The sequence below is a fragment of the Gorilla gorilla genome, chromosome 3, assembly GCF_029281585.2.
Source record: "Gorilla gorilla gorilla isolate KB3781 chromosome 3, NHGRI_mGorGor1-v2.1_pri, whole genome shotgun sequence".
In the NCBI taxonomy this organism is placed as follows: domain Eukaryota; kingdom Metazoa; phylum Chordata; class Mammalia; order Primates; family Hominidae; genus Gorilla; species Gorilla gorilla.
The window spans coordinates 211,681,843-211,753,931 of record NC_073227.2 but is presented as its reverse complement, the minus strand read 5'-3'; the positions used below and the strand labels follow the sequence as shown (position 1 = coordinate 211,753,931).

Here is a 72,089-nt window from a genome sequence, read left to right as displayed (position 1 = left end):
TGAAATAAAGACTTAAACATAAGAACTGAAATCATGAATCCTCTAAAAAAAAAAATGGGGAAAAACCTCCTTGACACTGGTCATGGCAATGATGTTTTGGATTTGACACCAAGAACACAGTCAACAAAAGCAAAAATAAACAAGTGGAACTATGTCAAAGTAAAAATTTTCTGCACAATAAAGGAAACAATCAGCAAAATATAAAGGCATTATATGGAATGGGAGAAAATATTTGTAAACCATATGTAGGATAATATGTTACTATCCAAAATATATGTCATACTAATCAATACAAAAAACCCACAGCAGAATTAAAAGCAATTTCTTGATTAATAATTGGGCAAAATATATAAATAGCAATTTTTCCAAAGATATACAAATGGCAAGCAGGTATATAAAAAATGCTCAACATCACTAATTATCACAGTAATTAAAATCAAAATCACAATGAGGTATCACCTTATCGTGGTGTTTGGATACCTATTATCAAAAAGTCAAAAGATAAAAAGTGTTAGGGTGTGGAAAAAGAGAACACTTGTGCACTGTTGCTGAGGATGTCAATTGGTGCAGCTATTATGAAAAACAGTGTGGAGGTTCCTTAAAATTTTTAAACTAGAACTACCATTAATCCCAATTAGGAGTATATAGCCAAAGGACATAAAATCAGGATCATCAAGGGTATCTGCACTCCTCTGATACAGATAAACTGAGAGACATAATTTCAGCTTTAATAAAAATGAAACTCATCCACAACAATATTGATAAATCTTGAAGACATTATGCTAAGCGAAATAAGCTGAATACAGAAAGACAACTACTGCATGATCTCGTTTGTATGTAAAATCTAAAAAAGTAAATAAAAATTTAGAAAAGCCATGGAAACAGTAGAACGCTGGTTCCCATGGGCTAGGAAGTGGGGAAAGTGGGGAGATTTCCATGGAAGGGGCGCACCTTCAGTTACAAGGTGAGTAACTGCTGGGGACCTAATGTACAGAATAGTGACTATAGTTAACAATACTGTGTACTTGAAATTTGCTGCAAGAGTAGATCTCAGGTGCTCTCACCACACACACAGAAACGTATTCACTGTGTGAGGGGATAGATAGGCTAACTAGCTTAACTGAGGTAATTTAAAGACCACTGACATCTCAAAACACTCTATTGTACACCCTAAAAATACACACTTTTCAATTTGTCAATCATAGCTCAACGAATGGAGAAAAAAATAAGAGTAACCAGCAGGTCATATCTAGCCACACGGAAACTCGATTTAAAACACGCTTGGCCACTGTTTGCAGCTCAACTCGGGAACGGCCGGCCGGACCGGAGCGCTTCTGGCCCCTGGACTTCGACGCTCCTCCCGCGCCCCCGTGGCTGGGGAAGGTGCAGTCGTTCCCAGGATTCCAGGCACGCAGATCCGGCAGGGCCATCGCCGTCCCCTTGCTCTTGCCGCAGCCCCGTTAGGCTCCGCGTTTTGGGGCCTCCTGGCCGGGGAGGCTGCCTGTGGCTGCCCGCGCGCCCCCGGGGCTGTGGCTCCACCAGCCCCCGCTTCGGCCCCGCGCAGCCCCTCCGAGGCCGCAGCCGTCTGGCGCCCGAACTCGCGGCCTCTGCCCGTACCCGCCGCCAGCGCCTTCGCTGTGGCCGCTCCTCCCCCTCCCCGAGCCCGAGCTGGCCCAGCGGGGAAGGAGGGCGGAGAAGCTGGAACCCGAACGCGGAGCTGCAGGCGGCAGGTGCGGGAACGGGAGAAGCTATGGCCTCGCACAGGACGGCTGCTCAGAGCGACACGAGCAACCGCCAGGAGCTCCGCACGCAGCTGGAAGAACTCAGTAACGTACTCCGCTGTGGGAGAAATGGAGATAATAAAAGTCTGATGTACAAGTACTCGCAGAGAACCATGCTCCTTGGTCAATCTCAGATTATTATCAGATCTACTGTAATGATGTTAGTCTTCCAAATAAAGTGAGTGACTGAACTGTCAGATCAGCCAGATCAGGATATTGAAAGTCCTGCTTTGAATTCTAACGACAAGTTATAAATAGAAAATGACGCTCACCCTGGTACTGATAGGACAGCAAATGTTAAGTGTAGACAAGAGGGTCATCTGCCTCCAATTCACAGGAGCCAGCCTCTGCATTAGCAGCACAAGATACGTGCTTAGAAGGTTCGTCATTAGCTGGAAGTTTGAGAGCTGCAGCAGAAGCGGCTTTATCACAGACTGGATTTAGTGATGATGAAAATACTGGACTGTATTTTCAGCACAGCACTGGTTTCTATTAAGATTCTGAGAATCAAATATATTATGATTTAATTTATTACTACTGTGATGTGGAAAGTGGTCGCTATCGGTTTCATTCTCGAGTAGATTTGCAACCTTATCAGACTTATAGCACAAAACAAAAATGAAAAATTGAGAAAAGAAAGGATTCTTCTACAAAAAAACGATGAGGAAAAGGATTTGAATTCAGAGGATCAAGAATCCTTCAGTTTTGAACATTCAAGCTGCAATGAGAAAGACAATTTCACAAATGTGAAAAAAAAGCCAAAATAGGCATTCATCACAAAAATAATCCCCCAAAATTCACTGTTCCAGTTAGTGGAAATACTATGGAATCTCCTTTTAATGAAAACATCTCAATTCATCGTTAAGGATGAGAAAATCACAGAGACTGATAGTGAACCAGAAGAAGGTGAAATTACAGACTCTCAGACCGAGGGTAGTTATGATGAAGGCATTACCAGTAAACGCAATGCCTCTGAGGAGGAAGATGAGGAAAAATTGTGGACCTCATATATGAGAGTAATTGTCATTAGATCACCTGTGCTACAGACAGGATCATTCTTCATCATTACTGCTGTAAAACCTGCTACAATTGGAAGAGAAAATGACATGGAGCATGCACTTCTAATCCCTGAAGTTGGTGTAAGTTTCATGCAGAAATCTATTTTGATCATGACTTACAAAGTTATGTCCTTTTGGATCAGGAAGTCAAAATGGAACAATTGTTAATGGAAAATGGATTGTTCAGCTGAAAACTAAATGTGACCCTTATGAACCTGAGCATGGAGATAAAGTGAAAGTTGGAGACACTGTGTTATCCTATTACATTCACCCTGGCAGTAATAGCTGTGTTGGATGTGAACCAGGGCAGGTTAGAGCTCACCTTTTCCTTGATAAAAAAGATGAATCATTTGTTGGTCCATCATTAAATAAGAAGGAAACTAGTTGGAAAGAAGAAAAGGATTTTAAAAATACATGAGTAAAATATGGTTTACAGAATACAGACTACAAAGATGATAAGATACTGGAGAATCAAAAATATAAAGATAGAGCTGGAAAACATAGGGAGCAGATTGGAAGTGAAGGAAATTTCCAAAGAGATGATGCTGCTGCATCTGTTCATTCTGAAATTACTGATGGCGACAAAGGTCAGAAGATGTTGAAAAAGATGTGTTGAAAACAGGAGAAGGCCCGGGGAAGGATGGTGGGAGAATAAAAACTCCAATACAGCTTCAGCTTTGGCAAACACATGCAGGATTGGAGACAGACAAACCATCCTCAATTAAAGAGACTCACCTTCTCCAAAACAAGAACAACAACAACAACTGGGACAAAGCACAGGAGAGGTTTGCCAAAAACTTTCCAGAAACTAAACTTCCAAAAGATGACCTAGGAACCATTCCTTGGGTAAAAGGGACTGAGGAGTGAAGGTTAATCACAGAAGAAAACTCAAGCTTTTTTATAAATAGAGTTTGGAAACCCTTATTTTATTGCAGAATGTTTCTCCCCAAAAAAGTCAGTGGCATAAGAAAGCTGTGTCACAGTTTACCCCTTCCTGATTCAGAAATGTGTAATAAAATGTGGTTTGCAGCTTTTAAAAAACACTTTTTAAATTAATTATTAGTGACTGAATTAAGTTATACAGTAAGTGAACTAAAGTTCACAGGGCACAGATAAGTTTATCAAACTTTACTATTTTATCTTGTCATTTACAACATCCATATAAGCAATTAGCCATATAAGCAAAATTCATATAACCACTTAAATGCTCATTTGTCCTTGTCTCCATATATTCATAGTAGCATGCACAGAAAATACAGCAAAAGAAACATCTAAAATCTATAAAAATAAATCTGACAATATACATTCTTTTTTATGTCCTTCAGGACCTAGATAAAAAATGTTGAGACATGAATAGTGATGCATACATTTTCTTATATTTGGAATAGCCTAAATCATATTAAAGAACTAATGAACAGGTGACATGTCACAGAAAATTAGTCTTTTATTGTTTTCTTCGGTGAAGAATCTGCATTTGTTGATATATACTGTACATTCAGCATTTGTATTTGGTTTGTTTCATAGCTAATGAAATGTTTATACATGAAAAAATGAGTACAGTATTGAAATAGTCCATGTGCTGGCATTCATACTTTTTATAAATACCATTGCAGGCAATGAAGTTGTGCCAGAAAAATCTGATTTTGAGTACAAAAGGAATACTTAGCCAGGGCCTCAAGCTCAATATATTTATTGAAAATGTCCTAAATTGCCATAAAACATTATAACATTAAATTACTCATTTCAATAAATTGTGAATTAAACAAAAAATAACGAATGATGTCTTTTATGGATCAGGGAAGTGCTAATGAGACAGAATGGCCATTGAAGCCAAAAGGTCTGAATTCAGGTAGATAATTTTACTCATATTAGTTTTAGGTTAGAGAAAACAATACTTCTGACCATATACTACTTATTGCAGTGGAGTATTTCAAAAATATGTACATAATATATAATTAATTTTCTAATGGTATAAAAGTAATCACACTCTACAAATTATTACAATATGGTCTATTGATGAGAGGGGTGTTTCAAATGAAAAAAACTTGGAATTTCTCATGGTGATAGATGCCATAGAAAACCTATGTAAAATATTTCAGTCATATGCAATTATTGATATTTCTGCTTTTCAGAAAAATAATATACTTTAAACACTTAATGCAGACAATTAAAATCACCAAGAAGTTACAAGAATTCACAGAATGCCTAATATAGTTGAAAGGAAATTAAGAAAATCTCCCAGCACTGGAAGTAAATAAAGGTAATGATCCAGAGAAGTAATCAACCTAAGAGGCCAGGGCTCCACTCAGATGCATCTGATTACAAGAACATCAGGTCCGTGTGGGTTGTTCCCTTCTGACAAGGCAAATGGAATAAACAAAGAGAAACTGCCTGCAGGCATTGGAATGCGGTGTCTCCCATATGTGAGGATTAAATTATAAATTATGTCGCACACAAGGAGATGAGCTACTGGGGTGAAGCATCAGAAGAAATTATATGGCACATAAATCTCAGATATTGAATTTATATTTAAATGTTTAAGTCAATATAATGGAAAAACAAGAAACCAAAATAATGTGGAAAGAAACTACGAGCTTGTCAAGCTATCTTTGGAAAAGAGGCAAATGAAAAGTAAAGTATTGAAAGTGTTGTAAAACAATTTAATGTACAACATACAAATTACGTATTAAAATAGGCTGAGCCAAAAAGAGGACTAGTAAAGTGAAATGCTGATCACAATTAATGTAGTCATATATGCTATAGAAGGCAAATTAATAGAAAATATAAATATATTTATATATGAAGATCAGATTGAGAAGAAATAAAAAGCATTTAATTGTTTTACCAGACTCTAAATAGGAAGGCAACAAAGAATCAGTGACTTGTAAGTTTCAGAAACTGGAAACCAGACATGAAACCTTTAAAAGTTTAGGGTGTAATATATGAAAAAAAGGTAAATTAAGAAATACTTAGAAGAAATAGTGGTTTGGGTTATTTTGAATACTGCTTAATAAACATGAGAGTGCAGTTGTCTTTTTTGACATGCTTATTTTGTTTCCTTTTGATATAAACCCAGCAATGAGATTGTTGCATCATATGGTGGTTCTATTTATAATTTCCCCACATTTCTGTATCCCGAGATCATGGTCATTTTCTTGACTATCTATTCTGGTCTATTCTGCCTCAGTTTCCCCCTAAGTGATCTTAGGGTCATAATCATATTGGAGGTTGAGGGGCTAGGTCACTTTTTCTGGAGCTGTTTCCTGCTGAGTGGGTGTTATTTCTGCCTAGTCTGGGCCCTAAAGTTTCTTCCTGTGTGATCTAACTGGGTGTAAACCATGTAATTCGTGGAACCAGTGGGCAAGATGTTGGCAGCCAAATGTTGAAAGCCTTGCAAAACCATCATGCAAACATGGAGTTGCCGTAAGCAAGAGAGCAAGAAATCAGTTAACATTTTAAACAAAATTGGAACAAAAGTAAAAGCTGAAAGTATAGTAATGGCTGTTACTATTAAAGAGAGTAAGGCAGGTAATAGACATTGCTTTCATGGTCCCATGGAAGTTCATAGAGATTCAATTTTGTCTGCCTGGGTGATGATATTTTTAATATTTTCTTGGACTAAACCGGGCTGATTGATCTCAAAAACAGCATTCCTCTTTTAGATATAAACATGTTCCTCTTTGCCCGGCTGGGAGAAGATCCCAGGCTCTTTGCTTTTGTCGGACTACAGTGGCCATGGAGTCAAGACGTTGTTGAAGTCTACTGAGGCCCTCTGCTGCTTGTTGCGGACCCATTGAGGTTTTCTGAGATAGTTTATACTGGATTCCCAAGGCTCCGCCTTATGGTGACATTTATGCTGCAAAAGTATTTTGCATTAAAATGGTGAAAGCAACAAACGTTTTAAGTATTTTCTATTTTTTGCTAATAAGCAAAATTTTGTGCAGCTAAGTTGGCAGCAGTCATTCGGTCCATTTATGAACGGTACAGTTGAATGGTGGTCAAAGTTAGAGCCTGGAAGCCTTCAGTAAATGCGCTGAAGTTGTCTGAGGGCCATCAGAGTTGTTGCTTATATTGGATTAGATCATTTATTGAGAGTAGAACAAGCACTCTGATGGTCCTCTCTCCATTTGGGACTTTCTGTAAGGGGAGCAATTTCTCTGGCCCTGGATGGTGTGAAGTCCCACTGTAACTGCAGCTGGGCTGGTCTCTATTGTACCTGGCAAAGGCCGATAGAAAGGAGCATAAGGAGGAGGTGAAACAAGCTTAGATTCTACAGAAGACTCTGATAGTGTGGGGATGCTGGGGATTCTAAAGGAGGTGTGGGCCTCTGAGGGCCCCTGTCTGGAGCTGGTGTTGGGCTGTGGGGTCTGGGGTCCCTTCTCCTTAATAAGAGATGATCTTCCAATTGTTCTGAGGGGCTTTCTGGCTTACTAGGCTTTAGCCCACAGGTGCTGCATAGAGCTGGATTTTGTTGTCAGGACAGAACGGCTTGCACATAGGGTACTTCAGACCATTTTCCCTGATTGCTACAGAAAAGATCTAGCTGTAGGATGGAGTTAAAGTTCACAGTCGCATTCTCCAGCCATGTTTTGTCAGCTAATCTGTAGGCAGGCTAAATAGTATTACAAAAGAAGATAAGGTTTTCTTTTTTCTAAGTTCATTTAGCCAAAAGCTGTTCTAATTTTTAGATATACATCCCAGGGGTGTTTCAGTGACAGTAGAGGAAGCGGCTCCCATGGTGCCGAGAGAATCCTGCAATGACAGAACATTTACTGAAGTCCAGGAGGCTGTGGGCGTCCTCATGAGCCAAGTGAAACACCAAGGGGTCCAGCGCATCCCCTCGAAACCCCATTAACTGAAGCTCTAGGAGGTCATAGGCATTTGCCATACACCGTCCTAGCTCCCCCAGCGGTGGACATCTCCAGCCCTACGGAGATGACCCCCACTGCGGGCTCGGGGGCAGATGTCTGGCTGACAAGCCTTGCTCTAATTCACTGGTTTGCCATTTGTGATGCCCAGTTACAACACCTGGAATGCTCAGATGCAAACCCTACGACTGGGCATCTGCTTGACTGTGCATCTTTTGTTCAGCAAAGAAAGCCAGTTGAAGAACAATTTCAAGGAGCTGGGAAATGCATAAAGCCTGAAGGGACAGGGTTCTCTTAATGTGCTGCTCAAAACAAAACAAAAATTTTGTAAACAGAAAACCTGACCAGAAAATAAATTACAATAGCCACTAGGTGGCGATCGAGTATTGCTGAACGGACAGCAAACGATAAGCCGAGTCTAAACTGTGGCCAGAAAGGTGTGAAACTAAGCGGCAAATAGCCCAAATATGAAATATTGAGGGCAACCCATGTGGTTAGCGTATTTATCGATACTACAGAAGCCGCAGAGAAAAGGAGAGCGGACATATATTCTCTCTCTAAAGAATGCAGGTGACTTAAAAACGTTTCCCCCAGAACTTTACTGAAACAGCGCTGGAACAAGCAGCGATAGTTAACCAGGTAGTCTGAAACTGCCATAGTATTCACTGCAAGTAAAGGGAAACTGAAATTAATGAAGCAGACAAACGTCTCCGCAGGTCATGGCACCAGAAATGTTGATGGCTGATGTAATACCTTGGTTCTTATCTTCTTAGTTTAAAAGAATTTAAACAAGAGACACACAGCAAAAGAAGTACAGCATAATTTATTGCAAAAAAAAGAATATTTTGAAAATTAAGTGCAGAATAGACGGTACAGTCTGAGAAAGAGATTCCAGGGCAGCCTGCTCATAAAAGTGAGACAGCATTAATTATTGCTGGAGAAACCCTCTTTATGGGAGTTTTGCATGATTATTTCATAAGAAGGTGGAAAGAAGTGTTACGGTAAGCATGTTCTGACTGGTCTTCTCGGTACACATGTGCAGTAGCTGTACATATTTGTGCATACATTGCATGCCTCACTAGCATCTTAAATCTCCACCCAGGAATGTGTTTTTTACTATTAAAATGAACAAAGGGTCAGCTTGAGGACAGATAAAATCAAAATGCACATGCTCTGTAGAATTAAAAGTCCCTACTGAAGATAGCGGGTTTCAAATGACCCCAAGTGCTCCACGTCTTAAAAGTTCCTCCCGTAAAGCTGGAACACTATCTGTTCCTGAGGTATCAGGTCCCATTTGTGGCTCTGAGCCACTGGCAAGCCAGGCCTGACTTGAGATGAGACCAGTGATTTCAAGTGTAAAATGCCTAAATAGTCAGTAGCTTCAGGTTGCATTTTGGAGCTTGTCCACTTAAGTGGGTTGATGAAAATGGCTCACAAGACTCACGCCTCAGAAATGGGGTTTTTTCCTTTGCTCTTAGCAGATTTTATGCAACCCAATAATTAACCTTTCTGATGCCTAGACTTTCACATTTGTGAAAAAGGCGCCATTGAAAGTGACCTTTCCAGGAAGCCACAGCCCTTGTCACCCCTGCAGAGCTCTGAAGCTGCTCACAAGCAGGCCAGGTGGAAGATTTCTCTCAAAAACGGTTGAGTGAGTGCTCTGGCTAGAGAAAAAAGAGGGCTGCGGCACAATGGACAGTGTCTTGGACATCAGGAGAGTTCTCACGCAGTTTAGGAAAGAAGGCAGCACCCTGGGCTGCAGAAGACTTACTCCTCTGGAAAGAACCCTGGGTGCAACTGAAAGAGGAACCTGAGAAGGATAGGGCCAAGCGGGTGAGGACAACCCGCCCGATTTGGGAAAAGGTAAGGTATCTTTGTAGGGTAATACCCTCCTCAATGCTCAGCCCAGACCTGCCCTCCAGGTGCACCTCTTTACTCACTCTCCTTGCAAAGAGTTGGCATAGCGTCAGAACTCAGCAGTGCTTTGGACACCGGGAAGTCCACACCGCTCTGCCCCTCCCTCCAGGGCTATGGACCCCGGATCCCGGTACATGCTGGGATTATAGCTCTGAAGCTTACCGACAAACAGGCTGAGAGTAGTTAACGGACTACAGCTCCCAGCATATTAGGTGGGGCGGGTACCACTCTGCCCCTTCTTCCAGGGCTGCGCCTCGCCCTGGAGCCTGGTGCATGCTGGGATTGTAGTCCTGTAGCTCTTTGACCAAAGGGCTGGGAGTGTTTATGAGACTGCATCTCCCAGCAAGACCAGCGAGAGGCGCGGAGCCTCGTCCCTTCCTCCAGTGATTAGCGCACTCTCCCTGAGCCTGGTGCATGCTGGGATTGCAGTGCTGCAGCCCTGTGACCAAAGAGCTTTGTTATAGTTATCTGTGAAGTGTTCAACAAACCACTTTACTTCATTATTACTGGAAGCCAGAAGCTCAGTTGTGTTCACTTTTTGGATTTTATATCAGTGAGATTGTGTAATATGTATACTTTTACATCTACTTTCTTCTATGCAACATCATATTTATGATATTAATTCATGATATTGCAGATAGCTATAGTTTATTTAAAAATTATTTTTTACATTGTGGTAAAGTATACATAAAATTAACCATTTTAGCTATTTTAAGTGTGCAGCTCAGAAAAATTAACTACTTTCACATTGTTTTGCAACTGTCATTACCACTCATAGGGACCTTCTTTCAACTTGCAGAAACAAAACTCTATACCCATTAAATAAGCTCCTTGTTACTCCCCCTCTAGCTCCTAAGAACCACTCTTCTATTTGGGTTTCTAGAATTTAACTACTCTAAGTATCTCATAAGTGGAATGATTCAGTATTTGTCCTTTTATGACTGGCTCATGTCACTTTGCACAATGTCCTTAAGGTTCATGCGTGACGTACCATGTGTCAGAATTTCCTTATTTTACATAGCTGAATAACATTCCACTCTATGTATAAATCACATTTTATCTATTAATCATTGATGGTAATTCAAACAACACTTGAGTAATTCAAACACCTTTTTGGTGATGTGAGTAATGCTGCTATGAACCTAGGTGTATGTGTATTATTTTGTGTCTTTGCTTTCATATCTTTTGCTGCATACCCAGATGTGAAATTGCTGGATCGTATGGTGATTTTATGTGTAAATTTTTTAGTTACTGTGTTGTTATTTTATAGCAGCTGCAGCATTTTACATTTCCACCAACAGTGTACAAGGATTCTAATTGCTCCACGTCCTCACCAACACTTCGGATTTTCTGGTTTTTTTTTTCTTTTGGTAGTAGCTATGCTGATGGGTATTAAGTGATATGTCATTTGGGGTTAGATTTGCATTTCACTAATGATGAGTTTTGTTGAGCGTCTTTTCATGTGCTTATTAGCTACTTTACATATTTTTTAGAGAAATGTCTGCTTAAGTTTTTGCCAATATTTTAAACAAGTAGTTTGTTTTATTGTTGCTGAATTGTTCTTTGCATATTCTGGATAGATTCCTATTCGTCTATTTTTCTTTTGTTTCTTGTGTTGTGGGTGTCCTGTTTAAAAAAAAAAAAAAACTGCCAAATCCAGTGTTATGACGTGTTTCCCCTATATTTTATTCTAAGAATTTTGTAGTTTTAGCTCTTACATTTAGGTATTTGATCCAGTTAGTTAATTTTTTCTTACAGTATAAGTGAAGGGCCCAGGTTCATTCTTTTACATGTGGGTACCTAATTTCCCCAGCACCAATTGTTGTGAAGACAGTTCTTGGCTGGGCACGATGGCTCACACCTGTAATCCCAGCACTTTGGGAGGCCGAGGCGGGCGGATCACAAGGTCAGGAGATCAAGACCATCCTGGCTAGCAAGGTGTCCACTGTGCTCCTGATCCAGCGAGGCATCCATTGCCACTCCCGATCGGGCTAAAGGCTTGCCATTGTTCCTGCACAGCTAAGCGCCTGGGTTCATCCTAATCAAGCTGAACACTAGTCACTGGGTTCCACGGTTCTCTTCCGTGACCCACAGCTTCTAATAGAGCTATAACACTCACCGCATGGCTCAAGATTCCATTCCTTGGAATCCGTGAGGCCAAGAGCCCCAGGTCAGAGAACAGGAGGCTTGCCACCATCTTGGAAGTGGTCTGCCAAAATTATGGAAGTGGCCCGCCACCATCTTGGGAGCTCTGGGAGCAAAGACCGCCCCATGGTAACAGCACCTTAACTATGTGTCCCCAAGGACCTACAGATCACCGGGCAACAGGTGCTGTGAGGGAGTTGTCTGGATTTCCCAAGGTGGAGGAGGCGAAAGAGGAGATGGATCCCAAGCTCCTGCACCAGCACCAGCGAGAGACAAAGGCCCCACCAAACGCCAGAAGCCACACCCTCCTCTCTTCTCAAACTGTGCGCCTGATTGGGTGGTTCCCACACCAGCACCACTGATTGAATAAAAGGCCAGGACCCACCCACCCGCACCCCACCCCGGCCCCTACCCCACTCACCCTGAGCGTTAGTGCATTTTTGTTTGTTTCTTTGTTTTACTTTAAGTTTTGGGATACATGTGCAGAACATGCAGGTTTGTTACACAGGTTTACATGTGCCATGGTGGTTTTCTGCACCTATCAACCTGCCATTTAGGTTTTAAGCCCCGCATGCATTAGATATTTGTCCTAATGCTCTCCCTCCCCTTGACCCCAACCCCCTAACAGGCCCCAGTGTGTGATGTTCCCTTCCGGTGTACATGTGTTCTCATTGTTCAACTCCCACATATGAGTGAGAACATATGGTGTTTGGTTTCCTGTTCCCTGTGTTAGTTTGCTGAGGATAATGGTTTCCAGCTTCACTCACGTCCCTGCAAAGGACATGAACTTATTCTTTTTTATGGCTGCATAGTATTCCATGGTGTATATGTGCCACATTTTCTTTTTCCAGTCTATCATTGATGGGCATTTGGGTTGGTTCCAAGTCTTTCCTATTGTAAACAGTGCTGCAATAAATGTAAATGTGCATGTGTCTTTACAGTAGAATGATTTATATTCCTTTGGATATATACCCAGTAATGAGATTGCTGGGTCAAATGGTATTTCTGCTTGTAGATCCTTGAGGAATCACCACACTGTCTTCCACAATGGTTGAACTAATTTACACTCCCTCCAGCAGTGTAAAAACGTTTCTATTTCTCCACAGCCTCACCAGCATCTGTTGTTTCCTGACTTTTTAATAATTGCCATTCCAACTGGTGTGAGATGGTATCTCATTGTGGTTTTGATTTGCCTTTCTCTAATAACTAGTGATGATGAGATTTTTAAAAATATTTTTTGGCCACATAAATGTCTTCTTCTTCTCCTTCTCCTTCTTCTTCTCCTTCTTCTTCTTCTTCTTTGAGACAAAGTCTTGCTCTGTCACCCAGGCTGGAATGCAGTGGCAGGATCTTGGCTCACTGCAACATCTGCTTCCCGGGTTCAAGTGATTCTCTTGCTTCAGCCTCCTGAGAAGCTGGGATTACAGGCACCTGCCAATATGCCTGGCTAATTTTTTGTGTTTCCAGTAGAGACGAGATTTCAGCATGTTGGCCAGGCTGGTCTCAAGCTCCTGACCTCATGATCCACCTGCCTCCACGTTCCAAAGTGCTGGGATTACAGGTGTGAGCCACCACACTCAGTCAAATATCTTCTTTTGAGAAGAGTCTGTTCATATCCTCTGCCCACTTTTTGATGGTTTTTTTTTCCTGTGAATTCGTTTGAGTTCCTTGTAGATTCCAGATGTTAGACCTTTGTCAGATGGATAGATGGCAAAAATTTTCTCATTCTGTAGGTTGCCTTTCACTCTGATGATAGCTTCTTTTGCTGTGCGGAAGCTCTTTAATTAGATCTCATTTGTCAATTTTGGCTTTTGTTGCAATTGCTTTTGGTATTTTAGTCATGAAGTCTTTGCTCATACCTATGTCCTGAATGGTATTGCCTAGGTTTTCTTCTAGGGTTTTTATGGTTTGGGGTTTTACATTTAAGACTTTAATCCATCTTGAGATAATGTTTAAGGTGTAAGGAAGGGGTGCAGTTTCTGTTTTCTGCATATGGCTAGCCAGTTTTTTCAGCACCATTTGTTAAATAGAAAATCTTTCCCCATTGCTTGTTTTTGTCAGGTTTGTCAAAGATCAGATGGTTGTAGATGTGTGGTGTTATTTCTGAGGTCTTTGTTCTGTTCCATTGGTCTATATATCTGTTTTGGTACCAGTACCGTGGTGTTTTGGTTACTGTAGCCTTGAAGTATAGTTTGAAGTCTGGTAGCATGATGCCTCCAGCTTTGTTGTTTTTGCTTAGGATTGTCTTGGGTGGACAGGCAAACAGGCTCGAATAGTTGGGGTCACATGCGCAGAGTATCACAGCTAATTAAGAAGTGAGCTGAGACTTGAAATGTGCATGCTCTTTCCCTTACCAGGATCTGTTGAGTCATGCATCTTAGCAGCTATTTAAGGGTAGGAAGTAGAACATTTGGACATCTTTTCAACAACTTATTAGGCATTTTCATAATGCAGGAAAGACCCTCATCCCATCCCTGAGCCCCTCTCTCACCACGCTGCACCTCACTGCTGACCACATCGTGGGGTGGCCATTATCAGGCGGGCCAGAATCAGGCCAGAATAAGGCGGGCAGCGGGGGCTGGGAATAAATAAGCAAGAATGATGTTGCCCATATTTGCTCATCTTAGAAAGGCTCCACAACCATTCTGTGTGAAGTGATTATTCCAGGGTAATTGTGCCCTGACTGTGCTGCATGTCAGTCTGACTTGTCTTTCTGAAAATCACTGGATTACTCTCATTAATGGGGGTATTTCTGTTTCTATTTGAAAATGGCCAACTGTCCTCTGCAGGTGTCCTGATTTTGTCTGCTAGTTTAGACCCTGAAGGTAGCAGTGAGAAAATGTTTTGGCCACATCAGAATACCTATGCTCAGCTTGAGTAGATATAGAAATTTCTTAATAATATCTAACCGTTTTCTCAATAACCACTATATTTAAAGGTGATAACTGGAGGGCAGAGAGGGACACAGATGACACAATCTTCGAAGTTTAATTTGGTTATAAGGGTTTTTGTTCTTGTTTTGTTTTGCTTTCTTTTTGGATACAAGGTCTTGCTCTGGTGCCCAGGCTGGAGGGCAGTGGCACAACCATAACTCATAATTTGGTTGTAACTGTTCTTTAAAAAATATTTTTGGCTGAGTTTGGTAGCTCACACCTGTAATGTAAACAATTTGGGAGGCCAAGGTGGGATGATCGCTGGTTCCTATGAGTTCAAGATCAGTTTGGGCAACATAAGTAGGCTCAGTTTCTACAAAAAAAAATTTTTAATTGGCTGGGTGTAGCATTGCATGCCTGTAGTGTAGTCCTCGCTATTTGAGAAGCTGATGTGAAAGGATCACTCGAGCCTAAGAGTTTGAGGCTGCACTGACCCATGATTCAGCCACTGCACCGACAGACAGATGTGTGTGTGTGTGTGTGTGTGTGTATAAACAATATGGATGTGAAAAAAATTCAAGCCCGGGAGAAAAGTGAAAGCCCATGGTGGGGGATGTGGAGAAAGGTGAGTGCGGCTCCAGCAACTCAGTGAAACTTGGTTTTCCGTCTTGAAGAATTGCCCATACACACTGAAACCATAGCCTAGCACATGCCAGTTATCACACTACACCTGCTGGGATACGACTATGTACCCTTTTTTAAAAAATAAAATCTTTCACCTAAGAGAAGCAGAAGAGAAAAGGAGGGTTTCACATCTAAAGCCTTCATTTTCTTTATGAAACAACAGCCACTTGTCATTTGAGTTGTCCAAAGGCGACTGACAGCACTAATACACTTAATGAATCAACCAGGAGAAATGGGCCTCTCGGGTCAGGAGGAGGCACAATAGTAACTAAACCAATCCATTCTCAGCTTTACATGGTGCCTGTATCTCAAGAAGTGGTGTTAGCCATGTGAACCGTTTTCACTGGACAAGGCCAGAAGAAAGAACATTTAGTACAACACAACCATGAGGCTGCAAATCAAACTGGTAGTGGGAGCATGCACAAGGCTTCAGTGGCTGAGACACTGGTGGCTACCCTTGGGTGTCACTTAAAACTTCAAGGTGAAGGACATTTTTTTTCCAATTGGCTCAGGGAAACTAATAAACATTAGAATTGAAATTTGTTTTTCTTTTCAAAATTTCTAAGACATAGAGGACTCTCTAAACACTCCAAAAGACATTCAGATATACATGCAGCTGAGGACCTGCCTGCTCTGCAGAGGGATGGCTGAGCAGCAGCCACCAGCTGTAATAGCTTTAAACTTCTCCTCTCACAGGGACAGGCCACTCCCACACACACTGCTTACTTCATAGGCTGTGGCCCTCAGATGCACCTGGGGGACTGCTTTCCTCCCATCTCATTAGCTCTCCAAGACAGTCCATCTCACTCTAAAACCTACACTAGGATGGTGAGTTGTAGACTCTCCTCCATTCTCCCAGCGCAGTGTGACTTCCAGAGAGTGCTCCCCCATCCTCTTACCTCAACTGATGTGAAAAGGGCCAGTGCCTGGGCAGTTAGATGTTCAGGGACCTCACAGGTCCAGCATGCCCAGGGCCTGGCCCCACAGCCTGGCACCTCTCCCCTACCTGGCCTTCATGCCGGCCTTTTCTCTTCTGTCACCAATGTCAAGTGACATTCACCTGTGCCACACTCTTATGAGTGTGGTAAGTGATGGGTGGGTAAACCCCAGCTGAGTGCCTGTGACTCTACCCTCTTACCTTTCACTCAAGTGACATTATAAGCATAATTTTACATTTGATTTAATTTAGGCATAATCTTTTCTAATAACATTTCTGACAACAGCCTTCACAACCAAAGGAGACTGGGTTACAGAACACATGGGCAAGGCTGGGGTAGCAGGTTTCACTTACTTTATTCCAATGTGAAATGAAGATGTGATGGTTTAAAACCAAGACAAAGTTGTTTATCAGCTGTGGGGTTGCTATACTTGCTAGCTCATGCTCACTTCCTTTGAAACAAGGAATCTGGAGAGACTATATTCATAAGTAGCTCTTTGCAAACCCCCAGGCAGAAGCCCCAGTCAGACACAGCTCCCTCAGGCTCTCAGGGCGGCAACCTCCTCCTCCATGTTGGGCTCTGACAGCAGGCAAGGGAAGCAGCACAGGCAGCGGGGGACAGGAAGCCACCCGGGGCCATAGGGATCCCCAAACGCCCCAGAGCTATTCTCTGTAGAAAGGGCTGTGTGGCAAGGACCAGGTATGGAGCTGGGTTCCACAGAGAGGTGACAAGCACTTCTGTATCTCTAAATTTCCCCCAGGATCCATGATCCAGCCCTGCTTTCCCCCAGGCCCTTCACCCACCCTGCCCCCACTGTGTGTTAGGCAGCTCAGGTTAAAATGGGAGAAAAATATATTCAGATTGTAGCCTCCAAGTTTTCCCATCTGGGCTGCAGAGAGTAGAGAAGGAAGTCAGGGCCTGTGGCGGTGCCTTTTGCTGTGCCTGAGGGCAGGAAGGCCAGGGCTGGGCACATGGATGTCTCCGGGACCACCACTGCTGACTCCCTCCCCCTCACCTGAAGCTACAACCAGCCCAGGCTATCATGATTAATAAAACCACTGCAGCTCTCATCCTGTCACAAAACTAATGTGCACCCAACCGCAGCCCTACACAGATCCCTGGCTTCCTATCCCAGAACACAGAAAATCCTCTTATCTTTTTTACTTAAAACCTGGACTTTAAGCCAGATTGGGCCTGGAGATAGTGGCAGCAAAAGCAACAGCCAGATGTATACACTCCAGATGTATACACTCCAGATGTATACACTCCAGAGGTATACACTCCAGATGTATACACTGCAGATGTATACACTCCAGATGTATACACTCCAGATGTATACACTGCAGATGTATACACTGCAGATGTATACACTGCAGATGTATACACTCCAGATGTATACACTCCAGATGTATACACTCCAGATGTATACACTGCAGATGTATACACTCCAGATGTATACACTCCAGATGTATACACTCCAGATGTATACACTCCAGATGTATACACTCCAGATGTATACACTGCAGATGTATACACTCAAGGGCATAGGCACATTCCACACTTGCTGAAGAATGAGAGGCCTGAGAGACACCTGTTTCCCAGCTGCTAGCTGATGTCCACACACCCCATTCATGTGTCTTCATTTAGGCCTCTGCATCATGTATTTGTTCAGCCAGTGCAAACACATCTTCTGGGGGGCATCATTGATTGCAGCACCAGCCCCACTTGTTTTGGGAGGGAGTCAGGAGGAATCTGGTCAGCTCCTAATCCCCCAGGACAAAGGTGCTGCCCCCTTTTCAGCACTCACATCCAGCAGCACCATCTTAGGATGGTTTTTCAAACACAAGTAGCATGAGGTAGCAAGCATGGTGTGACAGGCTCAGGGCCATAGGCAGCCAGCTGCTGGAGAAGCAGCACAGGGCAGGCACATCTGTGGGTGGCACCCTGACAAGCCAAGGCAGCCACAGCCCCTACCCCCAACAGCCCCAGCCCAGATGGCATTCAGATCTTCCCGGATAGTATTGGGGTTCCCGATGCCCATCACTCCCCTGCTTATTAGCACTGCCTTGTGTTGGTTACTCAGGGACTAAGGAGAGGGGGTGGGGGGGTGTAGATCCAGGGTGGGCACTGCCTCACAGCCAGAGTCCATCTGACTGCAGGCCAGCAAGCAAGCCCAAGCAGCTCAGCTCTAGACACTTAGCCTCACCACCTCTGGCTACACTTTCTACGTATACTTTATGCAAAGGTAGAAAAAGAGGTCAGTATTAGCTGTTGTGACATAAAAGTCTATGCCCCATTAAGACCTTCTTAAAATGCTGTTGCCTTAAGCCCTCTTTCTTCTAATAAAATTTATACAAATACACACATACAAGCTGAAACTACTATAAATGAAATATTAGGATTTTTTAAACCCATAAACAAACACTAAAACAGTCACTGTTTGAATGCAGAGAAAGTGGGAGTCTAAAGCAGCTGACCCCAAAACAGCCTTAGCAAGCCCAAGGCCAGGCCAGGCAGTCTGAACACTACAAGGTCACGTGATGGTCACAGAGGATGACAGCTCCCATGAGTATTCTCAGGCACTGTGTTAGCTTCTCACTCACAGAGTCTCAGAATGCCTCCTCACCAATACCCTGTGAGGGAAGGCCCCACCTCACTACAGCACGAGAGGTTCCTGAGCTCTTCCCAGAAAACGGTTATCAAAGGGTGGAGCTGGGGGAAGCCCAGACAGAACAAGTGAGTCCCCAGGGTCTCCTTAACCTCCCTCAGCTCCTCCACATGGGGCCCTGAGGGAAAGTGAGTGGCCTCCTAACCCCTTTGATAGGGTTCCAGTACTGCAGGTCTGGACTTCCTCATTTTCTGGAACCACAGGAGGCGACAATGTAAACACAGGCCCCTTATTTGCCATCCCTCAATGCCAGGCCAGGCCCAGAGCCCTGTGCCGACACAGCCCAGGGGATGCTCGAGGCCCACCTCAGCACAGTCACCAATAGCGTAGTGAGATGAGCAAGGAGGTGCAAGTAGGCACAAATCCCCATGGACATGGCCTCAGGCATGTTCCACAGGCTCAGGGTCTCCCTGATGAGCTCACAGCCCTCCTTCAGGGATCCTGCAGAGCACACCCCCAGGGAGCAGTGCTCAGATGAGCAGGCAGGCCCCAGATTCCCCACCCCAGGATGCTCTGTTCCACTTTGCAGGGCTGCTGCATTGGCCAGTCCCCACTGCTTTCTGGTGGGATGTTTGAGTTGAAGTGAATGTTGAAGGGCATAGAGCTGATGGGGCTGACTGCCTTGCAGATGTTGTAAATCACCTCCTGGCTCCACGGGTCAGCTGTGGAGACACAGCTTGATGGGAGGTAGCCCCACTCCACCATCAGTGGTGCTGGGCTGCCCTGATCTGCACCTTCCAGCTCCTTGCTGAGATGTCTGCATGTTTCTCTAAGGGACTGGGTCACGAGACACCCCTGGCAAGGCCCAGCTGGCAGAATAGGCTGGACACTCTCCCTCAGCCTCCCCAGCAGCCCAGCCTGTGCTGTCACCTGTGCTGATGATCTCACTTCTCTATCTTAATAACAGCACTGATAACTTTTAAGCCCTAGCAAGCTGAAACTGCAAGACAAATGATCTTCTGCCTTAGAAGGGCTATGGCTGGGCAGTGTGTGCCCAGGTGAGAGCCCTGTGGTTGTTAGTGGAAGTAGGGAGCTGGATGGGCCTGGCCCCATAGCCTAGTGAAAACTAGGGCCCTCTCCTTCCAGAGCATCAAAGTCTTAGAGGCTGGAAAAAGGTGCTTGGGTGGGCTTCCAAGAAGCAGAAGGCTAGAAGGCTTTGCAAGGAACCCCGACAGACTTCAAGGTGCCTGAGAGGGCTGGGCTTATTCCAGCTTTCTTTGCTTTCATTCTGTTAGCAAGAAAACCTGCTCACAGATGGCAGGTGGGCCTGAGGCTGCCAGTCACTCACCAGAGGCTATAGGTGCCTCGATTGTGGCTGTTTCTTGAAGCAGCTGCTCAGGCCGGTTATTGCAGAGCAGTTCCCTCATTATCCACAGGTCCTTGTTCCAGCCCCGGCTCTGCAAAGGGACTAGGGAGGGACTAGGCAAGGGCTCAGCCTGTGCCCCACAACCTGCTCTGAGATATCTCTTTTGTTACTTCCTCATGGACAGCCTCAAACTTCCAAATGAACAGACCAGCATGGAGCCTCCAGGAAAGTGCATAGAATTCTGTCTGGTACCCAGAGGGAAGGGGGTTCCAAGTGAGGGCAGGAGCAGGCTTCATGCACCTCTTCAGGAATGTTCTCCTCATAGTCCAGCCTCAAGGTGTGCATCCTCTGTGTGCATGGAGTCCATGGCAGGCTCTGCCTGGGGAGCCGTCCAGCTGCACAATGTGGTGGTGACCCTCATGAATGGGTGGTTCTGGGCCCCATGGCTGGCAGCAGAGAGGGAGATGTTCAGCCACCAAGCCCAGAGCCCTGCCACAGGCTTCTGTGAGGCCTCCATCTGCTCTGGGTTCTTGCCCTGAGAGGCTGCCCTGAAGTCAAACAGAAGCAGGTGGGCCTCTCTTCCAGGGCTGCTCTCTCCCCCACTGACAGCTCCCTAGAGGGGGACTCAGACAGCGGGGACAGATTCCTCAGGCAGAAGCACTGGAGTTTAGGCTGGCCAGTTCATTCCATACGCCCACATGACACGACACAAGGCAGAGGCTGTGGGACAAAGGTATTGCCTTTTCTTCTGGCATGAGGAATGGCTTAGGAAGCAGGGGATGGTGGGGCTGGGGTTGAGTGATGGGCTGTGGGCCACAAGGAGTGGGTGGGCACTGAGCAAGTGTCCTGGTTGTCTGTCCATAGACGCAGAATGAGTGGCATCCCAGGAGCCTGTGAGGGGCTGGCAGAGACTTACTGGTTCCAGTAAAAGCCCCATGTGGATGCAGTAATGCTGCCTGCTGGTCCTTGGCTGTAATTACAAACAGGTACATGAGGTCCCCATGCTTCTTGAAGTTCTCAGGGAGTGGGTTCCAGCTGCTCGTGGTAGGCACTTTTAGTCACTGAGCATGCTTCAGGCATGTCCAAGCTTCTTGAAGTTCTCAGGGAGTGGGTTCCAGCTGCTCGTGGTAGGCACTTTTAGTCACTGAGCATGCTTCAGGCATGTCCAAGCTTCTTGAAGTTCTCAGGGAGTGGGTTCCAGCTGCTCGTGGTAGGCACTTTTAGTCACTGAGCATGCTTCAGGCATGTCCAAGCTTCTTGAAGTTCTCAGGGAGTGGGTTCCAGCTGCTCGTGGTAGGCACTTTTAGTCACTGAGCATGCTTCAGGCATGTCCAAGCTTCTTGAAGTTCTCAGGGAGTGGGTTCCAGCTGCTCGTGGTAGGCACTTTTAGTCACTGAGCATGCTTCAGGCATGTCCAAGCTTCTTGAAGTTCTCAGGGAGTGGGTTCCAGCTGCTCGTGGTAGGCACTTTTAGTCACTGAGCATGCTTCAGGCATGTCCAAGCTTCTTGAAGTTCTCAGGGAGTGGGTTCCAGCTGCTCGTGGTAGGCACTTTTAGTCACTGAGCATGCTTCAGGCATGTCCAAGCTTCTTGAAGTTCTCAGGGAGTGGGTTCCAGCTGCTCGTGGTAGGCACTTTTAGTCACTGAGCATGCTTCAGGCATGTCCAAGCTTCTTGAAGTTCTCAGGGAGTGGGTTCCAGCTGCTCGTGGTAGGCACTTTTAGTCACTGAGCATGCTTCAGGCATGTCCAAGCTTCTTGAAGTTCTCAGGGAGTGGGTTCCAGCTGCTCGTGGTAGGCACTTTTAGTCACTGAGCATGCTTCAGGCATGTCCAAGCTTCTTGAAGTTCTCAGGGAGTGGGTTCCAGCTGCTCGTGGTAGGCACTTTTAGTCACTGAGCATGCTTCAGGCATGTCCAAGCTTCTTGAAGTTCTCAGGGAGTGGGTTCCAGCTGCTCGTGGTAGGCACTTTTAGTCACTGAGCGTGCTTCAGGCATGTCCAAGCTTCTTGAAGTTCTCAGGGAGTGGGTTCCAGCTGCTCGTGGTAGGCACTTTTAGTCACTGAGCGTGCTTCAGGCATGTCCAAGCTTCTTGAAGTTCTCAGGGAGTGGGTTCCAGCTGCTCGTGGTAGGCACTTTTAGTCACTGAGCGTGCTTCAGGCATGTCCAAGCTTCTTGAAGTTCTCAGGGAGTGGGTTCCAGCTGCTCGTGGTAGGCACTTTTAGTCACTGAGCGTGCTTCAGGCATGTCCAAGCTTCTTGAAGTTCTCAGGGAGTGGGTTCCAGCTGCTCGTGGTAGGCACTTTTAGTCACTGAGCGTGCTTCAGGCATGTCCAAGCTTCTTGAAGTTCTCAGGGAGTGGGTTCCAGCTGCTCGTGGTAGGCACTTTTAGTCACTGAGCGTGCTTCAGGCATGTCCAAGCTTCTTGAAGTTCTCAGGGAGTGGGTTCCAGCTGCTCGTGGTAGGCACTTTTAGTCACTGAGCGTGCTTCAGGCATGTCCAAGCTTCTTGAAGTTCTCAGGGAGTGGGTTCCAGCTGCTCGTGGTAGGCACTTTTAGTCACTGAGCGTGCTTCAGGCATGTCCAAGCTTCTTGAAGTTCTCAGGGAGTGGGTTCCAGCTGCTCGTGGTAGGCACTTTTAGTCACTGAGCGTGCTTCAGGCATGTCCAAGCTTCTTGAAGTTCTCAGGGAGTGGGTTCCAGCTGCTCGTGGTAGGCACTTTTAGTCACTGAGCGTGCTTCAGGCATGTCCAAGCTTCTTGAAGTTCTCAGGGAGTGGGTTCCAGCTGCTCGTGGTAGGCACTTTTAGTCACTGAGCGTGCTTCAGGCATGTCCAAGCTTCTTGAAGTTCTCAGGGAGTGGGTTCCAGCTGCTCGTGGTAGGCACTTTTAGTCACTGAGCATGCTTCAGGCATGTCCAAGCTTCTTGAAGTTCTCAGGGAGTGGGTTCCAGCTGCTCGTGGTAGGCACTTTTAGTCACTGAGCATGCTTCAGGCATGTCCAAGCTTCTTGAAGTTCTCAGGGAGTGGGTTCCAGCTGCTCGTGGTAGGCACTTTTAGTCACTGAGCATGCTTCAGGCATGTCCAGGCTTCTTGAAGTTCTCAGGGAGTGGGTTCCAGCTGCTCGTGGTAGGCACTTTTAGTCACTGAGCGTGCTTCAGGCATGTCCAAGCTTGATTAAGCCAGGCATCTTGCTGTGAGGCCCTCCAGTTCACTAAGGACACTCTTCCTTGCTCCCCCGGAAGTTGGACCTTCCAGTTCTGGTTCTGGAGACACGATGGCCCCTCCTGGACCCCTGGGAGAATGTGCTCCGGTGACACACAGTTGATGGGGCCCATTTCCAAGCCATTCTTCCATTTCCCACTGTTTGAGGGACCCGAGGCGGGTGACAAGCACAGAGCCACCCAAGGCCAGCTGTCTGCACCTAAATGTGATGCTTGTCTGGATGTCTCAGGGCCAGAACCCTCCAGGTGAGATGGCCTGGTCCTCACCACCTGGCGTCCGTGCTCCCTTTTCCTCTGTTCAATCCTGGCGCCAATGCCTCCCTCAACTCTCAGGTCACCACTGGAGAAGATGCTCAGGAAGAACAAGCAGCTGCAGTTAACCCTGCTGAAAGTGGCAGATGGGTCCAGGCTCTTGAGCTCATCTTGGACATGGAACATGTGGATACAGGCTTTGAGCAGTGTGTGTAGCTCTTTCAGGAAGGAAGGGAAAAGGGTGTTACCAGGGTCCTACACCCTGGAACGACCCTTCTCAGACAGTAAATAGTTGGCAGGGTGCGGTCATGTGTGATTTTAGTTTTCAACTTTAGGCTTTCATTTTCAAATTCCACAATAAACACCTAAGGTGGGGTTCTGGTTTCAGCACACACACACACACACACAAACACACACACATACACATTCTCTCTCTCTCTGTATGTCTCTTTCTGTCTCTCTCTCTCTCTCCTTCCTGCTAGTGGGCAAGGATCCTTGTTAACAAGAAACCTTCTGCCAAATGCCTCTGAAGCACAGGCAGGTCTTGGGGAGCCACAAGGCCACTTCCTCTTTGTGCACTAGTGTCATGGGTAGGCATAGCCTTCAGAGCTTTGGGGCCTCCACAACCTTGCCCTGCTGTCCAGGGGCAGCCCTCATGCAGGGGTGTCCTAAGAACTTTTCAGGACCCACAAGTTCAGCACTGTCTTCCAATGTGTGTTTCACGATATTTTAATGGTGGTTCTTTTGGGAAAAAGGAAAGGTTCTGTGATCAATTATGGAACACATTGAGCTACAGATCTTTTTCACAATTGCTCTTAACAAGCAGGTAGACCCTGAGAACATGAGTAGCTTCCCCGCAGGTAACTTGAGTGCATGAGAACTTTTGCTTTACAACCATGCCAATCTCACCTCAGCAGCTGGCAGTGCTGCACTGGGCAGACTTCCCTACTCAAAGGCTGTGAAGCTTTTCTTTCTTTTTTTTTAAACATTATTTTTCTTTATAGAATTTTGTTGGGCTGATATCAAGCCTGGCTTGGTACTGCCTCATTTTTTTTGGAATCAGAACCCTGTTCTTTAACTCACGGGTTGTGAAGTTAGAAGGTGCTGGTGTGACAGCCTGACAAGCAGAGCGCAGCTCCAATCCCACCTTCATGCGCTCATCTGACGCAGAGCCCTCAGAGAAGTGGGGAAGTGCTTCCTGGCCCTGCTTCTGGCAGCCGTCCCCAAGGCAGTCCACCCAACTTCCAAAACAGCCTTCCCTCACACACAGCCCTGAGCCCTCCTGCCGCCCCTCAATATTGCACATCTCTGAGAAGTGGTCCAGCATGTTGCTGTCCAGGGGCAGTGAGAAGCAGGTGCGGTGACACATGTCTTCACGGACCAAGAACACCGGGTAAATCTCCTGCACAATCTCCTTGGGGGACACCTTCAGGGAGAAAGCCCCAACAACTGATGGCATGCCACATGGCAGAAAGCAAAGACTTACCCTTTCCCCAGCCGAAAGTCCTGAGAATCATGCCAAAAATCCTTGGTTTCCCACTTTTTAAAACTTTTAAAATTAAAATCCCAGGTTCCGCATATACATGCCATGCCCACCTGCACCTGTGTGTGTGTGTGTGTGTGTGTGTGTGTGTTTGTGCACGCAGGACAGAGCCTGGCCCATTGACTATTCCTGTAGACCAAGAAAAATCCCTATGCAGAGTAAGGGGAGATGGAAGAAACGAGGGAGAGAAAATGGCAGCCTTGCCTCCTCCCTTGCCCAGTGCTAAGGTCCCCAGGGCAAATGGCTTTTGCCTTCAACTTCACCTTAACAACATACAAAATATATTCATTTTTACTTCCGTCACTTTCTTAACATTACAAATTGTATCCTTATATATGATTTGTATTTTCACAGAGATTTAAGAATTTAATGCACCATTACAGTAGAAAATTGTATATCTGTGTATATATTTACATTGAACAGAGAGCTTTATATTTTCATGTGGTTTTATGATGCTGTCCAGCATCATTTAATTTTTCAACATCATTAACTCTCTTTAGCATTTTTTTTCCTAGGGTTATTCTAGTAGTTAACAACCTCAGCTTTTTTATTTTAATCTTTGAAAGTCTTTATTTTGTTCTAATTTTTGAAATACAGTATTTCCCAGATCAATTATTATTGGTTGCTAGTATTTTTTCTTTCATCGCTTTGAAATCTGGAAAGTTCTTAGCATCCCCGCTTTTTCTCTGAAATAATGTTTATGCCATTTTCTCCCTCTATTCTTTTTAAAAGACTCTATCTCTGAATGTATTGGTCTACTTGATGGTGTCCAGTAAGTCTTATATTTCACCTGTATTTTTCCCATTCTTTAAAATATTAGTTTCCAGGACTCAATATTTGTGAATAATATATGTTCAATTTTCTTTTTTCTGCTCCATTGTTTGCTGTTGTGTATCTGTAGTGAATTTATAAAACTCAGTTATTATATTCTTCAACTCTATGATTTCTGTTGGGTTTTTAAAAATAGTTTTTATCTCTTTGTTGATATTTTGCTCATTCGTTATTTTTAAATTTCACTCAGTTGTCTCTTCCTGTTATAGTTTTGCTCACTGAGAATGCATAAGATGATTATTTTAAGTTCTCCATCAGATATGCAAAAATCTTTATTTGTTAAAATTCAGTTTCTGAATATTTATGTTTTTCTTCCAATGGGGAATATTTTCTGCCTTCTCTGTGTGCCTTGTGATTTTTTTTTTTAAAGAGATCTGGGGATCTATACAGCACTCATCAAATCTAGCATTTAAAGACTGGCTCAGTAAAGGGGGATACCGACAGCAATAGTCCAAGCTATAGATTCTAGGTGCTTCACAAACACATTCCCAAATATATTTTCTCTGGACTTGGGTGTGTTTCCAAGTCAAAGAGAATTTTTTCTCAATGTATTTTAGATTCTATTGTCTATTTTCTTCCCCAGTTGGCTGTCTGTGGTATTGCAGTTTCTCTAGTGCTGTAGCAAACACTCATCTTTCTTCTCAGCAGACACAAACTGTCATCTATATGACTCCATCATGTCCTTCAGCACTCCACATCAGGAGAGACAGAATCTAGTCATTAGACAATTTATCAAAAAGCCAAATATTTCAACACACATTCTACCGTTTTAATTCTCTCCTGAAGGAGATACTGGGAGTTGGGCATTTTCTGATTAGCCCAGTTACTGTTCTGGGTGAAAAAAGAAACTGCAGTGGACAGTCTGTAAGCCAGACTTCATCAAATTTCTGCAGCAATGAAAAAAAAATTTACAAGAGAAAAACAAAAAACCCTATTAAACGTCACGGACAAGGCCAGAGTTTGAATATACTGCGGTCATCTCTGCTCCAGTGGAAATTGTTTGCGAAAAGCCGACTTTTATTTTCCTTGCTATAACAGAGGAACATTTCCTGTCTTATGCTTATTCTACTCTGCAATCCTCTAAGGCCTTTTCTCTCCCTCCCAGAATCTTAAAGTGCATTCGAACTGACAGGCAAAATCCTCCCAGAATCTTGTGAGAACATAAATGATTTGACTAGTTTGGCATTGCTTTTGGGGATCTGGGAAAATCTGTGCACACTTCTGGAGACCCTTGTCATGCAATTTTTTATAAATCTGTTGTGCCTAAAGTCAGAAGTGTGTGAGGGCAAATGGGGAGACATTGGGATTTGCGCGGCTGCGGCTCTCCCACAGGGGGCTTCCGTGAGCCAGGCGGCGAGGGCCGCCCCCGTGCTGCAGCCCAGCCGGGCCGCGCCGGCGGAGGGGATCTCCCAACCTGCCCCGGCGCGCGGGGATTTTGCCTACGCCGCCCCGGCTCCTCCGGAAGGGGCGCTCTCCCACCCTCAGGCTCCTCGGTGGCCTCCGCACCCGGGCAAAAGCCGGGAGGACCGGGACCCGCAGCGCGACGGCCTGCCGGGCCCTTGCGCGGTGGGACAGCCTGGGCCCGCTCAAGCGGGGCCGCAGGGCCAAGGTGTGCTTGCGCCACCCACGTCCCAGGGGAGCCCGTGGTGGGGCTGGGGCCGGGGTCCCCAGGTCGCCGGGGCGGCGTGGGAACCCCAAGCCGGGGCAGCTCCACCTCCCCAGCCCGCGCCCCCGGAGGCCTCCGCGCGGCAGGGGCAGATGCAAGGCATCCCGGCGCCCTCCCAGGCGCTCCAGGAGCCGGGGCGCTCGTCTGCACTCCCCTGCGGCCTGCTGCTGGATGAGCTCCTGGCGAGCCCGGAGTTTCTGCAGCAGGCGCAACCTTTCCTAGAAACGGAGGCCCCGGGGGAGCTGGAGGCCTCGGAAGAGGCCGCCTCGCTGGAAGCACCCCTCAGCGAGGAAGAATACCGGCTTCTGCTGGAGGAGCTTTAGGACGCGGGGTTGGGACGGGGTCGGGTGGTTCGGGGCGAGGGCGGTGGCCTCTCTCTCTTTCGCGGGGAACACCTGGCTGGCTACGGAGGGGCGTGTCTTCGCCCCGCCGCCTCCACCGGGCTGACCGGCCTGGGATTCCTGCCTTCTAGGTCTAGGCCCGGTGAGAGGCTCCACACAGCGGAGAACTGCCATTCTTTCCTGGGCATCCCGGGGATCCCAGAGCCGGCCCAGGTACCAGCAGGTGGGCCGCCTACTGCGCACGCGCGGGTTTGCGGGCAGCCGCCTGGGCTGTGGGAGCGGGCAGCCCGGGCAGAGCTCTCATGCCTTTCCACCACCCCACCCCGCCGCCTGACCGCCCCCTCCCCACCCCCACCCCCCACCCCCGGAAAATGCGTCGTCCCCTGGGCTGGGTGGAGACCCCCGTCCCGCGAAACACCGGGCCCGCGCAGCGTCCAGGCCTGACACCGCTCCGGCGGCTCGCTTCCTCTGCGCCTCCGCGCCACCGTCGCCCGCCCGCCCGGGCCCCTGCAGCCTCCCAGCTGCCAGCACGGAGCGCCTGGCGGCGGAACGCAGACCCCAGGCCCGGCGCACACCGGGGACGCTGAGCGTTCCAGGCGGGAGGGAAGGCGGGCAGAGGTGGAGAGAGGAACGGGAGAACTAGAAGGGCGGAAGGATGGGCGGAGGGACGTTAGGAGGGAGGCAGGGAGGGAGGGAGGCAGGGAGAGAGGGAGGGAGGGAGGCAGGGAGGCAGGGAGGCAGGGAGGCAGGGAGGAACGGAGGGAAAGACAGAGCGACGCAGGGACTGGGGGCGGGCCGGAGGGAGCCGGGGACAGAGGGAGGAAGACAGGGAGGAAAAGCGGTCTTCGGCCTCCGGGAGTAGCGGGACCCCCGCCCTCCGGGAAAACGGTCAGCGTCCGGCGCGGCACTCATTCGCCCCGGTTCCGTGGCCCAGGGAGTGGGCGGTTTCCTCAGGGACAAAAGACCGGGACTCGGGTTGCCGTCGGGTTTTCACCCGCGCGGTTCACAGACCGCACATCCCCAGGCTGAGCCCTGCAACGCAGCGCGAGGCCGACAGCCCCGACCACGGAGGAGCCACACGCAGGACGACGGAGGCGTGATTTTGGTTTCCGCGTGGCTTTGCCCTCTGCAAGGCGGCCTGTTGCCCACGTCTCTCCGGCCCCCGAAAGGCTGGCCATGCTGACTGTTTGCTCCCGGAGCTCTGCGGGCACCCGGAAACATGCAGGGAAGGGTGGAAGCCCGGCATGGTGCCTTCGCTCTCCTTGCCAGCTTCCAAACCGGGCACACTGCAGACTCCCCATGTTGCCGCACACGGGAATCCATCGTCAGGCCATCACGCCGGGGAGGCATCTCCTCTCTGGGGTCTCGCTCTGGTCTTCTACGTGGAAATGAACGAGAGCCACACGCCTGCGTGTGTGAGACTGTCCCGGCAACGGCGACACCCACAGGCATTGCCTCCTTCACGGAGAGAGGGCCTGGAACACTCAAGACTCCCACGGAGGTTCAGTTCCACACTCCCCTCCACCCTCCCAGGCTGGTTTCTCCCTGCTGCAGACGCGTGGGAGCCCAGAGAGCGGCTTCCCGTTCCCGCGGGATCCCTGGAGAGGTCCGGAGAGCCAGCCCCCGAAACGCGCCCCCCTCACCCCTTCCCCCTCTCCCCCTTCCTCTTCGTCTCTCCGGCCCCACCGCCACCACCACCACCACGCCCTCCCCCACCCCCCCACACCCCCCCAACACCACCCGGCCGGCAGCAGGCCTCGACTTGCCCTGGGTCCCTTCCGGGGTGGGGCGGGCTGTCCCAGGGGGGCTCACCGCCATTCATGAAGGGGTGGAGCCTGCCTGCCTGTGGGCCTTTATAGGGGCCGCTGGCCGGCCGGCTGGCTGGCTGGCTGGCTGTCCGGGCAGGCCTCCTGGCTGCACCTGCCGCAGTGCACAGGCCGGCTGAGGTGCACGGGAGCCCGCCGGCCTCTCTCTGCCCGCGTCCGTCCGTGACATTCCGGCCGGGGCTCACCGCGATGGCCCTCCCGACACCTTCGGACAGCACCCTCCCCGCGGAAGCCCGGGGACGAGGACGGCGACGGAGACTCGTTTGGACCCCGAGCCAAAGCGAGGCCCTGCGAGCCTGCTTTGAGCGGAACCCGTACCCGGGCATCGCCACCAGAGAACGGCTGGCCCAGGCCATCGGCATTCCGGAGCCCAGGGTCCAGATTTGGTTTCAGAATGAGAGGTCGCGCCAGCTGAGGCAGCACCGGCGGGAATCTCGGCCCTGGCCCGGGAGACGCGGCCCGCCAGAAGGCCGGCGAAAGCGGACCGCCGTCACCGGATCCCAGACCGCCCTGCTCCTCCGAGCCTTTGAGAAGGATCGCTTTCCAGGCATCGCCGCCCGGGAAGAGCTGGCCAGAGAGACGGGCCTCCCGGAGTCCAGGATTCAGATCTGGTTTCAGAATCGAAGGGCCAGGCACCCGGGACAGGGTGGCAGGGCGCCCGCGCAGGCAGGCGGCCTGTGCAACGCGCCCCCGGCGGGTGTCACCCTGCTCCCTCGTGGGTCGCCTTCGCCCACACCGGCGCGTGGGGAACGGGGCTTCCCGCACCCCACGTGCCCTGCGCGCCTGGGGCTCTCCCACAGGGGGCTTCCGTGAGCCAGGCGGCGAGGGCCGCCCCCGTGCTGCAGCCCAGCCGGGCCGCGCCGGCGGAGGGGATCTCCCAACCTGCCCCGGCGCGCGGGGATTTTGCCTACGCCGCCCCGGCTCCTCCGGAAGGGGCGCTCTCCCACCCTCAGGCTCCTCGGTGGCCTCCGCACCCGGGCAAAAGCCGGGAGGACCGGGACCCGCAGCGCGACGGCCTGCCGGGCCCTTGCGCGGTGGGACAGCCTGGGCCCGCTCAAGCGGGGCCGCAGGGCCAAGGTGTGCTTGCGCCACCCACGTCCCAGGGGAGCCCGTGGTGGGGCTGGGGCCGGGGTCCCCAGGTCGCCGGGGCGGCGTGGGAACCCCAAGCCGGGGCAGCTCCACCTCCCCAGCCCGCGCCCCCGGAGGCCTCCGCGCGGCAGGGGCAGATGCAAGGCATCCCGGCGCCCTCCCAGGCGCTCCAGGAGCCGGGGCGCTCGTCTGCACTCCCCTGCGGCCTGCTGCTGGATGAGCTCCTGGCGAGCCCGGAGTTTCTGCAGCAGGCGCAACCTTTCCTAGAAACGGAGGCCCCGGGGGAGCTGGAGGCCTCGGAAGAGGCCGCCTCGCTGGAAGCACCCCTCAGCGAGGAAGAATACCGGCTTCTGCTGGAGGAGCTTTAGGACGCGGGGTTGGGACGGGGTCGGGTGGTTCGGGGCGAGGGCGGTGGCCTCTCTCTCTTTCGCGGGGAACACCTGGCTGGCTACGGAGGGGCGTGTCTTCGCCCCGCCGCCTCCACCGGGCTGACCGGCCTGGGATTCCTGCCTTCTAGGTCTAGGCCCGGTGAGAGACTCCACACAGCGGAGAACTGCCATTCTTTCCTGGGCATCCCGGGGATCCCAGAGCCGGCCCAGGTACCAGCAGGTGGGCCGCCTACTGCGCACGCGCGGGTTTGCGGGCAGCCGCCTGGGCTGTGGGAGCGGGCAGCCCGGGCAGAGCTCTCATGCCTTTCCACCACCCCACCCCGCCGCCTGACCGCCCCCTCCCCACCCCCACCCCCCACCCCCGGAAAATGCGTCGTCCCCTGGGCTGGGTGGAGACCCCCGTCCCGCGAAACACCGGGCCCGCGCAGCGTCCAGGCCTGACACCGCTCCGGCGGCTCGCCTCCTCTGCGCCTCCGCGCCACCGTCGCCCGCCCGCCCGGGCCCCTGCAGCCTCCCAGCTGCCAGCTGGGGTTGCAACCCCTGCTTTTTTTTGCCTTCCATTTGCTTGGTAAGTATTCCTCCATCCCTTTATTTTGAGTCTATTTGTGTCTTTGCACGTGAGATGGGTCTCCTGAATACGGAACACTGATGGGTCTTGACTCTTTAGCCAATTTGCCAGTCTGTGTTTTTTAATTGGAGCTTTTAGCCCATTTACATTTAAGGCTGATATTGTTATGTGTGAATTTGATCCTGTCATTACGATGTTAGCTGGTTATTTTGCTGTTAGTTAATGCAGTTTCTTCATAGTGTCAATGGTCTTTACAATTTGGTATGTTTTTGCAGTGGCTGATACCAGTTGTTCCTTTCCATGTTTAGTGCTTCCTTCAGGAGCTCCTTTAAGGCAGGCCTGGTGGTGACAAAATCTGTCAGCATTTGCTTTTCTGTAAAGGATTTTATTTCTCCTTTACTTATGAAGCTTAGTTTGGCTGGATATGAAATCCTGGGTGGAAAATTCTTTTCTTTAAGAATGTTGAATATTGGCCCCCATTCTCTTCTGCCTTGTAGAGTTTCTGCTGGTAGATCTGCTGTTAGTCTGATGGGCTTCCCTTTGTGGGTAACCTGACCTTTCTCTCTGGCTGCCCTTAAGATTTTTTCCTTCATTTCAACCTTGCTCAATCTGACGACTGTGTGTCTTGGGGTTGCTTTTCTTGAGGAGTGTCTTTGTGATATTCTCCGTATTTCCGAATTTGAATATTGGCCTGCCTTGCTAGGTTAGGGAAGTTCTCCTGGATAATATCCTGAAGAGTGTTTTCTAACTTGGTTCCATTCTCCCCATCACTTTCAGGTACAGCAATCAAACGTAGATTTGGTCGTTTCACATAGTCCCATATTTCTTGGAGGCTTTGTTCATTTCTTTTCATTCCTTTTTCTCTAATCTTGTCTTCTTTATTTATTTCATTAAGTTGATGTTCAATCTCTGATATCTTTTCTTCTGCTTGATTGAATCAGTGCTCGATCCTTGTGCATGCTGCATGAAGTTCTCATGGCGTGTTTTTCAGCTCCATCAGGTCATTTATGTTCTTCTCTAAACTGGTTATTCCAGTTAGCAATTGGTCTAGCCTTTTTTCCAGGTCCTTAGCTTCCTTACATTGGGTTAGGACATGCTCCTTTAGCTTGGAGGAGTTTGTTATTACCTACCTTCTGAAACCTACTTCTCTCAATTTGTCAAACTCATTCTCCATCCAGTTTTCTTTTGTTCCCTTGCTGGTGAGGAGTTGTGATCCTTTGGAGAAGAAGAGGCATTCTGGTTTTTGGAATTTTCAACCTTTTTGCTCTGGTTTCTCTCCATCTTTGTGGATTTATCTACCTGTGGTTTCTGATGTTGGTGACCTTCTGATGGGGTCACTGAGTGGATGTCCTTTTTGTTGATGTTGATGCTGTTCCTTTTTGTTTGTTAGTTTTCCTTCTAACAGTCAGGCCCCTCTGCTGCAGGTCTGTTGGGGTTTGCCCTAGGTCTACTCTAGACCCTGTTTGCCTGGGTATCACCAGCGGAGGCTGGAGAACAGCAAAGATTGCTGCCTGTTTCTTCCTCTGGAAGTTTTGTTCCAGAGGAGCACCCACCAGATGCCAGCCAGAGCTCTCCTGTATGAGGTGCCCATTGGCACCTACTGGGAGGTGTCTCCCAGTCAGGATACACGGGGGTCAGGGACCCACTTGAGGAGGCAGTCTGACCCTTATCAGAGCTCGAATGCTGTGCTGGGAGATATGCTGCTCTCTTCAGAGCCATCAGGCTTTTCAAGGATGCTCAAAGTCTGCTGAAGCTGTGCCCACAGCCACCCTTTCCCCTAGGTGCTCTGTTCCAGGGAGATGGGGGTTTTATCTATAGGTCTCTGACTGGGGCTGCTGCCCTTTTTTCAGAGATGCCTTGCCCAGAGAGGAGAAATCTAGAGAGGCAGTCTGGCTGCTGTGGCCTTGTTGAGTTGTGGTGGGCTCCACCCAGTTCAAACTTTCTGGTGGCTTTGTTTACACTGTGGGGGTAAAACTGCCTACTCAAGCCTTGGCAATGTGGAAGCCCCTCCCCCCACCAAGCTCGAGTGTCCTAGGTCAACCTTAGACTGCTGTGCAAGAATGTCAAGCCAGTGGATCTTAGCTTCTGGGCTCTGTAGGGGTGGGACCCGCCAAGCCAGACCACTTGGCTCCCTGGCTTCAGCCCCCTTTCCAGGAGAGAGAATGGTTCTGTCTTGTTGGCATTCCAGTTGCCACTGCGGCATGAAAAAAAAAAAAACTCCTGCAGCTAGCTCGGTGTCTGCCCAAACAACTGCCTAGTTTTGTGCTTGAAACCTAGGGCCTTGGTGGCAGAGGCACTGGAGGGAATCTCCTGGTCTGTGGATTGTGAAGACCGTGAGAAAAGCATAGTTTCTGGGTTGAGTGCACGGTTCCTCATGGTACAGTCCCTCGGGGCTTCCCTTGGCTAGGGGAGGGAATTCCCCCAACCCCTTGCACTTCCCGGGTGAGGCGACGCCCCATTCTGCTTTGGCTCACCCTCCGTGGGCTGCACCCACTCTCCAACCAGTCCCAGTGAGATGAACCAGGTACCTCAGTTGGAAATGCAGAAATCACCTGCATTCTGCATTGATCTCACTGGGAGCTGCAGACTGGAGCTGTTCCTATTTGGCCATGTTGCCAGCAAATTCTGAGATTTTTTTAAAAAGTGCAAAGAAAGACATCTGAGGGGTGCTGACATATTCGGGTCACCTCAAGCCACATGCCAGCTTGCTTGCCCCTGTTGGATTCAGCAGAGGGAGATAGGCCTTGCCATACCTGCGGTGTCTGCCAAAGCTTCCTCCTGGCAATTCTTGGGAGTGCTGATACCTGGGCCACAGCTAGTCCAAGTTTATCACTGAAGATCCTATCAAAGTTTTGTCTGAAATTCCACTTTTGCCTTTTGTCCTAAGTGGTTGTGGACATCTCCAGGGGCTGATACCAAGGACTAGGAACAGCTGAGGGAAGCAGAAAGGTTCAGAGTACATCTCTATTTACAGGGAACAGAACACCGGCCTCCGAGAGTCCATGGAGCAATGGGAAAATTGCAGTGATTACTCATCACTGTGAAACCTCTACCTTGAATACAGTATCTTCTGGCAAGCACAGGGGACTGCAGTCGACAATGCTGCTGAATATACCTGAGTACATATTGAGACATTTGTTTGGTAAACAGTCAATGCATACAATAAATTACCTTGAGAGGGCCATCTGTGCTCCAGATGTGAGAGTTCATGTGAATAGAATGGCCACAATTCAAAGAATCTTCACAGGAAAACAGGGCTCAGAGCTCATCCACAATGGACAGACAGGGAGGGAAACAGGTGGAGGTTAGTTCACCACTTCCTCATAAGAAGGTAATAAATAGTTTGATGAAACAAAATGGTAGCACTGAGTAATTGTGGGCTTCTGGATAGGCAGTCAGGTTGATTTCATGTTGCTACTGCTGGACTTGAGGGCTGGCTGGGCTGTGGTGGCAGACACAGCAGCAGCTCAGGATGATGGTGATGGTCCACGCCAGCCAGAACCACCAATGTTCATAGTAGTAGTTACAACACTGAGACTGCCCATAGCAGTGTCCTGTTGTGTCACAGATGCAGCTTTGATTGTTGGTACACACACAGGCTTCCTTATCCTGTGGGGGTTCAGCCCTGGCTGACACGCGGCTAGGCAGTGCCTAGAGGTGGAAGAGCTCCATGCCACCCAGGAGTCTTCCCTCCATACTCCTCCTGCTCCTCCGATCCAGCGCGGGCACCTCCCTCCACCCTTGCTGCACTTCTCCTCTACCCTCTTCTTCCTTCTTTTGTTCTTTTCCTATAATACGTTTTGAAGTCAGATTGTGAGGCCTTCAGCTTTGTTCTTATTGCTCAAGAGTCCTTTAGTTATTCAGGGTCCTTTGTGGTTCCACGTACATTTTCAAATTGTTTTTTCTATTTCTGTGAAGAATGACATTGAAATTTTGATAAATATTGCATTAAACCTATAAATCACTTTGGGCAGTAAGGACATTTTAAGAATATTAATTCTTCCTACCCATGAACATAAAATATCTTTCCATGTGTTTGTGTCATCTACAATTTTTTCATCAATGTTTTATAGTGTTCAGAATACAGATCTTTCACCTCCTTGGTTAAATGTACTCCTAAGTACAATCATAAATGTGCTCCTAAACAAAAAAAATACGGTTTTTTTGATGCTACCATGAATGAGATTGATTTCTTTCTTTTTGTCATATAGTTTGTTGTCAGTGTAAAGAAACTACTGAGTTTTGTACATTGATTTTGAATTCTGCAATTTTATTGAATTCATTGATCATGTCTAATAGCTTTTTGGTGGAGTTTTTAGGGTTTCCTATATATAATATGTCATCAAACAGAGACAATTTTACTTCTTCCTTTTCAATTTGAATATCTTTTATTTCTTTATTTGATTTAATTGCTCTGGCTAGGACTTCCAGAAATAGGTTGAAAAGAAGTAGTGAGAATAAATATCCTTGTCTTATTCTTGATCTTAGCAGAAAAGATTTCACTTTTTCGTTGTTGGGTATGATGTGAGCTGTGAGCTTGTTGTATATGTCCTGTTTTGTGTTAAGGTACATGCCTTCTACGCCGAATTTGTTGAGAGGTTTTGTCATGAGAGGATTTTGAATTTAGTCAAATGCTTTTTCTGCATATATAGAGATAGCTATTTTTTTATCCTTCATTCTGTTAATGTGGTTGATTTGTGTTTGCTGAACCATCTGGAGGATAAATCCACTTTATCATGGTAAATGTTCTCCTAATGTGTTGTTAAATTCTGTTTGCTAGCACTTTTTTTTGAGGACTTTTGTATCTGTGTTCATCAGGGATATTGGTTGGCCCATACTTTTCTTATAGTGTCCTTGTTTGCCTTTTTATTTTTATTTTTATTTTTTTGTTTTTGTTTTTTTTAATTATACTTTAAGTTTTAGGGTACATGTGCACAACGTGCAGGTTAGTTACATATGTATACATGTGCCATGCTGGTGTGCTGCACCCATTAACTTATCATTTAACATTAGGTATATCTCCTAATGCTATCCCTCCCCCCTCCCCCCACCCCACAACAGGCCCCAGTGCTAATATCCGGAATCTACAATGAACCCAAACAAGTTTACAAGAAAAAAACAAACAACCCCATCAAAAAGTGGCCAAAGGATATGAACAGACACTTCTCAAAAGAAGACATTTATGCAGCCAACAGACACATGAAAAAATGCTCATCATCACTGGCCATCAGAGAAATGCAAATCAAAACCACAATGAGATACCATCTCACACCAGTTAGAATGGCAATCATTAAAAAGTCAGGAAACAACAGGTGCTGGAGAGGATGTGGAGAAATAGGAACACTTTTACACTGTTGGTGGGACTGTAAACTAGTTCAACCATTGTGGAAGACAGTGTGGCGATTCCTCAGGGATCTAGAACTAGAAATACCATTTGACCCAGCCATCCCATTACTGGGTATATACCCAAAGGACTATAAATCATGCTGCTATAAAGACACATGCACACGTATGTTTACTGTGGCACTACTCACAATAGCAAAGACTTGGAACCAACCCAAATGTCCAACAATGATAGACTGGATTAAGAAAATGTGGCACATATACACCATGGAATACTATGCAGCCATAAAAATGATGAGTTCATGTCCTTTGTAGGGACATGGATGAAGCTGGAAACCATCATTCTCAGCAAACTATCACAAGGACAAAAAACCAAACACCGCATGTTCTCACTCATGGGTGGGAATTGAACAATGAGAACACTTGGACACAGGAAGGGGAACATCACTTTAAAAAAAAAACAATAATGCCGATCTTTTAAAATGAGTTTGGAAATACTCTTTCTCCTTCAAGTTTTTGGAAGAATTTCAGAAGGATTGTATTATTATTTTTTAAAATGTTAGAATTCAGCAATGAAGTTTTCTGGTCCTGGGATGTTCTTTGATAGGAGATGTTTTATTATTGATATACTCTCCATACTCAGTATTGTTCTGTTCAGATTTTATCTTTCTTCTTGACTTTCTCTAGGTAAGTTGCATTTTTCTAGAAATTTATCTGCTTTTTCTAGGTTATCCAATTTGTTGGCTTGTAATTGTTTATAGTGGCCTCACGATCCTCTGTATTTCTGTGGTATTAGTTGTGATATTTCCTCCTTCATTTCTGATTTTATTGCTTTGAGTATTCTCTCATTTTTCTAGTCTAGCTAATGGTTTGTCAGTTTTGTTTATCTTTTCAAAGAACGAATTCTTAGTTTCATTGATCTGTTCTATTTTCTTTCACAGTCTTTTTTGTATTTGAAGGACTCGTATTTATTAACTGGCTCAAGCCTGGAAATTTGTTGAGGTGCTATGAGTCTCCATTGCTCTCATTTCTCTTCACTAGACACAGAAATTTTCTGATTACACGAATCAAATAAGACTAATAAGCTTCCCAGGGATGAATCCCACTTAAGCATGGTGAATTTTTTTGCTGTGTTTTTTTAAAAATAATATTTGCTAATATTTGGCTGAGGGTTTTTCCATCTAAGTTCATCAGGAGTATTGGTCTGAAATTTATTTTTATTATAGTGTCCTTCTCTGGGTTTGGTATCAGGGTAATGCTGGTTTTGAAAAATGGATTTGGAAGTATTCCTCTTCTTCATTCTTTTGGAAGAGTTTGAGAAGGATTGGTGTTAGTTTGGTGTTAGTTTATCTAAGTGTTTGTGAGAATTCAGCCAGCAAGCCATTCAACCCTGGGTCTCTCTTTTATGAGAGACCTTTCATTGGTGATTTAATTTCCTTATTCACGATTTGTTCTAAATTTTGAATTCTTCATGATTCAGTTTTGGTACGAGTTTATCAATTTCTTCTAGGTTATCTAATTTGCTGGTGAATAATTGTTTATAGTAGTATGTTATGATTTTTTAACTTCTGTGGTATCAGTTGTAATGTCTCTTCTTTCACTTCTGAGTTTGTTTTCTTTTTTCTTAGTCTACGTAAGAATTTGTTAATTTTGTCTATCTTTTCAAAAAACAATTCTTATTTTTATTGAAATTTTCAGTTTCTATTATATTATTTCTGCTCTGATCTTTGTTATTTGTTCCCTTCTGCTGTCTTTGGGCTTGTATTGTTCTCTAATTTTCTCGCTCCTTTAGGCATATTAGGTTGCTTATTTGAGATCTTTTTTTTCTTTTTTGATGTAGGCATTTATTTATTTGATGTAGGGCTATAAATGTCCCTCTTATAACTGCTTTTGTTGCATCCCATAGGTTTTAGTATGTTATGTTTCCATTTTCATGCTACCTGATTTTAGAATATATTTCAAAGCATGGTGTACAGTGCTTTTAAAAAGAGGCTATATATAGGTATATATAAAAACAATACACACATTATATATAAACTATGACATGCTTGTAAAGAAAAGAGAACATAAAGTTTCTGAGGAAATAATTAGAAGAACAAGAGGATGCAAAGGGGTCTGTCAAAGATTCAGTGAAATGAGGGTTTTTGGATATTCACAGCTAATAGATTAATGCATTAGGAATGAGCAAAAAAATTGATGGTAGTCAAACAGAGGGAGGGAGGTAGATTTTGAATAATTCAAAGCAGGAGTGTTTTGAAGATAAACAGAATAACTAAAAAGAAAGACTCAGATGAAAAGCCTAGATTTAAAGCATTTGAATCAAGAGGTGGTAATCTAGGAATTAGGTTGATTTCTTTTTTTTTAAATTTGTGTAGCTTTTTATTTTATTTTTTATTATACTTTAAGTTTTAGGGTACATGTGCACAAAGTGCAGGTTTGTTACATAGGTATACATGTGCCATGTTGGTGTGCTGCACCCAGAAGACTGGTTAATTTCAATAACCTAAAAATCCACAAGGTGGGAGTGTTTCACTGAAGCCAGTTGTTAGAGAAACGTTAGAACCAACTTCCTTTTTTTCTCTGTCCCTTCTTCTCTGCTTTCTTCTTTTCTCCTCCTCCTCCTCCCTTTGCTCTCCTTCTTCTCTCTCTGTTTTTCTAATCATGAAAAACAAACAAAAAAAAACTATGAGCAAGAGCACAGAAAAAAGACTAGCAAAGACTGCAGTTATTGAAAGTATCAGATACAGAAAATAAAATAACTATACTTAGTATGTTTAAAGTGAAAAAAAAAATTAAAAATATCATCATGGAACAGGAAACTCTGGAGAATGGCCAAGAAGATTACAAGAAAACAAATAGAATGTCCATAGAAAATAACATAATTGAAATTTAAACCCAAATGAGTGGTTTTAACAGAATATTAGTATGTTAGAAGCAGTTGAAGAGTGAACTAGTAAACTGTAATATAGGTCAGAAGGGGCTATCCAAAATGAACACAGGAATAAAGACATGGAAAATAAGAAACATGTAGTTAGGAGACATGGAAGACAGAGGGGGAAACGCTAAAAAATTTCAAGGAGTGTTTCAGAAGGAGAGGAAGGAGATCATGAATCAGTGTATATATTTTTTAAATTTTATTTTATGTTCTGGGATACACGTGCAGAAAGTGTAGGTTTGATACTAGGTAAACGTGTGCCATGGTGGTTTGCTGCACCCATCAACCCATCACCTAGGTATGAGGCCCTGCATGCATTAGCTATTTGTCCTGATGGTCTCCTACCCCTGTCCCCCTGAGAGGCCCTGGTGTGTGTTGTTCCCCTCCATGTATCCACGTGTTTGTCCTGATGGTCTCCTACCCCCTGTCCCCCTGAGAGGCCCTGGTGTGTGTTGTTCCCCTCCATGTATCCATGTGTTTGCTCTCATTGTTCAACTCCCTCTTACGACTGAGAACATGTGGTGTTTGGTTTTCTGTTCCTGTGTTAGTTTGCTGAGGATGGTGGCTTCCAGCTTCATCCATGTCCCTGCAAAGAACATGATCTCATTTATTTTAACGGCTGCATAGTATTCCATGGTGAATATATATCACATTTTCTTTATCCAATATATCATTGATGGGCATTTGAGTTGATTCCATGTATTTTCTATCGTAAATAGTGCTGCAATAAACATGTGTGCATGTATATGTATGTGTGTGTGTATATATATGTAGTTATATATATGTATATATATGTGTATATATCTGTGTATATATATACACATATATATATACATTTACATATATAATATATGTATATATGTATATATCTGTGTATATATATGTATGTATATATATTTTTTGAGATGGAGTTTTGCTCTTGTTGCCCAGGATGGAGTGCAATGGTATGATCTTGGCTCACTTTAACCTCTGCCTCCTGGGTTCCAGCGATTCTCCTGCCTCAGCCTCCAAAGTAGCTGGTATTACAGGTGTGCACCACTATACCTGGCTAGTTTTTGTATTTTTAGTAGAGATGGAGTTTCCCCATGTTGGCTAGGCTGGTCTCAAACTCCTGTCCTCAGGTGATCCACCCGCCTTGGCCTCCCAAAGTGCTGGGATTACAGGTGTGAGCCACTGCACCCAGCCCTGTACATGTATCTTTATAATAGAATGATTTATATTCCTTTGGGCATATACCCAGTAAAGGGATTGCTGGGTCAAATGGCATTTCTGGTTCTAGATCTTTGAGGAATTTTCACACTGTCTTCCACAGTGAATGAACTAATTTACATTCCCACAAACAGTGTAAAAGCATTCCTATTTCTCCACAGCCTTACCAGCAACTGTTGTTTCTGGAGTTTTTAATAATCACCATTAAGACTGGCGTGAGATAGTATCTCATTGTGGTTTTGAGTTGCATTTCTCTAATGATCAGTGATTTGAGCTTTTTTTCATATGTTTGTTGGCCACATACATGTCTTCTTTTGAGAAGTGTCTGTTCATGTCCTTTGGCCGATTTTTGATGGGTTTTTTTTTCTTGTAAATTTAAGTTCTCCATAGGAGCAGATGCTCTAATTGCTTGGAGGTCTGCCTATGTGTGGAGATGAGAGGGCCCCACTGCACTATAATCTCAGCACAGGAAGGTTGGGGAAGCTCAGGCTGCTGGTCCAGTCAAGTGGGTACTCCACATACCTGGAAATCTGCCTGGCCATAGACTGGAGAGGGCCCCACTGCACCACAACCTATGTTTATAAGTGGTGGGGTAGCTCAGTATGCTGGTCCAGGTAGACAGGTGCTCCAATGCCTGAATTTCTGCCTGGGGGTGAAGGAGAGAAAGCCCTGCTGTATCACATTCTCAGGGGAACAGGCTGGGGCACCCAGCAATGACACCTGCAGACTGGTTGTAGGTCTCCAAGCTGGCCCTGGCTGCAAGTTTCATCACCCAGGAGAAATTACAGCTGTAGCAGCTTTTCTGTTGCCCCGAGGCTGCGATGGGGGAAAGCACAATTCCAGCACATACTGCTGAGGTGTTTTCCACAATATGGCTGTGAAGGTCCCTACCAAGCCCCAAAGCAGTTGTTCCAATCTTTGGCCTGAGACTAAAATGCCTGTGCAGGCATTCTGCTGGGTCACAAAAAGAAAAAAAAAAAAGCTGACTTTGCATGCATCCAGATTGAAAATGGCATCTTGCTCTTACTTCCTGGTCTGGGAAAATGTCTGCAGCTGTTCCCAGTGTCTTTGCTTCACAGCATCTCCAAGCCTCTCCCCATGTTGACTCCAGGCCTTGGGAGAAACAAAATGCAACAACTTGGCTGGGGTTGCTCAGATTCACAGTGAAAATGTCAGTTACAGAGGGAGGCTCTCTGCCTCTCTCACATGCTAGGACTTCACTCACTTTTTTAAGCTGGTTGCTGTCATGTTGACTGTTTGCCCACATTCTCCTTCTTGGGATCTAGGATGTCCCTCATGATTCTGGTGGATTCCCGTTTTCCTTCTTGACTTAGAGCTCACAGAGTTGACCTTTGTGCACTCTCTTGCTATTTCGAAGTGGCCGAGGCACACTAAAAGCCTCTAATTTATCATCTTGGGAAAAAAAAAACCAGGGAAGTTTGCTTTTGCAAATTGTTGTTTGTGGGGGTCTGTCCTGCAGACCCCAGCTGCACGAGGGATGAATAATGTGCTCAGACACCAATTATTCAGTGAAAGAGCCGCTAGGGGGCTGGGCCGTGCACAGAAAGAGTTCTGGCAGCCACGAGCCCTGACTAGCTAGCCCTGCCAGCATTTATTGAAAAAACATTAAATGACAGGGGCTTTTAGTCAACACAAATAGAGGGTAATTAACCTGGTCACCCTCCCCCGAGAGAGAGCCATCCTGCCTGTGAATGATCAAAGGTTGGCTTCAGGACCACATGAGTAAACAAGTTATTTAGATAAACTCCCTTACGTTCCTTTGCACCTACTTTAAGCTATTTACTCAAGGAAGGATTAGGCTGCCTTCATTCAGATCTATTACTGAAGCTATGCAACACCCCCAGCCTTCCATGAAGGTTTGTGTCGATTTCTTATAACTATCTTTAAAATTTTTCCCACCAGCCTGACTGAACTCCCACAGTTGTTGCTACTTTTTGAAATTGAAATACTTCTAGGAAGACTGATTAAGAACAATATAGAGAAAAGACATATTTTTCAAACTCCTGATGAAAAAGAAACATCCGTATTAATATATAGCTAATAAAAAGATAAGAGATGTTGTGGAAAACTTCATGCAAGGGTGCCCACTCTCAGAACTTCTATTCAATATAGTACTGGATGTCCTAGCCAGAGCAATTAGGCAAAAGAAAGAAATAAAAGGCATGAAAATTGGAAAGGAAGAAGTTAAATTGTTTCTGTTTGCAGTTGACATGATCTTATATATATAGAAAACACCAATAACTCTGCCAAAAAATTTAGAATTCATAAATGAATTTAGTAAAGTTGCAGGATACAATGTGAACATACAAAATTCAGTAGCATTTCTACACATCAACAACAAACTATACAAAAAAAGAAATCAAGAAAACAATCCTATTTATAACAGCAACAAAAAATAAAATACTTAGATGTAAATTTAAACAGAGAGGTGAATGATCTTTACACTGAAAACTACAAAATATTGATGAAAGCAATTGAAGAAGCCACAAATAAATGGAAAGATATCTCATGTTCATGGATTGGAAAAAGTAATATATTTGAAATGTCCATACTATCCAAAGTGATGTACATATTGAATGCAATCTCTATCAAAATTCCTGTGACATTTTCCCACAGAAATAGAAAAACAACTCTCAAATCTGTATGGAACCACAAAAAACTCTGAAAAGCCAAAATAATCTTGATCAAAAAAAGCAAGGCAGGAGATATCACATTACCTGACTTCAAATTATACTACATAGCTATAGCAATTGAAACACCATGGTACTGGCAAAAACGCAGACACATAGACCAATTACACAGAATAAAGAGCCCATAAATAAATCTACATATTATAGTCAATTGACTTTCAACAAAGGTGCCAGGAACACACATGGGGAAAGAACAGTCTCTTCAAAAAATGGTGTTGAGAAAACTGAATGTCCACAAGATTGACATTAGGCCCTTATTTCATACCATATAAAAATATAAACTCAAAATAAGTTAGACTTAAATGTAAGACCTAGCGCTATAGAACTCCTAGAAGAAAACAGGGGAATAACTCCAAGACATTGGTCTGGGCAATAATATTTTATGATATGACTCTAAAGCACAGGCAAGAAAAGCAACAAAACACAAATGGAATAGCATCAACCTAAAAAGCTTCTGCACAGCAAAAGAAAGTCAACAGAGTGAAGTGATAACCTACAAAATGGGAGAAATTATCTGCAAACTATACATTTGATAAGAGGCTAATGTCCAAAATATCTTAGGAACTCAAACAATTCAATAATAAGAAAACAAGTAACCCTAATGAAAAATTAACAAAGGATCTAAATAGACATTTCTCAAAAGAAGACATACAAATGGCCAACAGATATATAAAAATGCTAATTATCACTGATTATCAGAGAAATGCATATTAAAACTACAATAAAATGCTATTTCACATCCGTTAGAATGGCTGTTACAGAAAAGGCAGAAGATACCAAGTGTTGGAGAGGATGTGGAGAAAAGGAAAACCTTGTAATTGTTGAGAATGTAAATTATTTCGGCCATTGTAAAAGACAGTATAAATGATTCTCTAAAAATAGAACTACCATATGATCCAGCAAGGCTATTTCTGGGCATATATTAAAAAGATATCAAATCAGTGTGTCAATGAGTTATCTGTACTCCCATATTTATTGTAGCATTATTCACAACAGCCAAGATGTGGAATTAACTTAAGTATCCATCGACACATGAGTGGATGAAGAAAATGTGGTACACATACACAGTAGAATAGTATACAACCTTAAAAAATAAAAAAAGTATCATTTGTTGACAACATGAATGAACTGGGAGGACATTATACTGAGTAAAATAATCCAGGCACAGAAAGCCAAATACTGCATAATCTCACTTGTATGTGGAGGTCTAAGAAGGCTGAACACATACAAGTACAGAGTAGAATGAGGGTTACCAGGAGGATTGGGTAGATGTTGGTCAAAGGGTACAAAATTGCATTGTACAGGAGGAATGAATTCAACAGATCTAGTGTGCAATATGGTGACTACAGTGGATAACAATGTATTGTTTTTAAATTTAATTTTTTTGGGTACATAGCAGGTATATACATTTATGGGGTACATGAAATATTTTGGTATAGGCATGCAATGTACAATAAGTACATAATGGAAAATTGGATATTCATCCCCTCAAGCATTTATTCCTTGTGTTATAAACAATCCAATTATACTCTTTCAGTTATTTTTAAATGTATAATTGAATTTTAGACTGCAATCCCCCTGTTGTGCTATCAAATACTAGGTCTTATTAAATCTTTCTATTTTTTGTACCCATTAATCATCCCCCACCTCTCCCAACCCCCACTACCCTTCACAGCCTCTGGTATACTTCCTTCTACTCTCTATCTCCATGAGTTCAATTGTTTGCTTTTTAGATTCGACAAATAAGTGATAACACATAGTATTTGTCTTTTTGTGCCTGGCTTATTTCACTTAACATAAGGACCTCCAGTTTCATCCATGTTGTTGCAAATGACAGGGTCTCATTCTTTTTTATGGCTGAATAGTACTCCATTGTATATAAGTACCACATTTTCTTTATTCATTCATCTGTTGATGGACACTTAGGTTGACTCCATAACTTCGCTATTGTAAACAGTGCTGCAACAAATATGGGAGTGCATATATCTCTTCAATATACTGATTTCTTTTTTGGAGGGTATATATGCATCAATGGGATTGCTGGACCACATGGTAGCTCTATTTTTAGTTTTTTGAGGAGACTTCAAACTGTTCTCCATAGGGGTTGTACTTGTATTCTTCAAAATTGCTAAGAGTAGATTTTTAAGTGTTCTCATAAAAAAAGATAAGCATGTAAGGTAATGCATATGTTAGCTTAACATGGCTAATTTACAATGAATATATATTTCAAAACATATATAATTTCAACATACCAGAATCTCTGGGACACATTCAAAGCAGTGTGTAGAGGGAAATTTATGGCACTAAATGCCCACAAGAGACAGCAGGAAAGATCCAAAATGGACACCCTAACATCACAATTAAAAGAACTAGAAAAGCAAGAGCAAACACATTCAAAAGCTAGCAGAAGGCAAGAAATAACTAACATCAGAGCAGACCTGAAGGAAATAGAGACACAAAAATCCCTTCAAAAAATTAATGAATCCAGGAGCTGGTTTTTTGAAAGGATCAACAAAATTGATAGACCGCTAGCAAGACTAACAAAGAAGAAAAGAGAGAAGAATCAAATAGACGCAATAAAAAATGATAAAGGGGATATCACCCCCGTTCCCACAGAAATACAAACTACCATCAGAGAATACTACAAACACCTCTACACAAATAAACTAGAAAATCTAGAAGAAATGGATAAATTCCTCGACACATACACCCTCCCAAGACTAAACCAGGAAGAAGTTGAATCTCTGAATAGACCAATAACAGGCTCTGAAATTGTGGCAATAATCAATAGCTTACCAACCAAAAAGAGTCCAGCACCAGATGGATTCACAACTGAATTCTACCAGAGGTACAAGGAGGAACTGGTACCATTCCTTCTGAAACTATTCCAATCAATAGAAAAAGAGGGAATCCTCCCTAACTCATTTTATGAGGTCAGCATCATCCTGATACCAAAGCCGGGCAGAGACACAACCAAAAAAGAGAATTTTAGACAAATATCCTTGATGAACATTGATGCAAAAATCCTCAATAAAATACTGGCAAACTGAATCCAGCAGCACATCAAAAAGCTTATCCACCATGATCAAGTGGGCTTCATCCCTGGGATGCAAGGCTGGTTCAATATACGCAAATCAATAAATGTAATCCAGCATATAAACAGAACCAAAGACAAAAACCACATGATTATCTCAATAGATGCAGAAAAGGCCTTTGACAAAATTCAACAACCTTCATGCTAAAAACTCTCAATAAATTAGGTATTGATGGGACATATCTCAAAATAATAAGAGCTATCTATGACAAACCCACAGCCAATATCATACTGAATGGGCAAAAACTGGAAGCATTCCTTTTGAAAACTGGCACAAGACAGGGATGCCCTCTCTCACCACTCCTGTTCAACATAGTGTTGGAAGTTCTGGCCAGGGCAATCAGGCAGGAGAAGGAAATAAAGGGTATTCAATTAGGAAGAGAGGAAGTCAAATTGTTCCTGTTTGCAGATGACATGATTGTATATCTAGAAAACCCCATTGTCTCAGCCCAAAATCTCCTTAAGCTGATAAGCAACTTCAGCAAAGTCTCAGGATACAAAATCAATGTACAAAAATCACAAGCATTCTTATACACCAATAACAGACAAACAGAGAGCCAAATCATGAGTGAACTCCCATTCACAATTGCTTCAAAGAGAATCAAATACCTAGGAATCCAACTTACAAGGGACATGAAGGACCTCTTCAAGGAGAACTACAAACCACTGCTCAATGAAATAAAAGAGGATACAAAGAAATGGAAGAACATTCCATGCTCATGGGTAGGAAGAATCAATATCGTGAAAATGGCCATACTGCCCAAGGTAATTTATAGATTCAATGCCATCCCCATCAAGCTACCAATGCCTTTCTTCACAGAATTGGAAAAAACTACTTTAAAGTTCATATGGAACCAAAAAGAGCCCTCATTGCCAAGTCAATCCTAAGCCAAAAGAACAGAGCTGGAGGCATCACGCTACCTGACTTCAAACTATACTACAAGGCTACAGTGATCAAAACAGCATGGTACTGGTACCAAAACAGAGATATAGATCAATGGAACAGAACACAGCCCTCAGAAATAATGCCACATATCTACAACTATCTGATCTTTGACAAACCTGAGAAAAACAAGCAATGGGGAAAGGATTCCCTATTTAATAAATGGTGCTGGGAAAACTGGCTAGCCATATGTAGAAAGATGAAACTGGATCCCTTCCTTACACCTTATACAAAAATTAATTCAAGATGGATTAAAGACTTAAACATTAGACCTAAAAGCATAAAAACCCTAGAAGAAAACCAAGGCATTACCATTCAGGACATAGGCATGGGCAAGGACTTCATGTCTAAAACACCAAAAGCAATGGCAACAAAAGCCAAAATTGACAAATGGGATCTAATTAACCTAAGAGCTTCTGCACAGCAAAAGAAACTACCATCACAGTGAACAGGCAACCTACAAAATGGGAGAAAATTTTCACAACCTACTCATCTAACAAAGGGCTAATATCCAGAATCTACAATGAATTCAAACAAATTTACAAGAAAAAAACAACCCCATCAAAAAGTGGGCAAAGGACATGAACAGACACTTCTCAAAAGAAGACATTTATGCAGCCAAAAAACACGTGAAAAAATGCTCACCATCACTGGCCATCAGAGAAATGCAAATCAAAACCACAATGAGATACCATCTCACACCAGTTAGAATGGCAATCATTAAAAAGTCAGGAAACAACAGGTGCTGGAGAGGATGTGGAGAAATAGGAACACTTTTACACTGTTGGTGGGATTGTAAACTAGTTCAACCATTGTGGAGGTCAGCGTGGCGATTCCTCAGTGATCTAGAACTAGAAATACCATTTGACCCAGCCATCCCATTACTGGGTATATACCCAAAGGACTATAAATCATGCTGCTATAAAGACACATGCACATGTATGTTTATTGCGGCACTATTCACAATAGCAAAGACTTGGAACCAAGCCAAATGTCCAACAATGCTAGACTGGATTAAGAAAATGTGGCACATATACAGCATGGAATACTATGCAGCCATAAAAAAGGATGAGTTCATGTCCTTTGTAGGGACATGAATGAAATTGGAAATCATCATTCTCAGTAAACTATCGCAAGGACAAAAATCCAAACACCGCATGTTCTCACTCATAGGTGGGAATTGAACAATGAGAACACATGGACACAGGAAGGGGAACGTCACACTCTGGGGACTGTTGTGGGGTGGGGGGAGGGGGGAGGGTTAGCATTGGGAGATATACCTAATGCTAAATGACAAGTTAATGGGTGCAGCACACCAGCATGGCACATGTACACATATGTAACTAACCTGCACATTGTGCATATGTACCCTAAAACTTAAAATATTATAATAATAAAATAAAAACATATATAATTTTATTTATCTGATAAAATAAATATAAAATATGAAACTATATTAATAAATTTGACAGTCATAAGAAATGGTCAAGTTCCTATGAAAAACACCTATTTTTATGAAATGATCAGAAAAAAACTAGAAAAACTGAGTAGTTTTTTTTCATTGTAGAAATTTTATTTATACAATTTTTTTTCACTGTAGAAAGAACTCCAGGGCCAGGTGGGTGCAATAATGATTTCTACCAAATATTTAATAAAGAAATAATGCCAATGTTACATGAATATTTTTAGAGAATTGGGAAGACATAACACTTTCCAACTTGTTTATGTGGTGGTACATCCTTGATAATAAAACCATACAAGGATATTAAAATAAATGAAATTATAGACTAATATACTACATAATAATTCTAAACAAAAATGTTTGCAAATATAATCCAAGAATATACTCCAAAGAAAAATACATCGTGACTAAGTGCAGTAATTTCAAGGACATATGGTTTAAAATTAGAAAACCAAAAAATGAAATTAACCACATTAACTGAATAAAAGAAAAAAATATGGTTATTTCAATAGCTGCGGGAAGAGCACTTGTTCACATTTGAAACTGTTTGTAATAATAACTCAACAAACTAGGATTAGAAGAGAACTGATGTAAATATCTTAATATATACACAAAAACTACTCTCAACATTATAAATAATCATGACATATTAAACAGTTTCATTCTAACATGAGGAACAAGGTACACATGTCCAGCTCAACACTTTATTCATCATTAAAATAATACTGTGCAGTAAAATTAACAAGGAAAAATTTTAAAAGATCACAAAAGAAAACTACAAATCCTTATCCCTGACCAACACAGATGTAAAAATACTCTACAAAATTTTAGCAAACTGAAGCCAACAGTGCATCAAAAAGATAATTCATCATGATCAAGTGGGCTTTATTCCAGGGGTGCTTGAATGGTTCAAAATAGACAAATCAATAGACATGATTCACCACATAAACGGAACTGAGAACAAAAACCCTATGATCATCTCATTAGATGCAGAATAAGCATTTGATAAAATCCAACATCTGTTTATGATAAAAACCCTCAACAATATAGGTATAGATGGAGTATACCTCAAAAAATGAGTCATCTATGACAAAGCCACAGCCAACGTCATCCTGGATGGGCAAAAGTTGGAAGTGTTGCTTCTAGAAACTGGGGAAAAGCAAGGATGTTCACTTTCATCATCCTTATTCAACACAGTCCTGGAAGTGCTAGCCAGAGCTATCAGAAAGGAGAAAGAAATAAAAGGTATACAAATTAGAAAAGAAGTCAAATGATCTCTGCTCACTGATGACATGACTGTAGGCCTAGAAAACCCTAAAGTCTTCAGAAGACTCCTAGACTTGATAAGCGACTTCGGTAAAGTCTTGGGATAAACAAGCCACAAAAATCAGTTGTATTTCTATACACCAAAAACATTCAAGCTGTTTGAATGTTTGTTGAGATTAATTTGTTGAGAACCAAATTAAGAACTCAACTGAATTTACAATAGCCATGAAAAATACCTAGGAATGCATAAGTATATAAATGAAAGATCTCTACAAGGAGAACTACAAAATACTAATGAAAGAAATTATAGATGACATAAACAAATGGAAAAACATCCCATGCTCATGGATTAGAAAAATCAATAGCTAAAATGACCATATCACCCATACAATCTATAGAGTTAATGCAATCCCCATCAAATTACCAACGTTATTTTTCACAAAATTAAAAAAATCCTAAAGTTCATATGGAGCCAAAAAAAGATCCCAAATAGCCAAAGCACTTCTAAGCAAAAAACAAAGCAAAACAAAACAAAGCCCCCAGAACAAAAGACAAATATCGTTCCTACAAATGAAGACCAATGGTAATGCTTATCTGTTCATGGTAGAAGTGTAAATTGGTAGGACTGTTAAAAAAATAGTGTAGCATTTCATGGTAATGTTGAATAACTCAATAATTTTACTTTTAAGTATATACCCCAGAGGATATCTTGCACATATGAACCAGGAGATTTACAAAAGAATGTTCATAGCAGCATTGTTTGTAATGGTTAAAAACTGGAAAAATTTCAAGTGTTCAGATCTGAGGAATGAAGTCCGACATATTCATGTAGCAGAATATCATATAGCAATACGAATGGATAAATTACAGCAACATTCAACAAGGCTGTATTATGCAAACTTATTATTGAATCAAGGTGAAAGTACCTTCTGATAAAGGTGAAAGAACTTCTACAAAATAATTTCATTTGTATAAGTTTCAAAGAACCAAACTAAATAATGCATCATTTGAGAACCATTAAAGTCTATTAAAAAACACATACAATGCAATGGAAGGATAGTGGTCATATCCAGCAGGAAATAAAGGAGAACACAATTGGCAAGGAGCACCCAATGGGCGTCTAAGGCACTAGGAAAGTTCTATTCTGTTCCCAATCCTCCAAGACATCTAGTTTTTTTATTTTCTATTTTTCTGAGACATGGTGGCCCAGGCTGGAGTACAATGGTGTGATCTTGGCTCACTGCAAGCTGTGTCCTGGGCTTAAGTGATCCTCCCACCTCGGCCTCCCAAAGTACTGGGATTACAGGTGTGAGCCACCATGGCCGGCAAATGTTCTATTTCATATCCTGTATGGTGGACACATAGATGTTCACTTTTTTATTATTCCTTGAACACTAAGTATATGTTTTGTTATATTCTCTGTGGAATACCTCCTTATTTCTCAGTCAATTCAGGATACCTCCTTACCCCCATCCCCTTTTTACTTTTCGTCATGTCATATAGTTTCTGAGATACAGAAAAGCTTACATATTATCCTGTCATCAGAGCGGCATGGAGGCATTTGGTAGAATAAATATTATTTGTTGATTATTCATCCTTTCCTTTCACTTTACAGAGTCAATCAAACACCAGGTCATGTTAATTTTACTGTAACACACATTTCTTGAATTTGCCTCCTTATCTCTATTTCCACTATTCAGTTCAGACCTTGATCATCACTCATCTGCATTGTAGTTGCATTTTTCTAATTATTCTGTTTCTAGTCTTGTTCTAAAATCTTTTTTCCTCCCGCAATGCAGCTAGAGTGGTCAATTTAAAGCATCATCTATCTCAAAAACAAAAAACCAAACACCGCATGTTTTCACTCATAGGTGGGACTTGAACAAGGAGAACACGGACACAGGAAGGGGAATATCACACACCGGGGACTGTTGTGGGGTGGGGGGAGGGGGGAGGGATAGCGTTAGGAGATATACCTAATGTAAATGACGAGTTAATGGGTGCAGCACACCAACATGGCACATGTATACATATGTAACAAACCTGCACGTTGTGCACATGTATCCTAGAACTTAAAGTATAATAAAAATAAATATTAAAAAAATGAAGCATCACCTTTATTAAAACATTTAATGGTCCTACTATTCCTTATGCTATAAATTTCTTATAATGTAATAAATATTTTTCCGTAATTGTGACTCTCTTCTATAGCTCTTGTTACTCCCGATATTCTTCTAATTATCAGGCAGTAGCACAAAGCTGCTCACACCTCTTTACACATCTCTTTATTTTAGGCCTTCTTGTATTTGCTCATGCTGTTCCTTTTTGTTTGAAAAACTTACACATTTCTTCATTTGGTTAATCCTTGCACACTTTCAAGACTCATTTGAGGCCTCATTGACTTTGGAAACCTTCCCTGTAATCTTGTATTATTAATTTATCTTCGTTTTCACTTATTAGCTCTTATTAGATTACTGTCCTTACATGTATAACTCTCCCACTAGATAGTAAGCTTTTGGACGGCAGAGATGATGTCTCATTCATCTTTGCATCTTTAGCACCCAGCCTGGTTTCTGGTTTCCTATAGTCACTCAGTGTTGAGCTAAACCATATTTTTGGGGCAATGACTTGACAATGCAGTATCATGATGGAACTATCACAGATGGACAGAATGAGTCTCTTGATTCCTACATTTATTTTTCTATTGATATAGCTGATTTAAAAAGAAACCTCTGTTAATTATATAATCATGTAATTACCCTGACATAACATCAAACTCCATAAATTACTTTCCATCTCTGCCTCTCTCTCTTTCTATATATATATAACATATACATGTTACAAAAATGCACAGGGAATAAATATGAGCAAAATGGTAAGAAGTGCAGGTTCTAGGTCAGATTTCCTGCATTTACTTGCAGGCTACACCAACTTTAGAGAAAAGATTTAGTGAAAAATAAAAATGAATCATTAATACACCACTTGGCACCGATAAATTATTCGGTAAACATTAACATATTTGCATTTATGTTTAACCATGGGTTTAAGTGATTATCCAGAAATCTCCCTCTCTTTGACTATGTTTGAATATTAGATACTTCTTAATTTATGTTTGCTCTGAATTTTTTTTTCACTCGTTGTATACTCATGGACCATTTTATGTGTTTCAGGAATTGATATTTTATTTAAAAACTGTTACTATAGAAAATTAACTTTTGGATAGTCCTGTTGAGACTAAAACTATCATTTGTAAGATCTGTATTACTCCAATCATTGGTGTTAACACTTTGCATTAATTAAAATTTTTTATGGACATATAATAAGTATTTCTCCCACCTAGATTTTTGTGGCTATCGTTTTATTCATTCCATTGCTTTTTTCTTCCAGTTTGCTATGAGGAAGTTGATAAGTAGGTAGGCAAAACGGTAGATCGTTTTGGCAGCTTCAGTGTATTTAAGTGCCTGTGATGAGGCTGTGGTTTATTTTTCTAATGTAGAATTCATAATGTAGAATAAATTTTAAAAACATAAATTTTTTTTCCTGCACATTGTGCACATGTACCCTAGAACTTAAAGTATGATAAAAATATACATATATAAAAAATTAAAAACATAAATTTATTTGCACAGCTTTTTCTTTCTGCTATTTTTATTCAATGATTATTTGCTTCCCTTGTTATTTAAGAGCTGACTTTTGGCTTCATGGCCAAAAATAAAATTCTTAGTAGGAGAAAGTAAATGTGATTTACTGATGAAGATGCCACCCCCAAGTGACCCATTAACCACTTTCCCTACGTTACCCTGGGACAACCAAAGTGATTCCAGGAGACAATTCCCGTGACAAGTGATTTCTGGCTGGCAGTGCCAGGTCTCTGAAGTTCCACTTGGCCACTGCCCAAGAACAATTAGTGCCGTTAGTTAACTACCTTTACTATGACAGCATTTTGTGTAACTCTTTGCACAGGGGAGTTTTATGCAACAGACAGAAACTTTCTGAGTTGTTCTGATTGCCTTGAAGATGCCCTGTTTTAGAGGAGAAAAATTTTCCCTGTTTACTGTGTTTCAGTGTTAAAAATATGAATGCATTGTCAGGATTAGCTCTGGCAATGGTAGTTAAATGCAGATATCCAGACAAAGGAGGTTATAGATTGGAGACTTTGTGCTACTTGATAATGAAGCCTTGGTTTTGCTTTTATTTATTTTTAAGTTGAAAAACAACACACACACACACACACACACACAATACAAAACATGGCACAAAACAAACTTATAGTTTGATTTTTGTAAACATCCCTGTAATCATCACATAAGTCAAGATATAGGACTTTGCCAGCCCTGAAGTCCTGCATGTGACTCTCCTCAATTGCAGCCACCTTTCTCCTGAAAAGTAACGATAAACATGACTGTTACAATAGAGACGTCCTTGCATTCTCACGGCTGTATCCTTCGTGTATGCATTCCAAGACACTATGATTTAGTCTTGCCCATTTTTTTTCATTTGTCATATTTTTAAAATCTCTTCTAACATACAGGTTTCTTTTCAAAGTTTTCTTTCCCATACAATATATTTGTTGAAAAATTTGGGATTTTTGTCACTTGATGTCCACACTGTGAATTTTGCTGGTTAGACTCTCAGTGAAGATCGACATTTTCACTATCCTTTGCGTTTTATCCAAATGACAGTTGAATCCAGAGGTTTGAGTAGGACACGTGCTTGATTCTATTTTTGGTAAGATTGTAGGTGATGCTGTGTTCATTCACCAGGAGGTTTAATTATGACTTTTATCTTAGCACCTACTACTACTTTCTACTAACACCTGTTAATACAAAGAAAGTTAACATTTTCTACTAGCACCTGTTAATCCTCAATATGTATAGATAGGATATGTATAGACACACGTGTGTCTATGCATATAGTATATGCACATATTATATATTTTTTAAGAGAAGGAAAGAGCATATGAAAGAGCACATTGCATATTTATGTTGATAATATTGATTCTAATGTAACTCAGTGGGCTGCTTCTTTCCTTGTCTTATTCCATGTCTGTATCTCTGTCCTTTCACAGTGAGAATCTGGGGTTCTAGCAATACAAATATATTAATATTTACTCATTGGCTTAATCTTACAATGCATATACATTTGTTTCAGAATTGTTATATTTATACTAATATAAAAAGAAAAAAGCCTATCATGAAGATTTAATAATTTTTTGCAGATATTTTATTTTTTCAAGCAATGGTATGTAGTCAAAGTATGTTCAAAAGTCAATTTGAAATAAGAGAACAGTCAAAAATTCATCAGATTAATTATTATTTTCCTCTTAAGTTTGATTATGTCATTCATTCGTTTGAAATATATTTGGATTCACTTGTTTCTCATTGCATTCGGTTTTAGAGTCTTGTAATAACTTATCTTTGCTTGCTTAATATCACACTTTGAGAGTGTAAAAGATTAACTTAATTAAAAATGTACAATTATGCACAAAAGCATTCACAGAGCAATGTCCCATTCTCCCATATTTCTTTCACCAAATTCCCCTCTAATTCTTCATAGATAATACATGTTTTCAGATTCTGGTACATTTTGGCTACATTTGTTTGTTTCATGCTTGTATTTTTGGTGTATTATCTAAGAACGCATTGCCAATCCACAGCAATGTTTTATTTCCATGTTTTCTTCTAAGCATGTATGGTTTTCACTCTTATATTTACATTATTGATCCAATCTAGATTTTGTATATAATGTGAGGTAGGGGTCCAGCTTCATTTTTTTTGCATATGAATATTCAGTATTCCCAGCACTTTTTGTTGAAAAAGCTATTATTCCCCACTGAATAATGTTGGCTCCCTTGTAAAAAAAGTCAGCTGAATAGAGATGTTTTGCTTAGTCTATGTAAAAGTATATTAATTTTATTGATATTTTAAAAGAACCAACTTTTAGTTTTGTTGATCTCTGTATAATTTTTTAATTCTCAATTTCATTTATCTCTGCTCTAATCTTTATTTCCTTCCTTCTGCTAGCTCTGGATTTTGTTTGCTCTTCCTTTTATGGTTTATTGAGTAAAGTTTGGTTATTGATTTGACATGTTTCTTTTTTAAAATGTAGGTGTTACAACTCTGAGCACTGCTTTTGATATATCACACCCATCTTGTTGTATCTTTGTTTTCAATCATCTCTAAACATTTTCTAATTTCCCTCATGATTTGTTCTTTGATTCATTGGTTAGTGAATACTGTGTTGTTTAATTTCCAAATATTTGTAAATTTTCTAGTTTTTCTTTTGTTATTGATATCTTATTTCATTCCATTGTGGTCAGTGAAGATACTTTGCATGATTTCAATCTTTTTAAGTTTATTGAGCTTATCTTATGGCCTAACATATCATCTATGCTGGGGAATGTTCCATGTTTACTTGAGAAGAATGTGTATTCTGCAGTTTTTGAGAGAAGTGTTACCTATAGTTATTGCTTATAGTTTTATTCAAATCCTCTAATTCCTCCCTTGATATTTGCTCTAGATGCTTTATCCTTTATTTAAAGTTGGATTTTAAAATGCCCAACAATTTTCGTGGAATTGTCTGTCCCTTTAATTCTCTCAATGGTTACATTATATATTTTGGAGCCGTGTTAGTTGGTGTACATATATTTATAATTGTTATATCTTCTTGTTTAATTTTGAAATCAATATATACTGTTCTTTGTACTTTGTAACAGTTTTTGACTTAAAGTCTATTTTGTCTGATATAAGTATATTTGCCTCAGATCTCCTTTGGTTATTACTTACATGGAATATTTTCTCCCATCCTTTCATTTCAACTCGTTGTGTATTTTGATCTAAAGTGAGTATCTTGTGGACAATACAGTTGGATCATTTTTAAAAAATCCATTCTGTCAATCTCTTTCTTTGGATTGGAGAGTTTAATTCATTTGTATTTAATGTCATTACTGATAAAGAGGGGCTTACTCCTACCATTTTGCTTTTGTTTTCTGTATGTCTTATACCTCCTTTGTTCCTAATTTCCTCAATTATCACCTTCTTTTGTGTTAAGTTGCTATTTTGTAGCATATCACTGTGTTTACCCTCTGCGTTCCTTTTCTGTATTTTCAAAAGATATTAACTTAGTGGTTACCATGGGGATTTACAATTAACATTCTTAATTTGGAACAATTTAGCATAAATTGAAACAACTTCAATAGTATACAAAATCTGTATTATTATTTAGTTTCCTATGAATTTCTTTATGTTGTTAATTTCACAAACCACATCTTTATACATCATGCTCCATTAACATAGATTTATAGTCATTATTTTACGCATTTGTTTTAAAACTTATATAGAATATTAAAAAAGACTTACAAAAAATGTGATAATTGCTTTTATATTTACCTATGTAGTTACCTTTACTGGAGTTATTTCTTTATGTGGTTTTGAGTTACTTTCTAGTGTTTTTTAGTTTGTATCTGAAGGAGTCTTTTTTTTTAAAGTGTATCTTGAAGTACAGCCTACCAAACACGAACTTTTAAAGCTTGCTTGCTTGCTTGCTTTTCTTTTTCTTCCTTTCCTTTCCTTTTCTTTTCTTTCTTTTCTTTTCTTTTTTTCTTTCTTTCTTTCTTTTTCTCTCTCTCTCCCTCTCTTCTTTTTTTTTTTTAATCTGGGAATGTGTAATTTATCCTTAATACTTGAAGGGGCATATTCCAGGTTATAGAATTTTTGGTTGACAGTGTTTTTTTCTTTCAGAACTTTAAAATGTCATCCTAAGCTCTTCTGGCATCCATGGTTTATAATGAGCTCTCTGCTGTCAAACTTACTGAGGATCCTTTGTAAATGATGTGTTGCCTTTCTCCTAAGCTCTTCTGGCATCCATGGCTTATAATGTGCTATCTGCTGTCAGATTTATTGAGGATCCTTTGTAAATGATGCATTGCCTTTCTCTTGCTGCTTTCAAACATTTACTTTGCCTTTTGACAATTTGAAACATAGTGTGTCTTGGTGTGAATATCTTTGTATATTTCCTTGATGAAGTTCACTGAGCTTTTTGAATGTGTATATTTGTCTTTAGTGAAATTTGGGGAGCTTTCAAACACATTTCTTCAAATAGTCTTCCTGCCCCTCACTCCCCACCAGGATTCTGTATGTAGGCATTCTTGATGTTGTTACACAGGTCTTTAGGCTCTATTCTTTTTTGTTGTCAATCTTTCGTTTTCCTGCTCTTCAGAATGAATCATTTCATTTGATCTATCAAGTTCACTGATTCTTTTTTCCACCTGCTCAAATCTTCCATTGGAACCCCAAGTAAAAAGTAACTTTTTACTTAGTTATTGTACTTTTCAGCCTCAGAATTTTTTTGTACTTTTTAAAAAATTCACATTTCCTATTTATTCATATGTCATTCTCTTGGGTTTCTTTAGCTCTTTAAGTTTATTTAAGACAGTTATATAAAGTTTTTGTCTAATATTTCCAATATCTGTGCTTACTCAGGGAGAGTCTCATTTATTTCTTCTGTAAATGGGCCATACTTTTGTGTTTATTTGCATGCTTCTTAATTTTTGTTGAAAACTGGACATTTTGGATAGTACAATGTGTTTATTCTGGAAACCAAATTTTCCCCCTCTTCAAGGTTATTTTTGTTACCCACTGTGGGATGTAGTTTTTATTTGCTTAGTAACTTTTGTAAACTGGTTTTTTAATATCTGCATTCTTTTTTATGTTTGCTGTTTGAAGGCTCAGTTCCTTTAGCTTGTGTTCATTTAGCATTTAGTGATTTAAAAATGATTTCCTTGACTGCAAGGAGCCAAAAAAGAAAAAAAATATGAAAAACCTCTCCCAGACTTTGCTTACTGACTCTGTATTGGGGCTCCCTCAACACTTAGCCAAGCCATATATAATTCTGCCTTGGCCTTCATTTTTTTTTGCCATGAGCCTAGGAATTACTAAAGGTGAATTATTAGTGTCTTCTCAGGCCTTTTCTGAGCATGTGTCCCACCTTGGCCATGCTCATGGATTTCCAAAGTTTTCATTACATGTAAACACTTTTGAATATTCGAATTTCCCAAAGGGACTTTCTCTCATGCTTTTTCCTCAAGCTTTCAGTACAGTATATCTTGCCTCAATTGTAATATTTTGCCTCAAATGGCTGAGGGTTGTTAATTTGCCTTTGGATGATCTGATTTCTAAAGGTTTGGTGGAATTCTCTGTGAAGACATCTAAACCTAGTGTTTGTGTGTGTGTTATAATTCCATGACAACTGTATTTCTCTATGGAAATTGCTCACATAAGTGCTGTACTTCTTTTTTTTTTTTTGAAGTCAATTGTGGTGAATTGTATTTTTCTGGAAAATTACCCATTCCCTCTAGCTTTCAATGTTTTTCATAGATGTGAACAACATTGTTTTTAATGATTTTTTATTTGTTGATTATCAATAGTTATTTCTCTCACCATTCCTTATTCATTTTTGTGCTTTCTCTTTTTTTTATTCATGATTAAAAGATCTAATTTTTTGTCAACTTTGTTGATTTGTTTAAAGAACAAGATTTTTGGTTTACTGATTGGATCTGTTTTTGGCTTCTTATTTTATTAATTTTCACTTTTTTCTACTTTGGGTTCTTTCTTGTACTTTCTGCTTACTCTTTTAGATACTTTTTACATTTTTCAGCTGATAATTTAATTCCTACACTTTTATTAATAAATGTGTTAAGGCTATAGTTTTTCCTCTGATCACTGCTTTAACTATATCCCATATACAGATGCTCCTTGATGTATGATGACGTTATGTCTCAACAAACCCCCGTAAACTGAAAATATCATAAGTTAAAAATGCATTTAGCACACCGAAAATTATAGGTTAGCTTAGCTTACTTTGAACATGCTCAGAACATTTAGATTAGACTTCAGTGGGTCAAAATAATCTAACAAAATGTCTAAATAAAGTATTGAATAACTGATATTTATTAAATATGGTACTGAAAATAAGAAACAGAATGGTTGTATGGGTACTCATCATTAATGTACGTAGCTGAAATTACACAGGGCCTGAAGAATTTTTGAAGCATTGAGCTAAAGTTAATTGCTGAATGATGGGACTAATACTTTGACACAGTCAGTGTCTGTCTCTTCCGATGATGAGGGTTGAGAATAGCTGGTAGAAAGTATTGATGCCTGTTGATGGTAGGCAGGCATTATGTTCTTCAGGAAGATATCAAGATGGATTATCTACCTTTATTATCATTTGGCTGACTGGAAGCTGCAGCTCACCGCTGTTGCACAAGATTGTGAGAGAGCATTGTGCCACATATTGGTAGTCCAGGAAAATATCAAAATTCAAAATTCAGAGTAGGGTTTCTTTCTTTTTTTTGAGATGGAGTCTCACCCTGTTGCCAGGCTAGAGGCAGTGGTGCTATCTTGGCTCACTGCGACACCTCCGACTCCCTGGTTCAAGTGATTCTCCTGCCTCAGCCTCCCAAATAGCTGGGATTACAGGCACGCACCACAATGCCCAGCTAATTTTTATATTTTTAGGAGAGACGGGGTTTCACCATGTTGGCCAGGATGGTCTTGATCTCTCGACCTCATGATCTGCCTTCCTCGGCCTCCCAAAGTGCTAGGATTACAGGCGTGACCCACTGTGCCCATCCTGGAGCATGGTTTCTAATGAATGGCTATCACTTTCACACCACCATAAAGTTGAAAAATGGTTGAACCATTGTAACTTGGAAACAGTTTGTATTCTGGTATGCACTGTTTTATTATCACTATTCGGAATATTTATGTCTTGTTTTTATATTTCCACTGTCATCCTTGTGTTGCTTAAGAGCAAGTTGAAAAATTTCCAGATGCAAGGGCCCTGTACACCGCATGTTCTCACTCATAGGTGGGAATTGAACAATGAGAACACATGGACACAGGAAGGGGAACATCACACACTAGGGCCTGTTGTGGGGTGGCAGGAGGGGGGAGGGATAGCATTAGGAGATATACCTGATGTTAAATGACGAGTTAATGGGTGCGGCACACCAACATGGCACATGTGTACATATGTAACTAACCTGCACATTGTGCACATGTACCCTAAAACTTAAAGTATAATAAAAAAATAAATAAATAAATAAACAAAAACAAAAACAAAACTAAGAAAACCTGAAGAAAGTATGGACATAAGTTTAAAAAAAAAAAGAAAGAAAGAAAGGGCCCTGTGTTTCTCAATCCCTTTTCTTGTAACTTCTAGTGTTATTGCCTTATAAAAAAAAGTACTTTTTATAATATTTCTACTTTCTGACACTAGTGTTTTTAAAGGAACTATTATATGATGAAATTTTGTGAATGTTTCACGTGCACTTGAGAAGAAGAGATATTCTCTATTATCAGGCTAGTGTTAGAAAACATCCATAAAATCTCTCTTATTGGTCTATTGTTTAGGTAATCTATATCTTAGAATCTTTGTCAATGATTTCCCCACTTTTAAACACTTTTTCAACTACTTTCACTTGTACCTCTTGTATATAGTTGTAATTTTGGGTTTTTATAAAATGTCATTGCTTTTAATATGTGAGTTAAGCCCATTCATGTATATTGATGAGACTGATATGTTTGTCTGTACTCTGTCACATTATTTTATTGTTTCTGTTTATACTATGCTATATTTACTGTACTTCTTTTTCCGCTTGACCCATCTTTTTTCTTAAATTTTTCTTTTGTTATTTAGGAAGACCCTTTTTTTTAATTGTGGGTAACATATATTTACAAATTCTCTAGTGCCTCAATAGCTCCCTTTCTTATGTAACCTCTTACTATATTGTTTGCCAGTTTTAAATGGCATCCTTGAGTCTTCCTATTTCCTACACAACAATTAATGATCTTATTCTACTTTCCCTTTTCTCCTCTCTTTCCATTTTGTTTAGGTTGTATTATTTCTTTCTCAGAACATACAGGATTTACATTCTTTTATTTCAACAATATTCTTACCTTTATTTCAATCTTAGATATGCAATTAAATACATAGATTGCTCACTATGAGTCTTTTCATGAAAAAGTTTTTCCAGTTATGTCCTTGGTGAAGTTTATCTCCTAGTTGATTCTTCTGGAAGGGATTTGTGATTACAATATTCCCTGATTTCTTGCATGTCTAAATTTTTTTCCAATAGCATTAATACTTTAAGATCTGCTTCACTGGATATAAACTTCACTCTATTCCTTGTGTATTAATTGCATAATTATGCATTAGTCACGCTAAGTTATTGCTGAAAGGGCTCAGGGGAATCAAATTATTTATTCTCATAAAATAGTTTCATTACAGATGAAGGATACAGTACAGTGGCAGCAGGAGAATAATTTGAATTAAAAAGGGTTCAGCCATATCAGGTACAGTTCTTTGTACTCCCACAGCTGGATCACACAGAATGCACTTTGTGTTTCAAACCACCATTGGTATGTGTGTAACATGTCTTGGATTCAGCAAGTTCAAGGCTGGCTTGTGGTGGGTTTCACTTATAATGAGTTGTCACATAGACACATTCCAGTTTTAACTATTGAATCACTTCTCTCCCTACACACCTGGCTCCATCCTAACCAAGTTATAAATCTAATTGTTTTTGCCAAGTAATGCTAATAGGGTGGTAGATTCTTCCCCTGAAATAATTCACAGAACCATGGTTACAGAACATCATTTATCTTATTTATTATTTCAATAGGTTTTTGAGGAACAGGTGGTGTTTGGTTACATGAAGAAGTTCTTTAGTGGTGACTTCTGAGACTTTGGTGCATTCACCTGAGCAGTGTACACTACACAATGTGTAGTCTTTTATCCCTCACCCCCTCCCACCCTTTCCCCTAGTCCCCAAAGTTCATTGTATCATTCTTATGCCTTTGCATCCTTATAGCTTAGCTCTCACTTATGAGTGAGAACATATGTGGTTTGGTTTTCTATTCCTGAGTTACTTCACTTAAAACAATGGTCTCCAATTCCATTCAGATTGCTGCAAAAGCCATTATTTCACTCCTTTTTATGGCTGAGTAGTATTCCGTGGTGTGCATGTGTGTGTGTGTCTATATATATATAGACACACACACATATACACACACGTATATATGTATATATACACATATATATATACGTATATATGTGTATATATACATATATATATATACGTATATATGTGTATATATACATATATATATACGTATATATATATATAACATTTTGTTTATCCATTTGTTGATTGATGGGCATTTGGGCTGTTTCCATATTTTTGCAATTGCGAATTGTGCTGCTTTAAACATGCGTGTGCAAGTATGTTTTTCATGTCTTCTTTTTCTCTGGGTAGATACCCAGTAGTGGGATTGCTGCATCATGTGGTAGTTCTACTTTTAGTTTTTAAATGAATCTTCACCCCTCTTTTCCATAGTGATTATATGAGTTTACATTCTCACCAACAGTGTAAACGTGTTCCCTTTTCACCACATCCAAATCAACACCTTTTTTGATTTTTTGATTATGGTCATTGTTGAAGGAGTAAGGTGGTATTGCATTGTGGTTTTGATTTGCATTTTGCTGATCATTAGTGATGTTGAGCATTTTTTCATATGTTTGTTGGCCATCTGTATATCTTCTTTTGAGAATTACCTATTCATGTCCTTCGCCCACTTTTTGATAGGATTGTTTGTTTATTTTCTTGCTGATTTGTTCCAATTCTTTGTAGATTCTGGATATTAGTCCTCTGTTGGATGCATGGTTTGTGAAGATTTCCTCCCACTCTGTGGGTTGTCTGTTTACTCTGCTGATTATTTATTTTGCTGTGCAGAAGCTTTTCAGTTTAATTAAGTCCCATCTATTTATCTTTGTTTTGTTGTGTTTGCTTTTGGGTTCTTGATTGTGAAGTCTTTGCCTAAGCCAATGTCTAGAAGGGTTTTTCCAATGTTATCTTCTAGAATTTTTATGGTTTCAGGTCTTAGATTTAAGTCTGTGAACCATCTTGAGTTGGTTTTTTTATAAGGTGAGAGATGAGGATCCAGTTGCATTCTTCTACATGTGGCTTGCCAATTATACCAGCACCATTTGTTGAATAGGGTGTCCTTTCCCCACTTTATGTTTTTGCTTGCTTTGTCAAAAATAAGTTGGCTGTAAGTATTTGGCTTTATTTCTGGGTTCTCTATTCTATTCCATTGGTCTATATGCCTATTTTTATACCAGTACCATGCTGTTTTGGTGACTATGGCCTTATAGTATAGTTTGAAGTCAAGTAATGTGATGCCTCTAGATTTGTTCTTTTTGCTAAGTCTTGCTTTGGCTATGTGGGCTCTTTTATGGTTCCATGTGAATTTTAGCATTGTTTTTTCTAGTTCTGTGAAGAATGATGGTGGTATTTTGATTGGAATTGCATTGAATTTGTAGGTTGCTTTTGGCAGTATGGTTGTTTTCACACTGTTGACTCTATCATCCATGGTGAACAGCAGGGGGTGTGGGTAGGACCCATGGGAGACAGACTGGTTTTTTCTTTGTGGTCGACTGAAGCTTGTTGGAGGTGTGGATAGAGCACTGGGGTCTTTGCTCCTTTGTTAGTTCAAGGGTAGCAGGAGTAGTACCACCGTAGAGGCAGTGGCAGAGGGGCTTTTGGTTGACCCTGGGGGGCTCCATCTCCAGGTGGAGCTGCTATTACTGGGAATGTTCAGCCTGGGGGATGGGGCAGCTGTACTGCTGGTGTGAGGTTAGGGCTCTGCTTGTTGGGGATCAGGGGGTTTAGGGCTCACTGGGAGGAGAGACTGGTCTCCTCTCCATATGGGAACTGTGGCATGCTGTAAGTTCAGGTGCAGCCTTCAGGCGCTTTGTTTCTTTCCGAGCCTGAGGACAGCATGGATAGAACTGCTGCTGTGACAGGGGCAGAGAGGCTGCCGTTTGCCTCTGGGAGCCTCTCCCTGGGGAAAGTCTGGGCCACCGCCAGTAGGTAAGCTCAGCTGTGGGTGGGGCAACTGATCTGTAGTTATGAGCTGGGGGCTGTGCCTGGTGGAGTGGGTGGTGGGGGTTCCCAGGGGAGGGGGGTGGACTCCTCTCTGTATGGTGGCTGTGGTGTGCTGAAGGTGCCACTGTAGTGACTAGACTCTTAGTTCCTTCTGCAGCCCAAGGGCTGTTATGGTGGTACCACTGCAATTGCAGTGGTTGTGAATTGACTCTGGTATTTCCTCCTTGGAGAAATGCTGGGCTACTTCTTATTGAAGTGGTCAGGTGAGGGGCAGGGTAGTTGTACAGGAGTCCCAGGCCAGGCGGCCCTGCTTGGTAAGGAGAAGTGAGGATGGAAAACTGCATGAAGAAAAATGCAGCCACTCTTCCGTGAGGCAGGTGCTCTGTGCTGGGGGTTCAGACCAACCCCTGGTCCCTGTGGACTCTCCAGGGTGAGGGCTGCGAGATTGGTTTTCTTATTAGATGATCTGTTTAATGCTGAAGGTGGGGTGTTGAAGTCCTTCACTATTATTATATTTGAGTCTACCTCTCTGTTTTGATCTAGTAGTATTTGCTTTATGAATCTGGCTGCACCAGTGTTGGCTGCATATATATTTAAAATTGTTATGTCCTCTTTCTGGATTGATTCCTTTATCGTTGTATAATAAGCATTTTTGTCTTTTTTCTAAAGCTAGTTTTGACTTAAAGTCTGTTTTGTCTGACATAAGTATAGCTACTTCTACTCATTTTGGTTTCTGTTCATGGAATACCTTTTTCCATCTCTTTTCTTTTAGTTAATATGTGTTTTTACAGGTAAAGTGCATTTGTTCAGGGAAGCAGATAGTCAGGTCATAGTTAAAATTCATTCAGTCAGTCTACATCTTTCAGGTGGAGAATTTAGAAGAAATATATTTTTTTAAAAATTAGTTTTTTATTTTTGTTTTTTTTTTTGTAGAGATAGGGTCTCACTGTGTTGACCAGGCTGCACTTGAACCTCTGACCTCAAGCAATCCTTCTGCCTTGGCCTCCCAAAGTGCTGGAATTATAGTCATGAGCCACCACACCCAGCCCCTAAGTGGACATTTAATCCATGTACATTCAAGGTTATTATTGTCTATATTTGATATAATCAAATACTTAGTCATTTTAAAATTATTTTAATAGTTTCAAATATATTTGTTAAATTTGCTCTATTTGAATCAGGATCTAAAGAAGTTTCAAAGTTGCATTGGCTAATATATCTTTTTAGTTTTTAAAAATATATATGAATTCCTTTTTCCTGCTTTTTCGCTCTGTGTATTTGCTGAATAATCCAGGATATTCATCCTGTTGAATATTCCATACCTTGTGATTATCTTATTAAATCCTACGGTGTTCTTGCATGTTTCTCTCTTCGACATATTTCCTGTATATTGTCATAAGATAGAGAATCTTTACCAATTAGGCTCATTTCTAGTTGGTTCTATGTGCTCCATATTATACTTTATGTGTATTCACTTCATGTGATATAAAAATTGATCAGTAGGTTCAGGTATTTTCAGCTGATTCATTCCATATATGTTTTCTTCTGAAACAGTTACTCGTCATTTTAGCTTCTGTTGGTTGTTATCTTAGGCCCATTAATTCATTGGGTTCCAAATGAATTTGACTGTATGTTAGTGTCCCATGAAACAATTCTTTTCTCCGATGTTTTATAACTTAATTAAAATGCCAGATCTTGATTTTTGGCAGTTGTAATTTTTTTCTGTTATTTTAATTACATTTTTAAATTACGTAAAACAGCTACATGATTTCAAAGTCAAAAATATAAAATAAGATGTATTCAGAATAACTTTTATCCCTGTGCCTTGCCCTGTTTCCTCCTCCTGCCATAAGAAAATTATATATGTATTATGTTTTTGCCATTTTAAGTATGCTTATTTAAATATTTATAAAATATATACTTATATATGCATGTAAATCCAATGTATTTATCCCTGTTTTAACAAAAATAACATTCTGGTGTCACTTTTTTGTTTCTTTTCAGTTAAGGTATACCTTGTAGATTACTTTAGAGTAGTATTTGGAGATATTTCTCACTCATTTTATGGTTGCTTCATACTGTATTGCGTACAAGTTTTGCAAGTAGTACTTACTACTTGTCATTTGGTTATTTTCCTTTTTTTTTTTTTTTTTTTTGAGATGGAATCTTGCTCTGTCATCCTGGCTGGAGTGCAGAGGCACGTTCTGGGCTCACTGAAACCTCTGCCTCCCAGGTTCAAGCGATCCTCCCGCCTCAGCCTCTCAAGTAGCTGGAATTACAAGTGTGCACCACCACGCCCGGCTAATTTTTGTATTTTTGGTAGAGGTGGGGTTTCGCCATGTTAGCCACGCTGGTCTTGAATTCCTGGCCTCAAGTGATCTGCCCACCTCAGCCTCCCAAAATGCTGGGATTACAGGCATGAGCCACCACGCCCGGCCTACTTTCCATTCTTTATTATGAAAAACAATGCTTCAATGAATAGACTTGTGTGCATCAATTATTTTGTATTTTTGCCAGTATATCTTTAGGATAGAAGTAGGATTGCTAGACCAAAAGTCAGTACCATGTAAATTTTTTAAGATATTGCCAAGAGTTGTACCATTTTGTATTCTCACCAACAATGCATAAGAGTGCCTCTCTCGGTGTTTTAGACATGAAGTCCTTGCCCATGCCTATGTCCTGAATGGTAATGCCTAGGTTTTCTTCTAGGGTTTTTATGGTTTTAGGTCTAACGTTTAAGTCTTTAATCCATCTTGAATTGATTTTTGTATAAGGTGTAAGGAAGGGATCCAGTTTCAGCTTTCTACATATGGCTAGCCAGTTTTCCCAGCACCATTTATTAAATAGGGAATCCTTTCCCCATTGCTTGTTTTTCTCAGGTTTGTCAAAGATCAGATAGTTGTAGATATGCGGCGTTATTTCTGAGGGCTCTGTTCTGTTCCATTGATCTATATCTCTGTTTTGGTACCAGTACCATGCTGTTTTGGTTACTGTAGCCTTGTAGTATAGTTTGAAGTCAGGTAGCATGATGCCTCCAGCTTTGTTCTTTTGGCTTAGGATTGACTTGGCGATGCAGGCTCTTTTTTGGTTCCATATGAACTTTAAAGTAGTTTTTTCCAATTCTGTGAAGAAAGGCATTGGTAGCTTGATGGGGATGGCATTGAATCTGTAAATTACCTTGGGCAGTATGGCCATTTTCACGATATTGATTCTTCCTACCCATGAGCATGGAATGTTCTTCCATTTCTTTGTATCCTCTTTTATTTCCTTGAGCAGTGATTTGTAGTTCTCCTTGAAGAGGTCCTTCACATCCCTTGTAAGTTGGATTCCTAGGTATTTGATTCTCTTTGAAGCAATTGTGAATGGGAGTTCACTCATGATTTGGCTCTCTGTTTGTCTGTTATTGGTGTATAAGAATGCTTGTGATTTTTGTACATCGATTTTGTATCCTGAGACTTTGCCGAAGTTGCTTATCAGCTTAAGAAGATTTGGGGCTGAGACAATGGGGTTTTCTAGATATACAATCATGTCGTCTGCAAACAGGGACAATTTGACTTCCTCTTTTCCTAATTGAATACCCTTTATTTCCTTCTCCTGCCTAATTGCCCTGGCCAGAACTTCCAACACTATGTTGAATAGGAGTGGTGAGAGAGGGCATCCCTGTCTTGTGCCAGTTTTCAAAGGGAATGCTTCCAGTTTTTGCCCATTCAGTATGATATTGGCTGTGGGTTTGTCATAGATAGCTCTTATTATTTTGAAATACGTCCCATCAATACCTAATTTATTGAGAGTTTTTAGCATGAAGGGTTGTTGAATTTTGTCAAAGGCTTTTTCTGCATCTATTGAGATAATGATGTGGTTTTTGTCTTTGGCTCTGTTTATATGCTGGATTACATTTATTGATTTGTGTATATTGAACCAGCCTCGCATCCCAGGGATGAAGCCTACTTGATCTTGGTGGATAAGCTTTTTGATGTGCTGCTGGATTCATTTTGCCAGTATTTTATTGAGGATTTTTGCATCAATGTTCATCAAGGATATTGGTCTAAAATTCTCTTTTTTTGTTGTGTCTCTGCCTGGCTTTGGTATCAGAATGATGCTGGCCTCATAAAATGAGTTAGGGAGGATTCCCTCTTTTTCTATTGATTGGAATAGTTTCAGAAGGAATGGTACCAGTTCCTCCTTGTACCTCTGGTAGAATTCGGCTGTGAATCCATCTGGTCCTGGACTCTTTTTGGTTGGTAAGCTATTGATTATTGCCACAATTTCAGAGCCTGTTATTGGTCTATTCAGAGATTCAACTTCTTCCTGGTTTAGTCTTGGGAGAGTGTATGTGTCCAGGAATTTATCCATTTCTTCTAGATTTTCTAGTTTATTTGTGTAGAGGTGTTTGTAGTATTCTCTGATGGTAGTTTGTATTTCTGTGGGATCGGTGGGACAAAAGCAATGGCAACAAAAGCTAAAATTGACAAATGGGATCTAATTAAACTAAAGAGCTTCTGCACAGCAAAAGAAACTACCATCAGAGTGAACAGGCAACCTACAAAATGGGGGAAAATTTTCGCAACCTACTCATCTGACAAAGGGCTAATATCCAGAATCTACAATGAACTAAAACAAATTTACAAGAAAAAAACAAACAACCCCATCAAAAAGTGGGTGAAGGACATGAACAGACACTTCTCAAAAGAAGACATTTATGCAGCCAAAAACCACATGAAAAAATGCTCATCATCACTGACCATCAGAGAAATGCAAATCAAAACCACAATGAGATACCATCTCACACCAGTTAGAATGGCAATCATTAAAAAGTCAGGAAACAACAGGTGCTGGAGAGGATGTGGAGAAATAGGAACACTTTTACACTGTTGGTGGGATTGTAAACTACTTCAACCATTGTGGAAGTCAGTGTGGTGATTCCTCAGGGATCTAGAACTGGAAATACCATTTGACCCAGCCATCCCATTACTGGGTATATACCCAAAGGACTATAAATCATGCTGCTATAAAGACACATGCACACGTATGTTTACTGTGGCACTACTCACAATAGCAAAGACTTGGAACCAACCCAAATGTCCAACAATGCTAGACTGGATTAAGAAAATGTGGCACATATACACCATGGAATACTATGCAGCCATAAAAAATGATGAGTTCATGTCCTTTGTAGGGACATGGATGAAATTGGAAATCATCATTCTCAGTAAACTATCGCAAGAACAAAAAACCAAACACTGCATATTCTCACTCATAGGTGGGAAGTGAACAATGAGATCACATGGACACAGGAAGGGGAATATCACACTCTGGGGACTGTTGTGGGGTGGGGGGAGGGGGGAGGGATAGCATCGGGAGATATAGCTAATGCTAGATGACGAGTTAGTGGGTTCAGCGCACCAGCATGGCACATGTATACATATGTAACTAACCTGCACAAGGTGCACATGTACCCTAAAACTTAAAGTATAATTAAAAAAAAAAAGAGTGCCTCTCTCTACAGCTTCATCAACAGGTTGGATTATCAAATATTGAGGTCAGATATTTGATATTTTATAGGTTAGAACTGATATTTAAGTATCATTTTACTTTGCATGCATCTTAATCTGAGAGACTTGAACTTTTTTTCATATATTTAAAGATAGTTTAACAGGTGCTGGTGAGGCTACAGAGAATGGGGAACACTTCTACACTGCTGGTCGGAATGCAACTTAGTCCAGCCACTGTGGAGAACAGTCTGGGGATTTCTCAAAGAACTAAGAGTTAAACTATCACTCGATCCAGCAATTCCATGACCGCATATATGCCCAAAGGAAAATACGTTGTTTTACCAAAAAGACACATGAACTTGTATGGGTTGTCCCAGTGCTATTCACAATAGCAAAGACATGGAATCCACCTGGGTGCCCAACAACTTTGGACTAGATAAAGTAAATGTGGTACAAATCCACCACAAAATATATGCAGCTAATAAGAAGAAAGTCACATCCTCTGCAGCAGCATGAATGCAGATGGAGGCCATTATCCTAAGTGAATTAACACTGAAACAGAAAACCAAATACCACATGTTCTCACCTACAAGGGGGAGCTAAACATCGAGTACACGTGGACATAAAGATGAGAAAAACAGACACCACAGAGTGTGTCTGTATGATAGGTACACTGCGATCTGCAAGCCTCTCCACTATCCAACTATTATGAATCCCAAAATGTGCA

The 72,089-nt window shown here is 42.1% G+C and overlaps 1 long non-coding RNA gene and 1 pseudogene across 1 annotated transcript; one reads left to right on the top strand and one right to left on the bottom strand.

The window, feature by feature from the left end:
* Positions 1–1,213: 1,213 nt before the first annotated feature.
* LOC129532892 (angiogenic factor with G patch and FHA domains 1-like) lies at positions 1,214–4,290 on the top strand (annotated as a pseudogene).
* A 35,451-nt stretch (positions 4,291–39,741) lies between these two features.
* Positions 39,742–42,823, bottom strand: LOC129532846 (uncharacterized). Its single transcript, XR_008678768.2, has 3 exons — positions 42,670–42,823; positions 42,472–42,557; positions 39,742–39,955 (listed from the first exon to the last, which is right to left on the bottom strand). It is a non-coding gene; the product is annotated as an uncharacterized lncRNA (long non-coding RNA).
* Between the last annotated feature and the right edge of the window lie 29,266 nt (positions 42,824–72,089).